The 69,694-nt window shown below is 47.2% G+C and overlaps 3 protein-coding genes and 1 long non-coding RNA gene across 5 annotated transcripts in view; 2 read left to right on the forward strand and 2 right to left on the reverse strand.

Moving 5' to 3' along the window:
* Positions 1-6,044: 6,044 nt before the first annotated feature.
* Positions 6,045-13,807, reverse strand: Krt8 (keratin 8). The gene is made up of 9 exons (XM_046435601.2): positions 13,370-13,807; positions 10,529-10,737; positions 9,757-9,817; positions 9,032-9,127; positions 8,313-8,477; positions 7,856-7,981; positions 7,159-7,379; positions 6,943-7,001; positions 6,045-6,477 (listed from the first exon to the last, which is right to left on the reverse strand). Exons 1-9 carry the CDS (start codon positions 13,712-13,714, stop codon positions 6,287-6,289), a joined length of 1,473 nt encoding a protein of 490 aa, XP_046291557.1. The 5' UTR covers positions 13,715-13,807; the 3' UTR covers positions 6,045-6,286.
* Positions 13,808-30,601: 16,794 nt separating this feature from the next.
* Positions 30,602-41,808, reverse strand: LOC124087336 (uncharacterized). Of its 2 annotated transcripts, none has more exons than XR_006850034.2 (3): positions 41,713-41,808; positions 33,701-34,004; positions 30,602-33,417 (listed from the first exon to the last, which is right to left on the reverse strand). It is a non-coding gene; the product is annotated as an uncharacterized LOC124087336 (long non-coding RNA). The 2 variants fall into 2 exon arrangements; XR_009225971.1 differs by having other exon boundaries at positions 33,701-37,977; positions 41,713-41,793.
* A 5,290-nt stretch (positions 41,809-47,098) lies between these two features.
* Krt18 (keratin 18) lies at positions 47,099-50,997 on the forward strand. Its single transcript, XM_046436202.2, has 7 exons — positions 47,099-47,582; positions 48,252-48,334; positions 48,625-48,781; positions 49,389-49,553; positions 49,639-49,764; positions 50,213-50,436; positions 50,809-50,997. Exons 1-7 carry the CDS (start codon positions 47,163-47,165, stop codon positions 50,927-50,929), a joined length of 1,296 nt encoding a protein of 431 aa, XP_046292158.1. The 5' UTR covers positions 47,099-47,162; the 3' UTR covers positions 50,930-50,997.
* Positions 50,998-68,336: 17,339 nt separating this feature from the next.
* Positions 68,337-69,694, forward strand: part of LOC124087389 (cytochrome c oxidase subunit 5B, mitochondrial-like) — a 13,915-nt gene continuing 12,557 nt past the window's right edge. Inside the window, 1 exon segment of the mRNA XM_046436281.1 lies at positions 68,337-68,366. Within this exon segment, the coding sequence (XP_046292237.1) occupies positions 68,337-68,366 (30 nt within the window).

Genomic DNA, 69,694 nt, shown 5'->3' on the forward strand with positions numbered 1-69,694 from the left:
GTCTCACTGAGTTGCTTAGGGCCTCACTAAGTCGCTGAGGCTGGGTTTGAACTTGTGATCCTCCTGCCTCAGCCTCCTAAACTGCTGGGATCACAGGTGTGCACTACCAAGCCCAGCCGCCCAGTGTTGTTTCTACTGAACACTTCTGGCTTCACATTGTGTTGTAGGGACAAACGAGGCAAGGCACCCAAGATAGCAGGAAACAGTTTTATTTGGCTGCAGCCAGGTTCAGAGGGTACAGCCTTTGCTGTAATCAATCAATCCCCTGAACCCCGAGTTCAGGGAGTTTCAGAGTTTTATACCCAGCATGTAAGGGGAGGGGCTCAGAAGTTCACAGTCTGCAGAAGTTCACATAAAAGCAGCTTTTTCTTTCACTGTTCTGGGCATGTTAACTCTTCAAGGACAACACCTGAGAAGGGGGGAGCTTCTTCTCTTCTTTCTTTCCTCCCCCTGCCAGCTGTTTCCATGGAGCCCATTTGTAACTTATCTTAAAAATGTAGACATCTCTGTGAAGCCCCACCTCAAGGCCAGAGGCCTTGTTTGCACATTTTTTCAAAGTACTATACTGGATATGTTTGTGAAAACTAGTAAGGGGGTGTCTAGCACCTGGAGTGCTGGTATCTTCTCGGCCAGTGGCCAAATAAACAGGGTAACACGAAAATAGGAAGTTTATCTACATTGAACTCTTTTGCAGAGACTCTTTTGTTGACAGTCCTAAAATCAGCCATGTTAAAGATTTCTGGAGAGGCCCAGTTCAGATTTTTCAGTTGAGAAAGGGGGTGCCACTTCAATTGTAAAGTAGAAAAATCATGAAGTCAAACCATCATGGGGCCACCTATATTTTAAAATATCCATATGCCAATTGTTTCTGGATGAGATCTGAGCAAATTACTCTCTTCCCAGTAGAAAAAGTTTAAAGGGATTAAAATGTAGAAAAATAGATAAATGACCATCAGCATAGAAATGGTTCATTCTTTCTCTTATTTAATAATTTTTTTATTGACCTCTGAGCATGATGGCACACGCTTGTAATCCCAGCAACTTGGGAGACTGAGGCAGAAGGATCATGAGTTCAAAGCCAGCCTCAGAAATTTAGCAAGACCCTCAGCAACTTAGCAAGTCCCTGTCCCTAAAATATAAAAAGGGCCTGGGGATGTGGCTCAATGGTTAAGTGCCCCCTGGGTTCAATTCCCAGTACCAAATAATAATAATAATTTTATTGACCACTTACTATGTGCCTTGTAGGCACTCTGCTAGGCACTGAAGAATCAGTGAGAAAACAGGCAAGTATGAAGTGACCCCTGCACCCACAAAGCCTATGGGGTAATTAATGAAATACCACTATAGATAAATTAATGACTAACGTACAAGGAGACTAAGGTACAAGGCACCTGGAAAGTTTATCATTGAGCCATATCCCCAGCCCTATTTTGTATTTTATTTAGAAACAGGATCTCACTGAGTTGCTTAGCGCCTCACCATTGCTAAGGCTGGCTTTGAACTCGTGATCCTCCTGTCTCAGCCTCCTGAGCTGCTGGGATTACAGGTGTGTGCTACTGCGCCCAGCCTGTGTAAAACTTTTTGATGTTGACATCTAACCCCAAGTCCTAATTATCTATGATATTATAATGGTGGATCTGTGTCATTATACATTGGTCTACACCTTAGAATGTCCAACACAAAGAGTGAACCCTAATGTCAACTTCAAACTCTGGGTGATATGTCAAAGATATGTCAGTGTAGGTTCATCCCCTGTAACAAATGAACCACTCTGGTGGGGTGTTGATCTGGGGGAGCTGTACATGTGTACAGGCAAGAGGTATATAAGAACCCTCCGTTTCTTTCGCTCAATTTTGCTGTTGTCCTAAAACTGTTCTAAACAAATAAAGTTTTAAAAAAGTGCACTCCTTGCCAGGCACGGTGGCACACTCTTGTAATCCCAAGATGGGGAGGCTGAGACAGGAGGATTGAAAGTTCAAAGTCAGCCTCAGCAACTTAGCAAGGCACTTAGCAACTCAACAAGACTCTGTCTCTAAATAAAAAGATAAAAAAGAGTTGGGGATGTGGCTTAGTGGTTAAGCACCCCTGGGTTCAATACTCAGTATCCCTCCAAAAAAAAGTGCACTCCAGCAAGGAGCCCAGGGAATCTTCCATAATAAAGGAAATGTTTCATGTCATGGGCATGAGCAGAAGTGAAACTCTTCGGACTATATATTTAATGTTGAATCACTGCTGGCATTTTATTGTATATGTATGATATTTCTCAGCAAGAAAAGAGCCAAAGCAGTTGGAATTGGCCGAGACTGGCCCATGCCACCTAGAAGAGAAGTCCTGAGAATAGGAGGCTCCCAAGATGGTGGGAGCAAGCTGGGGGAAAATAGGTCCTGAAAAAAAGAGAGGCATGAGAGAAGGGGGAGACGAGAGTGTTCTACTTCTAGAAGGGGAAAGGGGTGCAGGAGACAAAGCAACGGTACCCACCACCATGCTTGAAGGGGCAGCCCAGTGACTGTCCCCAGGGTCACACCATACTGGCCCCCTTCCCTTCCTCCTCCATTTCTGCCCCTTTTCATTCTAGTCGGTGTCCCCTCATCTGTAGCCCACGTTATAGTCCCCATCCTGCAGGGGGGATCACAGATTACTTCCAACCAACTCACTGGGCAGGAAGAACAAAACCTTGGAATGACAATGTGTGATGAGCATGGACCACAAAGGCTTAGAAGATTCATGTTATTTAGGGTGGCAAGGTTGGGTGCAGTCAGATGGGGAATAATGCTTGACTCAGCTGGAATGGTCAAACAGGGACCTATCTTTATCTATACCTGTGCATTTCTAGAAAAATTAAAAGTCTCATTTAAAAAATCAAGCTTTTTTTTTTTAATCAGGGATTGAACCCAGAGACACTTTAGCACTAAGCCACATCCCCAGTTCTTTTTTATTTTTCATTTTGAGACAGGGTCTTGCTAAATTGCTTAGGGCCTTGCTACATTGCTGAGGCTGACTTTGAACTTGCAATTCTCCTGCTTAAGCCTCTCAAGCCATTGAGATTACAGGCACACGCACAGCTACACCTTGTGAAATCAAGATTTTTAGATGGACACAATATCTTTATTTTATTTTTATATTGTGCTGAGGATCGAACCCAGTGCCTCACGCATACCAGGTGAGCGCTCTACCACTTGAGCCACATCCCAAGCCCAAGATTTTTTTACTGTCTATCAAAATTTAACCCGGTGACTCAGGACTCAACACACACCAACATCCCAGATGTTCAAGCCTTTTAAATAAAATGGTGTCATATTTATATAGAACATACCTATATTCCCCTACATACTTTGAATCATCTCTAGATGACTTTTTTTTCCCCCATGATATTGAACCCAGGGGTGTTCAACCACTGAGTTACATCCCTAGCCCTTTTTATTTTCATTTTGAGACAGGTTCTTGCCAAGTTTTGTTTAGGGTCTTGCCAAGTTGCTGAGGTTGGCCTTGGACTTGTGATCCTTCTGCCTCAGTCTCCCTAATCCCTGGGATTACAGGCATGCATCACCATGCTTGGCTCTAGATTACTTATAATACCTAATGCAAGGTATATGTAAATGGCGATGTAAATGGGGTTCAACTGTATTGTTTAGAGATTAATGATAGAAAAAAAATTTCAATATGTGTTCAGTAGAGACACAATTCTTTTCTGGAATATTTTCTACCAGTGGTTGACTGAATGAATCCTCAGAGGCAGAAGCCACAAACATGCAGGACAGATTAGATTTTTGGAAATATTAGCTTCCATCCTTCCTGAGTTTCTTCCTCTAAATGAGATATGGATTTACAACTCTTGCATTTGTTAAAAAGTTGACAGATAATTGGGATATTGTCCCCTGAGTTGCTGAGTGACTTTATCCCACTGGGTATACACAAGAATCTGGAAGGAGCAAGACAGGAGGAGGGGAAGGGAATTCTGGGGCCTTCCTGCCTTTCGCTGCTCAGTAAACACCCAGGGTGTGGAAATTCCCAGGAGACTGAAGAATGGGGGCCAGGAGGGGGGCTTGTCTGTCTCCTGCTGGCCCACTGCCTGGGGTGGGGCCTGATAAGACAGGTGGCTGGCTTCAAGGATTGGATGGGGCACAATTGAAAATATTGACTTGGGGGCCACAGAGTGCAAAAGGTCCCTCTCACTATGTGCTGAGACTCCCTGACTCCTGGGACCCATTGAGCAGTCTGGATCACATGCACAGGGAGCAAGTTGGTATTTTTAATAAAAATTTTTGTTTCTGTAAATAAAAATGAAAGTATGTCATTTGCAGGAAAATGGATAGAACTAGAACCATTATGTGAAGCAAAATAAGCCAAACTCAGATAGTAAAGGATCATGTTTTCTCTCATATGTGGAAGCTAGAGAGGAAAATAGAAAAGAAAAGTAGGAGGGCAGGGATCTCAAGAAAATCAAAGGGAGATCAGCAGAGGAAAGGGACCAGGGGTCGGGGGAAGGGAGCAGGGAAGTACTGGGGAGTGATATTGGCCAAATAATATTATTTTGTGGTGTGCAAATACAAATATGTATCAACAAATCTCATTATTATGTATAAATATAATGCACCAATTTAAAAAACGAGGAAAGAGAAAGGAAAAAAAGTTTATTTCTGAGTGTGTGTGTGTGTGTGTGTGTTTAGGTCATAATAAAAATGAATTTAACATGGGCCTTTGCCAAAATAGTTAGAAAACCACTGCCCTAGATAATGGTGTTGTTAACCTTATCACTGATGAGTGAAGTCCCTTAGGGTGACAGTGTGCAGAACCCTGGACCCTGCACTGGGTGGGCAGGGGTGAGGAGGAAGAGAGCCCGGTTTGTCTGGAAGCCCAGCTCCATGGAGGTGGGTAGCTAGGGAGGTAGCAAGATGGGGCCCTCAGGGACTGGGAAGCCAAGGGTCCGGGACAGGAGCCCTGCACTGGGAACCCACAATAGGGCCAGGCATGAGCTTGTCCCCACCCGGTGTCTGTTTATTCTCCATTGGTGTTTCAGAAAGTCAGAACAGGCCCTGTCTCAGTGGTGGCTGAAGTCTTGTGCACTTAGTCCTGAGTGTGTCTGCCTGTATCTTTGGTGACAGCAGTGGCAGAGTGTTGGGGATACAGTATGCCACCCAGCTGTGTCCTAACCTCCCTCTTGCCCTAAAGACTTGGAGATGGTCCTGACAGAAAGGCCAACCCCTTCACACACTTCACAGAACCTGTACACACCCGTGTGTACACAGTACGCCCTCCACGTGCAAACACAAGCTGCGCACACACCCTATGTATCATAAACGCAGCAGGTGGAGGGGTAGGAAGGGGCAGTGAGAAGCCACCAGGGAGGGCGGGTGGAGCAACTGTGAGTGCAGCAGGGAAAGCCCTTTTATTATTGCCAAGTCCTGTAGGGTACTATCTTGCCTTCTAGAAATCTCGGGCATGACACACCCAATGGCCGAGAATAAACTCTGGACCTCCAAAGAGATGGGAAGACTAGGACTCCGAAGTCTCTGGGTACAAAGGAACAAAGGTGGTAAAAAAGACATCTGTGGCCACAAGGAAGCCATGTGCCTGGCTGAGAAGTACAGGTTTGGGAACTGGAGTCCTGGCTTCTGGTTGGCCCAGGATGGGTCACATTCTAGGTGAGCCAATTACTGGAGCTCTCTGAACTTGCCTTTCTTTATCTGCAAGTAGTCCTAATGCTGAGGTACATGGGGAAGGAGACTAAACTGTCCCCTAATAAGGCCATCTAAAACCTGCTCCACCTACTTTTAGCATAGGCCAAATGAACCTGGGTATTTGAGAGCAGGCTGTAACCATAGGGCACTATGCACAGGTGACAGATTGTTATACAGGTACAGATGTCCCCAATCATGACCAAGTATCAACCAGGTTTCAACAAAGGAGTCTCTTTGGGAACAGCCTGGAGGAGGCCAGACTTTCCTGCCCAGCACCCTCTGCTTCCTGAGCCCCTCCCAGCTTCTGAGCCCAGGAAGAGGCCTCCTGAGCCCTCCCTGTGGACATGAGGTACACACATAGCAGGGTTGGTTGGCAGGGCCGCCTGAGGCTTTATTTTGGAAAAAAAACAAATGAACTGGTTTGGGGTTGAGGGCATGGATAAGAGGGGATACTCCAGGCAAAAGAGGGGGCCCCCAGGGGTGGGTGAGGGCTAGGGCTAAGCCTCGGGTGGGTTTCTTGTTCCCCAAGCTCCCCTTACAGCTGCTCCCCCCACAGGCTTGGGGGCAGCAGCAGGAGGCAGGAGGCTGGGAGGAGCCACAGAGACTGTTCACTTGGGCAGGACATCAGAGGACTCAGACACCAGCTTCCCATCACGAGTCTCAATCTTCTTCACAACCACAGCCTTGGTGCGGCTGAAGGAGCTGGAGCCCCCAGCAGAGCTGAAGTTGGGCTGGAAAGAGCTCAGGCCGTAGTTGAGGCCAGGGCTGGAGAGGCCTCCATAGGATGTGCTCAGCCCTCCTGGGGGGAAACAGAAGCAGCACATGAGCCCAGATTCCAGCCTAAGTCTGCCTGACCAGTCACAGCATCCTTCTCTACTCAGGACTGCCAGGGAACCAGGAAGAGGGTGGGAAGGGGCTGCCATATTAGCTGCTTGTCCTTGGACAAGGCATTTAACTGGGCCCCAGCTTCCTCCACTGTGTAAGAGGGAAATGTACAATAATTATTCAAAAAAGAAAAAAAAATGAGCACAATAAATCATATAAAGCACTTAGCACCATGCCTGGTGCCCAGCTACCATTTATTTAGGGGGCCTTCTCTTAGTTCTTACATTATTTGGATCCTGGGTATGTCACCTGTCACCCTGGTTTTCTCCCAAGAACAGGAATCCTGCTCCTCCTCTGTCTCCTCAACTGCTGCTGAGCACAGCCCCTCCCAGAGGTCGCCTGAACCCTGGCCTCCATCCCCAGTTCCCAGGACACTCACCTGAGTAGCCACTGGTGGTCTTCGTATGGATACTCATGTTCTGCATCCCAGACTCCAGCCTATACCCAGATACACAGGATGTCAGAGCCAACTCCTGGCCCATCTTGTCCCAGAACAGGACCCAAGCCCCAAAGGGGCTCCAGGCAGTCCCCATCCCTCCCCACCCCAGGTTCCAGGAATGGGGCTCCAGGACCAGTGAGAGAGCCCCACACCCACCGGCTCTCCTCGCCCTCCAGCAGCTTGCGGTAGGTGGCGATCTCGATGTCCAGGGCCAGCTTGACATTCATCAGCTCCTGGTACTCGCGCAGCTGCCGCGCCATGTCCTGCTTGGCCCGCTGCAGGGCAGCCTCCAGCTCGGCCACCTTGGCATTGGCGTCCTTAATGGCCATCTCCCCACGCTGCTCAGCATCAGCGATGGCGGCCTCCAGGGATGCCCTCTGTGGGGAAGCAGAGCAGTAAGTTGGCAGTGTTGGTATACCCACCCTCTGTCCCTCTTCTAGGTAGATGCAAAAGAAGATGCCAACCGTGAGAAAGAGGAAGCAGAATGCAGAAAGAGCAGCTTCCAGGCACTTCCCTTCCCACGCTTCCACCTGGGACACTTTAAGTCCCCCACCTTAACAGAACCAGAGCTCTGGGTTCTCAGCTCTCCATAAAGGAGCAAAACCCAACCTTGCCCTAATAGATAGGACCAATTAAATAAATCAGGGCATGGATCCTGGACCCCATCCTACCTGACAGCCCCCGTCACCTTGTCCTAGTCCCAGAGACTGCTCAGTGTCCCTCAGCCTCCCAGGAGCAGTTTGAAAAAGTCGCCCCTCCAGCTCGGGTCCCAGACTCCTCCCTCCTTCCTACATGACCTTCTCTCACCCAAAGCTGTCCAAGGATCCTGCCCCGCTCCCAGCCCCCTGGATACCTGGCCTTTGAGGGCCTCAATCTCTGCCTGCAGGCGGCTGATGCTGCGGTTCATCTCAGAGATCTCCGTCTTGGTGCGGCGCAGGTCATCCCCGTGCTTCCCAGCTAAAGTCTGTAGCTCCTCATACTGCAGACGTGGGACAGGAATGAGATTCAAGAGGGGACCCCCCTGGACCCTCAGGTGCCCTCCCCGCAAGGGACAGTGCCCTCTCAGCCAGGTCAGAGAGACTCGGTCATCTCAACCTCCTGTCAAGTTCCTACACACACTCACAAAATCTCACACACAACACACACACATATACATATAAAACCACTAGAGGCCTCTTTTCAGGCCACCAGCCACCCATTCTGCAGGCCCAGCTCACAGCAGGCAGAGTTGAAATCCTGCTCCCTTCTCATGGGCTAGGACACAGAACAAGCCAGAAGGGAAGGCCCAGCCTAGTGGTCCTGCTCTTCACCTTGATCTGGTACATGCTCTCGGCCTCAGCCCGGCTGCGGTTGGCAATCTCCTCGTACTGGGCCTTCACTTCAGCGATGATGCCATCCATGTCCAAAGAGCGGCTATTGTCCATGGACAGCACCACAGATGTGTCAGAGATCTGGGACTGCAGCTCACGGATCTCCTAGAGGAACAGAGGGGCAGGTGGTGAGGCTCTGTCCCTGCACAAAAGGAGCCTTCTATAGAGGATAAGACAACAGGAGAGGCGCAGGAGGAAGTTAGGGCTGGGAGAGGGCCAAGTTTCTACAGAAGGACGATACATCAAGGACCTGGAAGATTGAGGGAAGGACAAAAGGAAACCTGGCTTTCAGTAAATAACCAACGGAGAAGACCCCTTCCCTGCTCTCGGCACCAATACTAAGCCCCCAGAGGCAGCCAATACAGCCCCCAAGGATCAGGACAAGGGCTTTGGGGATGGAGCAGGCCTGAGTAGCTCCTGGGTCAACACTCTGTGACAGCCTTGGACAGGTTATTTCACTTCTCTGAAACTATTTTCTCATCTCTGAAATGCAATAATAAACCCTCCCTTATGCAAGGGGACAGTGCCACTAGAATAACATTGTGGGCTAATATTTCTTGTCAGTTGGTGTACTAGGGGATGGAGGGAGCCTTTGGCCAGGTCCCAGGGTGGAGCACTACAGGATGGGTACCCTCCTCTGCAAGCCCCTAAGAGCATACCTCTTCATACAGCTGCCTGAGGAAGTTGATCTCATCAGTCAGCCCTTCCAGGCGAGACTCCAGCTCCACCTTGTTCATGTAAGCTTCATCCACATCCTGAGGGTGAGGAGAGAGGGCTCTGAGCTGAGGGCCCACCTCCAACCCCAACCTAAGGGCTCCCCAACGTCCACTCCATGACCTGGACTTGGAACCTTCTAACTAATCGCCTCCCCTCCCCCCACTTTATGGCTGATCCTCCAGCCCAGGTTCTGTCCGCCGCGTCTGCATCCCCACCCCATACACCTTGACTCTGCTTCCTGCAGTAGCCACTCCCCATCTGCCCACTCCAGGAAGCCCTCTATAGCCACACCTCCAATTATGCTCCATAATTTTTTCCCTTTCTTCTCCCTTTTTTTTTTTTTAACAGGTTTTATTCAGTTTCTCTTGTATAAAATCCCTCTATTGGAGCCATAGTTGGAGCCTGGGTCCTTTGCATGGAGACTCTGGTGCAGGTTTCCATTTTTTTTAAACCATGTTCCAACATTGATGTCCAGAGTTCTGTCCAAATGTATTTAGCTACCTATCTGTATTTTTCCAAATTATACATCTGAATGAACTCAAATGCTAAAACAAATGAATATGTCCCATTACTTAGAAACATTTAAGGACAGATTCTAGAAAATTCTTATTTCAAGTCTCTAAGCCCCAGCCTCCAGCATCTGAAGAGAGATAGGAGGACCCCTCACCTTTTTGATGAGGACAAATTCATTCTCCATCTCTGTACGCTTATTGATCTCATCCTCATACCTAGTGGGGAAAGGTTTAGGATCAGAGCATGAAAGCAAAGGGGAGGTAGCCCTGCATCTTTTGTTGCTGATGGTGGTGATGCTAGGGATTAAAGCCAGGGTATTGGGCATGCTGAGCACACACTCTACCACTGGGCTACACCCCCAGCCCTGCCCTGGATCTTTTAAGGGGGACATGAATATCCAGAAAATTCAGTTCACAGAAATGCAGGATATGAGTGGGGTGGTTCTTTGGCCCTCCCCATCCGTTCCCCTCTCCCCTTGCCCACACACCCCATGTTCTGTCAATTGGAAGGTCTAGAACAAGAAATCCCTTTCCGATTTCATGAATACACATTGCGCTGGGCATACTGGGAGGATCCACAACAGGGCCTGACATGAGACCTTTATGGTGACATAAATAGGTCACCAGCGACTGTAAATGTGAAAGTGAAGCCTGTTGGCTGCCTATCTAGGTGTACTACTTAAGCATTTCATGTAACTTGTCCAAATATGGACAGTCCTGAGATTGAAGAGGTGGATGTTATGAATAATTAATCCAGGACAATGGGCACAAACAGAGACTATCCCAAGAAAGCCCAATTAGATGATCACCCTAAGTATAAAGTGCTACGTGGCCACAAGCAGAGGACCACAGGGACTTGGGCCTCTGATCTGGGGGGTGGGGTCAGTCAGGATGACTTCAGGGGGGACAGGGGGTTTGGGAACTCACTTATTCTTGAAGTCCTCCACCAGCCCCTGCATGTTGCCAAGCTCGGCCTCCAGCTTCAGCTTCTCCTGGCCCAGTGACTCCAGCTGCCGACGAAGGTTGTTGATGTAGTTCTCAAACATGTTGTCCATGTTGCTGCGAGCAGTCTTCTGCTGCTGCAGGAGGCTCCATTTGGTCTCCAGCATTTTGTTCTGCTGCTCCAAGAACCGTACCTACACGAGGAGGAGAGACCAAAAAGGTCCACATCAGCCCAGGGTCAGATGCTGAAGGAAGCAAGCACTATCTTTTCTTTCAGTCCACTCCCCAAGCAATGAGGTCCTCAGAACTCAGGGATCTACTTAGCTGTTCTGGGGGGACCACCTATGATGGGGGAGAGGATAAGAACAATGAAACAATGAGTGGTGAGATGGGCAATGGAGTTGGAGTTGGAGTTGTCCCCCTAGCACTTGGGGTGGGAAGGGCATGGTTGGAAGAAGACTGCTAGCAGAGCTGGGCTGAAGCTGTAGAACAGGACTCATTTACCTAGGCTGCATGTCACAGATCAATAAAAATACCCAAGCTTGCTTTTTTGGGTTTTTTTTGGTAATGGGAATTAAACCCTGGAGCACTTAACCTCTGAGCCACATCCCCAGCCTTTTTTATATTTTATTTTGAGACAGGGTCTCACTAAGTTGCTAAGAGTGGCCTTGAACTCACAATTCTCCTGCCTCAGCCTCCCAATTTGTTGGGATTACAGGTGTGTGTGACACCACACCCAGCAACAGCCAAGCTTTCTATTTAAGACTGAAAAGGAAAATAAATTATGTATATCAAATCTTATCCTCATCATTATTATTTGGAATGACTTTGAAGGAAGGATTCAGGCAGACAAGGGAAACTTTAGCCCTGACACCCAGAGCACACTGGCCAACAGCTCTAGGTTCTAGCCAACATTCACACTAACCTGTGCAGCTTAAGTTGACTTGCTGCTCCTCTCAGAGTCTGGGTCTCCCCAACCCTGCAAGGGCCTCAAGAAACTCAGGTGGGCCCTTTCAGGAGCCCCATCTCTGCCTAGAAGTCACTTAGAGCAAGGGTCATCTGCAGAGTGGAGGTGCTTCCCCCCACCTCACAGCACTTCTTTAGAGATTCTTCTGCATGGAAAGATTCTCCCCACCCCACTCTTGCCCCAAACACATAGGCCCTGGGTTCCTTGAGCTCATGGAATCCTCTTCTTAGATTAAAATTCAGAAATTTTAGTGGGAAAATGTTTTTAAGGAAGGAAATAATAGAAGAAAAAAAGAAGAAGGAATAATAGACTTGTTCCAAAACAAGGAATCGATTTTTTTTTTAATTAATCCAAAATTGTGCCTGGTGGGCACAGTCAACGGACAGGAAGAACCTCTTTTTAAACTGGAGAGACTTTGAAAAGAAGAACTTTCTGCAAGTACAGTCCAGTTATTTCTCCACAACCCCCTCTGTAAAACCCTTTCTTCCTCAGTCCATTCTGCCCCCCAAAAAATCATTTAAAAAAAATACTAGTGTCTATCATATTTAATCCTAATGGAATGCTTGATGTGGGTCACAGTCTTTCCATAATCGCTTGTGTGAATAGGCCAAATCTCTGATTTAGGGATTACCACGCCCATTTCACAGATGAGGAAGTGAGACTCCAAAGGTAACCCAAAGAAAACCTCCTCAAGCCGTGAGAATCAAAATTCGGACTCCTAAACTGCGCTTGACTGTCCTCTGTAAGGAGCCCAAGGCCAGACAAACGCAGCCGAGAAGTGAAAGGGTCTTGGAAAGTAACCAGCAAGCCCTGAGCAAAGAAGAGGCGCTCCTGGGGGAGGTCAATTCCGATGGGAACCGTCTGCCCCAGGATTTCCCTCCTCCCGTTCCCACAATGCCTCCCAGGAGCCAGTCAGCAGGGAAGGGCCAATCCCCCGGGGCCCCTGGGGCCGCAGAGCTCCGGCTGCAAAACCCGGCCTGGCTCCCTCCCTGGGAAAGTGGAGCCAGATAGCTGGGGCGGAGCCGGGTAGGAAGAGTGAAAGGGGACAAGGGCCAAGTGGGGAGAGGGGCGTTGGCGGACGGCCGCCCCATAAACTCCGGATTCAACAGGACGTGACACCAGGGCGGGGTGTCCAACGCCCTCAGACTTTGAATCCTGGACGAGCTTCCCCGAGGCCAGGCCCCGCATCTCCCCCGGACGTGGAGAGCTCGGCCAGGTAGAGTGCGCGACCTGGGCGCCAGGTCCCGCGGCAGCCCGGCCCCGCCCCCACTGCGGTGGGCAGCCCGGGGCAAGTCGTGACTCAGCCTGGTGCCCCCACACTCAAGCCCGCAGGCGCCAAAGGCCTCGATCGATCGATACTTGCCCGTTTGAACCAAGACACCTACTTCCCTCTCTTAAACTCCTAGAACCCTAATCAAACCCTCCCCCCACCCTTTTTGAACAAAAAGGAAGAAAGAAAAAAACTTGAGGTCACCGTTGTGGAACCTTTGGGACAGTGCTAGGGGAAAGGAGTGAATCTGGAGGGGCTCCCCTCCCACCCAGCAGTGGAACAGCTGGAAGGGCTGGAGGCTGAGAGATTTACTGGCAGGTCAGAACTCGGTTGGGGCTGAGGTAGATGTGGAAGGCCCAGGATTTATAGTTCTAAGCCGTGCAGACCCTCTCCCGGGTCCCTGACCCAGCCCAAATCAAAGTGCACGGGAGGAGCCAGCCCTAGGCTGGAAGGGACCCGTTGCCAGGATGGTGGGGCCCAGCAGGAGCCGGTGGGGGCTGGAGATGTGCTGCCAATGAGGGTGACCAGGAGAAAGGGCGTGGACCCTCTGGGCACAGCAGGCAGTTATGCAAACCCAGAGGACTCTTACCTTGTCGATAAAGGTGGCAAATTTATTGTTGAGGGTCTTGATCTGCTCCTTCTCTTGAGTACGCACAGCCTGGATGTTGGGGTCCACCTCCAACTTGAGGGGGCTCAGCAGGCTCTGGTTTACGGTGACTGCTGTGATGCCCCCCACACCACCAGCCCCGCCATAGCTGCCGCTCAAGCCCATGCTGGAGCCAAGGCTCCCCCGGAAGCTGCTGCCGCTGCCCACCCTAGAGAAGCTGGAGGAACTGATGCGGGCACCGGGCCCACTCGTATATGAGCGGCTGCTGAAGGCCCGGGGGCCAGAGGTGGACATCTTGTAGGACTTCTGGGTCACCCTGATGGACATGGTTGAGGCTGGAGTGAAGGCAGGAGGGCCAAAGACAAGAGACTCAAGAAGGAGCCAAGCAGCTGCTTCTAAGTAGTGGGACAGCGCCCAGGAAAGGCCCCTTATAAAAGAAAGCCAAGCCAAAGGGGAGGGGAAAAGACCTCGTACCTGAGTGGCTAGGCCTCGAGGGGGGCCGGGCCTAACCCGACACCTGCCACCTCCAGGAAGGACTCAGGCGAGGGCAGCAGAGAGCTGCTCCCACTCGGGAGCCCACTCCAGCACCACCCTAAACACAGCAAAGAGCAGTTCAGTCTGTGTGAGACTGGGAGGAAGGAATCCACCCAGCCGCCAAGCCAGGTAACAAGGAGGCTGGCCTGGGGTCACCCAGCCGGTGGAACCCTGACTGCTGGGTCTCCTCCTCTCCTGGCAGGAAAGGGTTCTCTAGCAATTGGATCTCTTTTAAGTAGCTGATTCCCCAAAGACACCTTCCTGTATGAGGGTCTGCCCAGACTGGCCAACAGGGCCCTGGATTCCCAAGCCTGGGATCTGAGGTCAACCATTTGCTTCCTCTCTCCAAGTTACTGCAGTACCCCTAGCAGCTGGTACAATGCCAGAAGGGGCTGGGTAGATATTTGTGGAATGAATGAATGAACACAAGCATTCACACACACTGGCTGCCTTCCCTCTAGGTCTGTAGGTGCAAGATAAAGAGATCTCGCACGGCACTTTTCCTGGACACAACCCAGTGCTCTCAAGATCCCAGGGCTCCCCAAGCTAGGCTGAACACTGGAGGCCTCCCTGAGGGCCACAGAGAACCTAGAAAAGGAGGATGGAGAACAGGAAGAGGAGAGCTGCACTGAGGGTCTCCGTTGTTCTCATTGCTCTTTGGAGGAGTCATTCCCATTGCTGCCTGTGGGTGAATCATGCACAGTGAGACAGGGTGGGGGGGGTGCTGATTGGCACAGGTGATGAGTCATTCTGCAGCCACCTGGACCCTCTTTCTCTTACCAGGCCCCTAATGGCCAGAGGAGATGAGGGAAGAGTTCCTGCACCTGTCTCTCTGAGCCCATTATGGGAGTGAGTCAGGAGAGCAGGTTGGGGCACAGTGTGCACCTGTGTCGGGCAGGAGACTGGAAAGCTGATCAAGGCACTCCAGGCCTGGGTGTGGCAGGCGGGGCAGGATGTGGGTGGAAGGCAGGAGGTTTGGGTCCCCAAGGCAAAGATTTCACCTGCAATTACCTGGTTGCTGGCTAGGTTCTCTAGAAGGTACTACAGGGCATGGATATGTGGTCTGGATGGATCTTAAGTGGGGAGACCAACAGATGTCAGGTACCCAGATCCCCTGGGGGAGAGGGACAGGTGGCATACAGCCCCCAACCCAGGAAGGGGGTGACCACCTACTGGGAGGACAGATATACTGATATGTGTATTCCTCTGCATCCTCCTCCAAGAGAGGTACTCAGGATCCCAGGACAGGCTTCTAGGACCCCCGCCCCACAGAGACTCAGAAGCGCCCTCCTACGGACATAAATAAATCAAAAAAGACAGACAGGCACAGACAGGACATACTTCGAAGTCCCCTCTAGAAAGACAAATCCACAGATCCAGAGAGGGGTCACAATGGCTGCTTTTCCTCCCCTCCTAGCTTTTCTCCACCCATGGCCTCCTGCTGGGCAGGGGGAAATCTAATTAGAACTTATTTACACCAGGTCCTCTCCCAGCCCCTTTAAACAATGTTTCATTTTGGGAAGTCTGATTTGAATGCATGCCACCCCCTCTCCAACAAACACCCACACCCAGAGGGACTTCTTCCAGAAGACCAAAGGGAGGGAGGACGGGCCCAGTGCCAAACCTGGGACTGAAAAGGCAGAAGGAAAGAGGGAGGGCCTGGTCAGACAGGTATGGCAGGCCGCCCTAGGGAGGGACCAGGCAGCTCCCTTCCTTCCCCTGCCCCACTCTACAGGGATCGGGAGGGGTGCTGACTGAGAGGGGCATTATGCCAGAGATCCTGATTTAGGCGGCTGGAGGAACACAAAACAGCCACACAGACCCCTTCCTGAACTCTCAGCCCCCTCCACCCCAATGACCTGCTTTTTTTGTTCTAGGTCCTCTTAAAGTGAGGGCAAAGGGGCTGTAAGGACCCCTTTGGTGTGCACGCTAGAATGCTGCTCCAGATCTCACCCACAGGGAGCTCCTTTTTCCTGGGGCAGCCCAGAGCAGTCCAGGGCCAGAAGCATTTGCATGTCATCTAGCCAACGTGTCCTAGAGACCCACACCCAGCCTCAGTGCCATAGAAGAGACCACAACTGCCCTCTGATGGTCTCCACTTAGGACCTCCGGTGGAGGCAGAAGGGTTACGTCCTGGGGACTAGGGCCAAGTGATGAGGTAAGGGAGAGAACAGGACTAGGGCAGTCACAGGTTTCGGCTCCTTGTAGGGCTGTCTCTGGCCACTGCTGCCTGCTCAACAAAAGGGACGGTGTTTGCAGTAAGGTGACTGTTTTGCCTGGATGACTCTGCCCTAAACCGCCTTTCCTGGAGAGTGGAAGGGGAAGGAGCCTTAACAGGACACAAGCTCCTGTTAAGGCCCAGCCCTCTACTCCTCTGAGGAGGGCCCTGAAGCTCTGGGCTCCAGTAAAGGCTGGGGACCAAGGTCAGGTGGGCAGGTAGCTGTTATTCTTACAGTCACGGGAACAGGTGGCCCCAACAAGTTCTCAATGATGAGGACCAATCAATCCACTGATCTCACATCACAGCAGCATTGTCATAACACCCAGAGTGGGAGCAATCCAAATGTCCACCCACCGAGGAATGGGTAAACCTAATGTGGTAGCAGCATACAAAGGATTGTTACAACAAAAAGGAATGAAGTACTGATGCATGCCCCAATGCAGAGGAGCCTTGCAAATGTTATGCTGAGTGAAGGGAACCAGCCACAAAAGCCATGTATTATATGAGTCCATTTATTTGAAATGTCTGGAATAGATTAGTGGTTGCCCAGGACTGGGGAGAATGGAGGTAGATGCAAAGGGTACAGGGTTTCTACATGTGATAGTGAAGATGCTCAAGTGTGCAAATATACTAAAAAATGTTAAATTGTACATGCTAAATGGTCAATTTATAAGGAATGTAACTATACATATATATGTGTGTGTGTGTATATATATACATATATATGTGTGTGTGTGTATGTATATATATATATATATATCTCAATCATTCGGTAGCTGTAGCACACACCTATAATTCCAGCAATTTGGGAAGCTAAGGCAGGAGAATCACAAGTTCAAAGCCAGCCTGGGAAACTAGTCAGACCCTGTCTCAAAATAAAAAAGGATAGGGCTGTATGTAGCTCAGTGGTGGAGTGCCCCTGGGTTCAATCACTGTACCACAAAATAATAATAAGGATAATAATTTTAAACAAAAACACAATCCAGTTACATGAAAAAAAGCAGGGAATTTGTAGGTCAGCATAAAGGTTGGAGGGGCAATATAAGAGTTTTTTCCATGCTAAAGGGAAGAGTATTCCTACCCCTGGGTTAGGGCAACACCCCAAAAGTACCGAAATTACTGTCAAAGATAGGGCAAAGTAGCCAGGTCAGTGGTATACACTTGCAACCCCAGTAACTCAGGAGGCTGAGTCAGGAGGATCGCAAGTTTGAAACCAGGCTCAGAAACTTAGCAAGACCTTGTCTCAAAAAAAAAAAAAAAAAAAAAAAAAAACTCTGGGGATGTAGTTCAGTGCCCCTGGATTAATCCCCAGTACCAAAAAAAAAGGAAGGTTCTATTTAAAATGCTATCATTAGCCCAGGTTGGTGGCACACACCTATAATCTCAGTGACTCTGGAGGCTAAAGCAGGAGGATTACAAATTCAAGGTAAGCCTCAAGAATTTAGCAAGACTGTCATCTCAAAAAATAAAAGGAATGAGGATGTAGCTCAATGGTAAAGTGCCCCTGAGTTCAATCCTCTGTATCACAGTGAATAAATAAATAAATTTTAAAAATAAAATAAAAAAACTATTGTTGTCATAGAAATAGTTGGGTTTAGCCTTGAGACAGCAGAACAATTAGTTTAAATAGGAAGTCACAGATGGTGAGTAAACCCTCAGTAAGTCACATCATGAATAATAAAATAGGTCTGATTGTTGATTTTGTGCTGTATGCCTCAAGGCCAAAACTGTTCATAGTCAATGTTTAGCAAATGGTGACTTATTTCTTCATAAGTGTCAGCTCTGATGATTAAAGGCAGCAGGATGGGAATAAACCAACTGCCTAGGGAGGTAGCAAGCTCCATTCCCTGGGAGTTCTGAGACCAAGGCTTGCTCACCAGCCATCCTCTGGGCTCCCTGGAGGAGTGTTCCTCTCAGGAAGAGCTTTCTTTGGATGAGAACATCCAATCATCCCAATCCTGAGAGCCTTTGGTTCATGTCTTATCACCATAGATCTTTGCACATGGGAGGTGAAACACCTCTGAATTGAAATTTTGGTTTTGATAAGAGATGTGATTAGAAATTATTAGAACAGGTTATGGGAGAGGATGGCAAGGAAAGCCTTATCGTGGAGGAGGCAGACCCAGCCCAACAGCCTGGAGATGACAAGAAGTCTTGCATCTAATTCAACACCCTCATCTGTACTGATACCACACAAGGAAAGACCGCCATTGGCCGGGCAGTGAAGTCCCTGCAGAGGGGATCCGGTTATGGTTCAGTGTCTTTGGCGCCCTTCTCCTTAGCTCTGGTCCTCTATCTGCAGCATGTCAACACACCTGGAGGAGAGAGGTCAGTACACCCACACATGCCCTGGCTGGGGTTGTGCACCACACCTTAGTTACAGTCCCACCATCAGATTCTCTATGAACACACCCTTCTGTCCCTAGGGGAAACATACCAGAGTCACTAGAATTCACTAGAGTTCCTGCTTAGGAAGGATGCCTGTAATCCCAGTAGCTCCTGAGGTTGACACAGGACGATCACAAGTTCAAGACCAGCCTCAGCGAGACCCTGTCTTAAAATAAAAAATGAAAAAGGGGTAGGGATGTAGCTCAGTGGTAAAGCGCCGCTGGGTTCCATCCCCAGTACCCTCCCCCAACACACATACACACACAAATTTTTTTTAAAAAAAGGAAAGGAGGATTGATACCCTGTCCTTCAGGGGAAAAACAGAGCCATTCAGGCCCCTGAGCCTGACATTCCACCACTGAGACTGAAAGGAAAGCGAGGAACCAGGAGATGGGTGAGTAAGAAATGAAAGGCAGAGATCCACATGAGAGCTTATTTGTCAGAGCTGGCAAATAAAGGCCATCTCTCTATAAATGGAGAGAGGCAAAACAGGCTTGGGGTTTGGGACTTTTATGGGGCAGGCTCAGGGATTAGAGCCAGGAGAGACCTAACGGGGTTGGTTAAGGGTTGGGTTGGTATGGGGGAGTGGTGAGCCTTTCTCAAAAATGCCCTTGGGCAGGAAAGCAAAATTTTTCTTAAAATGGCAGCTGTCACTTAAGATGGCCATCCAGATGCTAAGCAAGGACAGCTAGAGGGTCCCTCTTCATGGTAGAGAGGCAGAGAGCAGTTCAGCAATGGAGCCTTGTCCAGAATATCCTGTTGGTCAACCTGAGGAGGAAGAGGACAAGGACAGAGCCCTTTATTCCTTCCTCTTTTAATTCATTCATTAACTTGTCCACTCATTTGCTTATCAGGCACTAGTTTAAAAACTGGAGAAAAGAACTCTTTGGTTTCTCTATTTGTGAAGCAGAATCTTGTGGTCTGAAGAACATCTTCCAGATGTTCCCTAAAAGCCCATAACTCATGGGATTGGTCAAGAGCCTTTGAATGCCATGATATCGCATAACTTGCCATAGTGCCCCACGTAGAGCCCACACTGACCCACTGTCACCCAGGCACGGGACCCTGCCTTAGGTGAAGATAAGGGCCCCTTTCCTGCTTTCCTGATCCACAGATCAGTGACCCTTCCATACCCAGAACAGAGAGAAGGTCATGGAGCACTAGTGAAGATTCATGGGCAGGGGTGGCCTTTTGAGGGATGTTCCGGCCTCCATGTCTCACCAACCACAGATGAGGCTGTTGCCGACCATTCCCACAGTCACGGCCTAAGTGAAATGATCGTGTGTGGATGGCAAGCCGGTCTTGAGGTGGTCAGGTCAGGGACTGTGGACACTCAGAGGGCAGATGGCCAACATGCCACATGGATATAGACCACTCCAAACGGTCACACGGTCAGGTGTCCTGGCTGGGAAGCTCTGGCCTCAGGAAAACAATCTGGTTGTGTGAAGTGAGGAGCTGAGGGGAGAAGAAGCAACAGGGAACCTCAAAGAGCTGAAGCCCAGCCTGCCTCCAAGGCAAGGCTCAGGGATCAAGGGCACCCATGAGCTGGAAGCCATAAATACCCAGGTTTCAAAGAAGGTTCAGCCCCAGGTTAATCACCCACCATAAAGGCAACCGCAGCCACAGAGGAGGGGCTGAGGGGAGTCTCCTCAAAAGGGAGGTGCCCCAAGGCCAGCCCTGCCCAGCCCTGCCCCCCCACCTGTTGGAGCAGAGGGAAGCAGTGACTCCTATCTATCTGAAGTCTGGCTGTGCCCCAACAAGTCCCACCTGTCAGTTTCCTTCTCTGATATCATTAGAGGGTGGGTCCAAACAGCCTCCAATATTCCCACTCCACCACCAACATCAACACAGGATTTATGAGTTTGTGGAGCATTCAGAGATTCCAGGGAATTTGACTTTGGTCATCTGAAAACAATTTTTCAGGAGGGGTGAAAGCTTCCCGTGACAAGCAGGTGTTTTTTGAGCAGGTGCTTTTGTATGTACATAGATATATGAACACAAAGGACATGTGGGACAAAGAGACCTTCACATGCCACCCCCCACCTTGTGCCATGCAACCTTGGCCTATGCCACACAGCCCCTCGCCCGCCCTCTCACTCTACAGGTGCACACATGCCCTCACTTCCCCTCTCACACGCGCTGCCCACACACACACTCCAAGGTGCCCTGCCACCTTCAATGCCCATGACACACAGGAGCAGGGATACATACCACACCCCTCCCCTGGCCTTCCCACCCCAGCCTCATACGCACCATCTTCCTATGCCATCACACATGCACACGCACACACAGTCATGTATAACACACATGTCCAGACCCAGATCCACCCCATGGCTCTGGACTTGATCACAGGTGACTGACACCCAGTCAATGAGGCTGCAGCATAAAAGGTTATTTATTTGCTCTCACAACTGGGAGCATCAGGGACGTGTGTGACTTGCACCCTAACCAGATAAGAGGCTGGTCATCAGGATCCTGTCTTACTCAACCTAGCTTTTTCCTCCATGTTGACCTCCTTTTCAGGCCGGCCACATCCATGCTGCAGGGAGGGTGCCTACCAAAGGAGCCCCTCATTCCTTCTGCTTCCAGCTGAAGTTCCAAGGCCCCTGTCCTTGGGCTGACAGGTCACATACTCATCTCTGAACCAACCCTGCACCAGGGTGCTCACAGACTACTGTCATTTTAACTAGACTAGGTCCTGTGCCAGGCCCCTGAGGAGTGGTGCTCAGCCCCACCCAGACTATATAAAAGGAAGGCAAAAAGGTGATTCACCACAAGAGGGGAAGAGATGCTGCACAGGATGAGCAAAAACAACAGCTGTCCACTATATGCACTAACCCAAATGTACACAAATAAAGACATGGAAACCCAGAGAGTTGCAGGGGCATAAAGATATTGGTGTACACAATGAACCCTTGTATAAATATAAAGAGTAGCTGGCATAAGTCTACCTTCTGTGCCTTATCAAACACAATATTGATTTCAGATAAATAAAGGATTAAGACATAAGCTACAGGACTTTGAAGAAAGGGAGAGCCCTTGAGAAAGATAAGCTAAGAAAAGTAAGGTATGAATGGAAAGATCTGGAAATGTGATGAGCCTCTTGACCAGCTCAGGATTACCAGGGAAGTGTGAAAAGGTTGATGGAGAGGAAAGTGGGATTGGGGGTTTCTAAGGCCATATAGTTTATTCTGTAGGTCACAGGGGCCAGAGGTGTGGGGCAGGGGGTGACATGACTAAAGCAGAACTGTAGGAACACTAAGGTGCTGGGGCAGGTAGGTTGGATGGTAGGGCTAAAAACTGGAAGCAGGAAGTCAGGCCCCATGGTGTATACCTGTAATTCCAGCTACTGGGGAGGAAGACCACAAGTCTGACGCCAGCCTGGGCAATTTAGTGAGACCCTATATCAAAATAAAAGAAAAAGGGCCAGGGATGTAGCTCAATGGCAGACCACATTGTTTAGTATGCAATTTAGTATTCAATCCTCAATATCAAGGGGGGGAAAATATCTGGAAGCAGAATAGAAGAGTTTTCTTACAGAATGCAGGGGGTGGGGGGCTGTGGTATGGTAGAGCAAGAACCTGGGAAGAAAGGGAGGGAATCCCACTAAAACCAATAGGCGTGGCCATTGACTGCACAGGCTTGAGTCCAGGAGTGCTTCCTGCTAAACCCTAGCACCTTCTGCATCAGCCAGGCTGATGCAGAAACTTGCCATGAGCCACTGGGCTCACCCCCACCATCACATTCATCCCAGCATTTTCAGACCACAGCTCCTTGGGGACAGGACAGGGCAGTTTCCTCCAGTGACTGACTATTCCTCTCTCTGGGCCAGCCTGTCTAGCAGGGCACAAGCCAAGAGCAGATGCTGCAGAGTAATTGTGTGCACCCTCCCCTGAACCCACAGTCTACTCTGGCCTCCTTAATTTTGTTCCACTCGTGCCACCTCTCACTGTTCTCCAGCCACATCACAGTGGGCGTGAGTGGCCCCAGGCAGGCGGCAGTATGGGCCAGCCCATTTTCTCCCCTGACTGGAGAACAGTGTTTGGCTTTTGTTTTCTCCTCAGGTGCTGGGGATTGTCAAACTCAGGACCTCACTTATGAGGCACACCCCAGCCCCTGAGCTCCTGTCTAATTCTTGGGACTGACCAGAACAATTGAGAACTGAGACAGGGGACATCTAGGACACAGAGGAGAATGGAAACCGTATTCCAGCAAGACATAGTGGTAGGAGCTGGGAACTCAAGTCCTGGGAACTCAGGTTCCTGCCATGTGTGGAAGCTGAGGACTGCCCCCAGGAAGAAGGGACATTCACCTGAGTGGCCAAAAGATACAACTAGAAGCAACAGGAAGGACTCCCCCAAAGAGAGATTTCTGCTCACTGTAAGCAAGACTTCCCAAAAGGGAACTCTATGAAAGTGGGTCCTCATCAACCGGGAAGCCCTGAGGAAGCGCTCAGGCAGAAGGTCAAGAGGGCTCAGTCTCAGCAGGGTTGTCAGAGCCATTTCCTCAGGGCCTACCATGTGCACCGAACTTCTGCTTGAATTAAGCTCATAAAGACCTGCCAGGGAAGATGGACAGTGTCGAGTTCACACACCGTGAAGGGAAGGACTGGGCCTGGCCGACTCCTCACTGGGGAATTGCCCAAGCCTGCTCTCCTATGTTCTCCTGCTCTGCAGCTCTATGGGACAGAAACCCAGAGGGCAGTGAGTGCAATCTGAAGAACTGAATTGTGTGTGTGTGTGTGCGTGTGGTTTTTTGTTTATTGGTTTTGGGTTTTTGTTTTGTTGGCTAGTTGGTTTTTTTTTTTGTTGTTGTTGTTGTTTTTTTTAAACAAGGTCTCACTAAGTTGCTTAGGGTCTCACTAAGTTGCTGAGGTTGGCCTCCAACTTGCGATTCTCCTGCCTCGGCCTCTGGAGTCAAGGGGATTACAGGTGTGCACTATCACCACCATGTCTATCTGCAATCTGAAGAATTTGGGGGCCACTTCCTAACAGTATAAAGTCCAGCAAGTTACTTAACCTCTCTGAGATTCTTTCTTATCAGCTGAAATGTGGGTGACCACTGCCTCAGATGACTGATAGGGACCTGAGATGAGGGAATGGTGCCTGATAGTGGGTTTCGATTCTCTCCACTCTGTTCTCACCACCCTTCTCTGCTTGTCCCTTCCTGTGCTGCAGCCTTCTGTGCAGCTTCCCCATCCGGGCACCGTCTCAGGACCACCACCGCTCAACCTGTGTTCACACCTGCTTTTTTTTTTTTTAAATTGGACACAATACCTTTATTTTATTTATTTATTTTTATGTGGTGCTGAGGATTGAACCCAGGGCCTCGCACATGCTAGGCAAGCGCTCTACCGCTGAGCCACAGCCCCCACCCCACACCTGCTTTGACACATTTTCTTTGTGAGGATCTTAAGACTTTGTGTTCCCCTAAATGAGACGGCCTCCTGGCAGGACTGACCAGTGTGCCAGGCATCGTCTTGGTGTCTTCTGCAGTGCCTGCCCAGCCTATTGCAGGCGGTCAGGGAGGAGAAAGCACTGGCTCAGAAGATTGAGGGAATAGAAGGAAGTGGCTATGGGGACCATCAGGAGGAGGCTATAGGACAGATAATATACAAACCTCTGCCACCATGCAAAACAGATGCTTGCAAATTCAATTCCCAGGGAACCAGTAATGCAAACATTGCCCTACCTACTGACACCGAGTCCCTTCCCCAACTGTCAGTCCAGGGCACCTTTCTCTGCTAGTGATGCTAGTGGTAGTAATAGTGGTAGTGACAAGGGTGGGAATCATGGTGGTGATAATAGTGGTTCTCATTTATTGGGTTCCTACTGTCACTGAGTGGCAGAGGTTGGGGAGGAGGGGCTTTGAGGGTCTGAGGAAGACCTAAAGAGAAGGGCCTCAACTCAGGATGACAAGATCCTTGACATAAAAGAATTTCAGCACACATCAGATATTGAGGCACAGAGATTTATTTAGGAAAACAAGGAATACACATTCTAGAGAGAATGAGGGTTATCCCAAGAATGAGATACACTTTTGGGCACTTGGTGAGAGGTGGTCATGGGAAGGTATGTAGGGATGATCTCAGCCTACTGATCACAAGACAGTGTATGATGATCTGGGAGTTCTCAGGATCCTTCTCCCATTGACGTCTTCTCCATTATCTGATCAGTAGAAAATGTTGGGAAAATACCCTATATTACAGTTTTTTATCTTCCTTTGCTCAATCAACTTTAAAAATACATGTACTTGTGAGCTCATTAATAACACACAGGGCAATTTTTATAAGTGAGTAAATTTTCAGTAACTTTAAGGTTGTGAGTGAAAATTTGTAGATTTCTCAGAAATTTGGGAATAACAAGCCTGGAAGAGAGAATAGGTTTGGGAGGAAAGATATGAGGAACTTAGCACAAGATTTTTTTTTTTTTTTTTTTTTTGGTGCTGGGGATCAACCCCAGGGCCTTATTACATGCTAAGCAAGTGTACTACCACTGAGCTATACCCAAGCTCAGCACAGGGCTTTCAGATAAAAGTTATAGTCTTACTTCCTTTTGTCTCCTTTCTACCTATCTCTCATTTCTTCCAGCACTACTATCAAAATGTCATATCTCTTTCTTATTTATTTTCTCCCCTGTGGTACTAGGGATTGAACCTGGGGGCACTCTACCACTTACCACTAAGCTACATACACAGCCCTTTCTCAAAATTTTTTTAATTTGAGACAGGGTGTTGCTTAAAATGCTGAGGCTGGCCTTCAACATACAATCCTCCTGCTTCAGCCTCCCAAGTGGCTGGGATTACAGATGTGAGCCACTGCTTCAAGCCTCAAAGTGTCATGTCTCTTACAATATAAATTTATAATACTAAAATAACCCATAAGGAAGGTAACATTATTCCCATTTTTCAGATCAGGAAACTAAAACTCCAAGTCCTTTAGCTAGTGTGACAGAGTCAGGACTTAAACCCAAACCTGGGTTTAATTCCAAAGCCTGAGCATGTTCATTTCAATTATACTGTCTTACAGATTCAGTGTCCAATTATATCCATTATGAGAAGCAATACTACTGATAACCTGAGAGAAATTGACCCAAAAACATTTTCTTATTATTTTTTTTTATATTTTCAAAAATTGTTCATGACATTAGCTTATTTAGAGAGTCTGCTGGGATTATGAGAGTCTGTACCTCAAGGTACAATTGACTGATATTTCTTTATGACTAGACTCAGGTTAAGTATGTACAACTGACTGAAATGCTATAAAATCAATTTTAAAAAACAAACAAAAAAAGGCAGATCCAGGGGAAAACAGCAGGAGCAGCAGAGGCTGTGGCTCTGCAGAGGAAAATAAATGCTTAAAAGGAACGTGCAGCAGGAGCTCCGTGCCGCCTGGCAGGACACAGCTGTGGCTACACCTCTGGTGGACAATGTGGGCTGGCACTGGGAAGGTCTACACGGGTTGCCCGGGGACTGGGGTGCACTAGAGATTCCCAGAACTGGCAGTAAAGTGGATGCCAGCCCCAGAGGCCGACTAATTTTATTTTATTTAGCAATTCAAAAAATATAGATTATATATATTTATATATAATTATATAATCTATATATTTTTAATATCTTTTGAGCCTCTAAATCACCTCTCCTTTATTAGGCATCCGGGCAGACTTGGGGGACTCCTGAAAGCCACAGTGGAAATCTCCTTGAAGCCCTGGCCTTGACTATCTTGTTGACTGCATATCTATAGCATTAGAAAAGCACCTAGAGTCACTCCACAAATGCATGGTCAATGAATTCACAAACGACTGGCTGGGCCTGCTCCATCATGTTTGTGTCTAAAAGAGATAACAAGACACTCAAAGAGACAAACAGAGCACAGCTCAAGTATGGACAGTTGCTACCCATTAACCAACCTCCATCCCAGATTCCCTGCTATCAAAGGACTGAGATAACACCAAACCTAGAGCTGTGACGCATTCCCAGATTTTAGGAGAAATCTGTTGACTTGAATGATGGGATTGGGCTGGGCTTAGGCCAGTCCAGGCCAGTGTAGCCTCAGGGACCTGTTAGGCATGTTCCCATGGCAACTCAACTCACCATACATAGTTTCTACATTCAGGTCAGAACTGTGGACTGTGGCCATCTGTTCCTCGAGGCCACACCCTACCCTTTCCCTTCTGGCCTGTCTGGTTTCCCAGGTGACCATCCAGAGAACACTAAGAGAAGCTGGAACAGCAGAAGAGGGAAAGCCCCACGAGGGAGAGGGCCCTTCCCCTCCAGGGCCAGCGTTCCTTACTCAAAGCTTCAGCAGCAAGCTCCTCCTAGACCCCTGGGCCCAGGGTGCCCATGTCTCCCACACCTACCCACAGTAACCCCCACCTGCTGCGCCCCCGTAACCTGACCCTATTGCATTTGGCCACCAGCTCCTCTACAAATTCTCCACCTATGCAATTAATTGGCCCAGAGACCCTCCTTCTCTCTACCCCTCCAGCCTGGCTTTCCTCCTTCAGGAAACCCTCCCAGACTGCTCTCCCAGCCTTCTCCTCTAGCACTCATTCTGGAGCCTCCAATTGAGCATCCCCAACTCTGGCAGGATCTCCCAGATCTGAATGTGGGTCCACTCACCTCCCATGGCCTAGGAGTTTCCTTAAGGAGGTAACTGCAGGGCTGGGGATGTGGCTCAAGCGGCAGCGCGCTTGCCTGGCATGCGTGCGGCCTGGGTTCGATCCTCACCACCACATACAAAACAAAGATATTGTGTCTGCCAATAACTAAAAAATAAAATATTAAAATTCTCTCTCTGCCTCTCTCTCTCTCTCTCTCTCTCTCCCTCTCTCTTAAAAAAAAAAGGGAGGTAACTGCAGCTTTTAATCCTTACAGAAACAATGAAATAAGTATTATCTGCATTTTAGAGCTAAGGAACCTGAGCCTGGTACTTAAAAACATAGCTTGTAGGGCTGGGGGTATAGCTCAGCAGTAGAGTGCTTGCTCGCAGACACAAGGCCCTGGGTTGGATCCCCAGTATCGCAAAAACTAAACCAAAATAAAATAAATAAAACTAGCTTGTGCTAGATCAGTAGCAAATGAGAGAGCTAGAACTGGACGTCGCCTGCCCTTCCTTACACCTCCCTTTCCCTGTCCTTCAGAGCTGGCACCACATGCAAGACACACCCTGCACCCTCTGCTCTTTATAACCCCCATTAAATCCTCACAAAACTATGAGGGAAGTACAAAATAGCCTCATTTTACAGATGAGGATATGGAAGCTCAGAAACTTTCTGTACATTTCTTAAGGTCACAGAGCACCTAAGTGCGGAGATCAGAAGTGAACCCAGCTCTCTGGCTCTAGGTGAAAAAAGTCAAGTTTCCCACCCCCTGGGTATACCCAGAAACAGGCTGAGCAATTCAGGAGACAGGAATGCAGATTCTCCAGCCCAGCACAGGCGGGCACAGACGTTGACTGATCAGCCAGCAGCTCTGATAAACGGACATGCCTTCCACGGGCCTGCAGGAGCCACCTGGCTGATCTGGGGAGGCCCAGAAGCCCCAGGAGAGGTGAGCCAGGCCCAGCACCCTCCTCACTCATCCCTGAGTTGACACACCCTCAAATTCTTTCACTTCTGCAAATGCCTCCCAGCATCCCAAAAGTCCTCTGGGATTTGTGATTAGAACCAAAAAGTTTTCTAAGATGTATAATTCAAATAAAGATAAATATATTTTTGGGTTTGAGAATTGTCCTAAACAATTCCCATGTTAATTGAGAATAGCAGGAAAATATCCCTTTGCATATTCTAGTCTCAATCTCTCAATTGCTGGTCATTGTTCTGACCTACAACTGCCTTATCTGTTTAACGAAGGGGAGGGACCATTTGCTCCTAAAATTATTTATTATTATGTTTTGAAATTATTGAAATGATTTTTATTATTACTTAAGTTTGAATTAACTTGGTTTTAGAACTTTTAAAGTCTTTGCAATGTAGTGAGAAAAGCATTCAACTTGACACCAAGTTTGATGTGCCTCTCAGCTTATGTTCTCTCCTAGATGAAGTTAATTTCATCATGAAAGATGTTTAGGGCTAGGATTGTGACTCAGTGGTAGAGCACTAGCCTAGCATGTGTGAGGCACTGAGTTCAATTCTCAGCACCACATATAAATAAATAAAATAAAGGTCCATTGACAACTACAAAAAAAAAAAAAAGATGTTCTTTACACTCTTTTCCAAAATCTCTCCCTTCCTTCTGCTGTCCTTCCTACCTGCCCCTCCTCCCTACCACCCAGTTCACCAGTTCAAAGGCTCCTGAGATGAAGCAGGGGCTCAGCTCCATGTTCGCTAGTTCCCTCCTACTGCAGTAACAGCCAGTGACCATTGAGCATCCTTTTCTCCAAAGACCAAAAGGCTAGACTGAAGGAAGGACTTACTAACCCAAGGAGTAATGGGAGCAAAAATGAGGGACCCGAGAAGATAAAGGAGCCAGCTAGGACTCTCCTCCCTGAGACCTACATAGTGTCAGGTCTGCCCAGAAGCCAAGAAACGTGAGATTGGAGGTGGTAGACCTCCATGAGTCAAGGCCAGACATAACCTCAAGTAGAGGAGGCGCTAAGCAGATTTTTGAAATGGAACTCTCAACTGTTTGAATTCCTAGAAAAGTCTGAGCAAACCAGGCCAAGCCAGGCCAGGCAGGCCAGGCCCGGGAGGAATGCGGCAGGGCAGGAGGTTTGTATGCACAGCCTCACGGAGAATGAGCCATTCTCTGGGACCATAAACCTTATCTCCCACCCACTCACCTCCAGAGAGCCAGGATAGCTATCTCTGGGTTCCAAGAGATTGATTCAGCTGAGTCAACACTGGGGGTTGCGGGGCACTGTGGGCCCTGCAGCATACCTGAGTCACTTCGTGATGGGTGCTCCATTCAGAAGTAAAATAGGAGAAAAGGAGACCTCTTAGGCAGAGGTGGGAACAAAGAGATGGGTCAGAATGATTCATCTACACAAAGGCTAAGGGCCTCAGATTGCTATCAGTCAGCCCCAAGCCAGAAATGTTCCCTCCTAGAGAAGTCAGGTACAGACACTGGACAGCACTGTCACTTCAATTATTCCTTTGTCACTGAGTTCTACAGTTTATTCACAGTTTTTAATGGGTTTTCTCTCTTCCAACATTAAATGCCTCTTTAGCTTTAAAAACTGCAGTTGAGCCAGGCATGGTGGCACACACCTGTAATCTCAGCAGCTGTGGAGGCTGAGGTAGGAGGATTGCAAGTTCAAAGCCAGCCTCAGCAGTTTTGCAAGGCCCTAAGCAACTGAGAGAGACCCTGTCTCTAAATAAAATATAAAAAAGGGCTGGGGATGTGGCTCAGTGGTTAACTGCCCCTGGGTTCAATCCCCAGTTCCACGCCCCCCCCCCAAAAAAAATGCAGTCGAATCCACTCTATCTTAGAGGACAAGGAAGGCTCAGTTCTAGTCCCAGGGCTGTGGTCCTGTCTCTCCACCCATCCTTTTACTCTGAGCTGGGCCCTGGCACTGTTCCCTTGGTCTCTGTGTCCCTGAGAAATTCCCCACACCTCTGCCAAGAGGCCTGTTCCTCCTCACAGGCAGGTGAAACCTGGCACCTACCCTAGAGCTTGCTAATGTGAAGCAGCCCCCCTGCAGGGGCAGGGATGACATCATCACCTGCCTTGCACCTTCCAGACACGTACACACTCTCCCTCTGCCCGGCCTGTGTATCCCTTTCCTCCCTCACCTCCCCCATTTGCTCCAAGATGTCCTCTCCTGCCTCATGCCCAGCCAGGCAGATCTTCTACAAATGCTGCTTTGATCCTGTCATTCCCCAGCAACAAGCTTCCCGTCCCTTCTGAATAAAGGTCAGATTTCTCATCTGTCGGCTGAGGCTGAGTCTTCCCCACCTGGCACCAGCTGCCCTCCCCCTCCCCTGGAGCTATGTCCTTCCCTCCGGTGGCACCTCCTCCTCACCTGTGCCTGCTGAAACCTTATCCCTCCCTTGGGCCCTGGCTCCAGCACACCTCATTCAGTCCTCAAACATTTACTGAATGAAAGTCACACAGCAGGCACCTCCCCCATGAATCCTGCCCCAGTCATTTCTGCAGTAAGTGGCCGCTCCCACAGAGACCCCAAGAACTGGCCTTTGTCACACCCCTGGGCTGGGTTCCACTTTCCTGTGGGCTTGTCCGAACTCCCCTCCCTTTCTGTAAACCTGATATATATTGAGCCTGGAGACTGTTAATGAGATATTCTTTCATATTTGACCCTCACAATGGCCTTAAGAGTTCAGTAGTATTATCCTTATGTACAGGTAAGGAGACACAAGGCTCAGAGGAGTAACTAGTGTGGATCAGGATTCAAAGCAGGGCACCAGATTCTGAGTCCAAGGCCCTCCAGTATGAAGGCAGCGTCTTCAAAAGCAGGGTCATGTCTTTAACAGTGTTCCTTCTTCCCTCAGCACCCAAGTTCAAGAACTTCTTTGATTCAATAAATGAATGAATGAAAAGTTTTTCAAAGTCAATTCTAATCAGATGAGTCCTTTTTTCTACTCTGATCTCTATCTCTTCTCCCCTGCATTCCTATCTTTTCCTCTCCCTCACCCTGGACCCCAAGGATGCAGGAGATAAAGGAAGAAAAAAACTTGTTACTCTCTTCCAAGATCCAGAGGATTGCTGCTGGCCTCAGGAAATAGGACAGGAAGGTTCCTCCCTTCCACCCAGCCACTAATAACCCCAGGTGAGTCCCAGCGCCAGCCTCCACCCCTCCCCGACTCCTGCTGGACAGAGGTGGGGCGGGAGGGAACCTCAGAGAAAGCCAGAGAACAGTGAGGGGGCCGAAAGGGGCCAAAATCCAGTGACTCATCGTCCTTGGGCCTCCCCTAGGGAGTGAGCAGACACTTAAAATTCCAGCCTATTCCCTGGGGAGACAGTTGGGTGTCAGTAAACTGGACGGGAGGAGGAAGAGCTCTGTTTATCCCAAACTAAATGCAGCCATGGTAACCAAGGCCAGTGCCATTAGGACTGGGAGCAAAGGTCCGGGCCAGGGGCAGAGCCATGAGTGCCCTGCCAGCCTGCCACCTGGGCCTGCTGCCCAGGCCATGCCAGCCAGGCCTGTTCTGACCTAGCACCCCCTTGTGGGCAGAGCCAGACCTGAGAACTGGGGAGGGACAGTCCTGAGGGTGAAGTCACCCACTTTATAGACACCTGAGTTCTTGCTTCTGTGTGCCTTCTCAACAGAGACCAGAGACAGACAAACCCAGGGAGCTCTTGGCCTCAGGGCTGGAGGAAAGGAGGAGTGGGGAACTGAGCCAGCTTCTGGGAAGAGGGTCAAGTGGCGGTATCAGTCAGGGAAGGCTTCCTGGATGAGCGTGTCCCCAGCTAGAGAAAGACAGTAAAAGCTTCATAACAGAAGAGCCCAGAACAATGGGAATGAGAACTGACGCACCTTGCTCCTTCTCTTTGCTAGTCACCACAGTCATAAACTCCTGGTGCCTGGAGGGGCCCCTTTGCTGCCACCACATCCTTAATAATGTCTTCTGCCTATTACGCATCTCCGCTGCCGCCCTTGCTTCTTTCTTGGGGTGGAGGTGGCGCTCCCTCTGCCCAGGCACAGGCCCTCCACCTGTGCTGAATCCCGCTTCTGAGAGCCTGCCTGTCAATGTCTTCTCTCTCTTATTGTGCTCCTCCCACCCATATCCAGGCAGGATTTTTCTCTTCTACTTACATCCATGTTCAAAACACTTCTTCCTTAAAACGAAGGAAGGGTAGCTGGGTTCATTGGCGCACACCTATAATTCCAGCGGCTTGGGAGGCTCAGGCAGGAAGATCAAGAGTTCAAAGCCAGCCTCAGTAAAGGCAAGGCCCTAAGCAACTCAGGAAAACCTTGTTGGTGGTGGTACTAGGGATTGAACCCAGGGTCACTCTACTCCCAAGCTATATCCCCAGTCCTAATTTTGAGTCAGGGTCTAGCTAAGTTACCCAACCTTAGTCTCCTGACATCTCCTGAGTTTCTTACCATTTCTCTGGTCACCCCTTCCTACTCACTCTTCTTCATTGAATCTTTTTATACATACCTGGTGCTTATATCCATAGTCCTTAATTTTGGTGGGTCATATATCCCTTTGAGACTCTTAAAGACAACCCCATACTGCCTAGCTTCTCCTGTACAATTCAAGGGGCACATGGACTCAGGGAAATCCACTCACAAGGCCCAGATTAGGAGTCTCAGCTTGAATATTGGAATCTGTCTCCACCTCCCCTTCTAGGCAATCCCATCCACTCTTAGGGATGATGGCTCCCAGGTCAAAATCCAACTCTCATGGACGCCACAGACCCATTTTTTTTTTCTTTTCTTTCCTTTCCCTTCCTTCCTTCCTTTCATCTTCATTCCAGTTACCACTCAGTCAGTCCCATCAGGGATTAATTCACTGATTAGGTTAAGGCTATGACCCAATCATTTCTCCTCCAAACCTTCTTGCATTGTCTCACACGTGAGCTTTTGGGGGATGCCACATCTAAACCAATACAGGCTCCAAACTGAAGTCATCATCTAATGCCACCCTCCAGGCCTCACATTCTCTCACACTCCCTGTCTGGGCAACATCACTCCATCTCCAAAGCAAGAAGCCAGGCATCACCTCAGATTCTGAGGATGTTAACATTCCTCCCTTTTGGTTTGGATAAGAGGCTCTGAGGCAGGAGGGGGGCGGGGAGCTGGTGAGCGAAGGTCACTCTTCTTGTAGCTGCTTCCTGCTGAATGGGGGTGAAGACAGGGGCAGAAGCAGGTCCTAGAAGGGCGTTTCTTCTGGCGGGAACATGTCTTCCCAGGAGCATCTGATTGACTCTTCGGTTGGTGAAGGTTTGATCCTTGCCATGATGGTTTCCATAATGGTTAATACTTAAAAACACATGGTAACAAAAACCAGGCAAAAAAATGGCAGTGAGGGGTCCCAGGAGGGGTAAGACCCAAGTAAGGATAGGGTTCCACAGGCTGGTGAGAGAGGAAGAGGAAGAGTCGCCAGAGAGCTTTTGTTTGAGTTTGGTAAGTTAATGGCTTTCCTAGTCTGGTGTGTGCTATTATTTTTATGGGCTTTTCCTCAGCAGTTAGCAACCTCCCTCCCTGTAGGTGGCTCCATTCATATGTGCATATCTATTGTCTGTGTAAATGTTTACTTTCTTACCTTCCGCACCTTCAAGCCTGTATAAGGCCAATAAGCTTCCCCTGCTGTGTCCAGGTTGAAGTTCCTTTGGGGAGTATTTGAGCCCAAATGATTTCTGTTTCCATTGTGACCATGGCTCCAGCCTTCTGAGCCCCATCTATGACTTGGCTGCTGCCATCTGTGAACAGGATGGCTTCAGCCTCAGCCAAAGGAACATCGGTCAAGTCAGGCCTTCCTGAGCTCACCTGGTCAAGTATATCCTCACAGTCGGTGGAGGGGCTCATAGGGATCATCTTCTAGCATCTGGGAGGTGGGGTTAAGGGCCCTTGGGGGGACAAAGGTGAATGGAGGGTGGTTAAGCAACAGTCTCTGACATTGAATAATATGACTGTTAAAGTCATCCATTTATCTAGTGCACAATTTAGGAGGGTCTCTACAAAGTGTGGGGTTGCCATTGTGAGGAACCGTCCCAAAGCTGATGGAATGGTAGACTTTGATTGTGGGGTTAAAAGGTATGGTGGAATAGTTGGGGCCTGGGATCGTATAGTGGGTGGCATCATTGGATGCCCATATATAAGTTTGAATGGAGAGATTTGTAGGGGCTTCTTAAGGGCCCACAGTCTGTAAAACATTAATAAGCAATAGCCATAAAGTTTACAAAGAAAATACAAAATGAAATTAACAAGAGTAAAAATGTCTAGTTTATGTAACAGCTATGTTTAATTTTGGCTGCCTTATATATCATAACTAATTCAAATTACAGTAATCTTTACAATAAACATTACTCTTTTGGACATAAATTTAAATGAGTTGAAGTTTGACCTGTTTTTGAGCCATTTAACATGTAGTAAGATGGGAGGCAGGGCCTTATCTTAGGATGAGGCTCTTGATGAATTTTAGGTAAAGTGTTTTAGTTGTGAAGGTGATTTTTGTCTCTTCCTTAAATATCATTTTATAAAGTTTACATATATTGTTTCCTGAGTCCACATGAATGTCAGCTAACAATATGACATTACATTTAAAACATGAATTAAAGAAAGGTTGAGAGAGTTTTAACCTTTTTTGTGGAAAAGTAGCAAAATGTTTCTGTGTTTTACAGTATTAACCTTTAAACAGATTAGCCTCTCGTTAACTTAAAAATACATTTAAATTTTATTCCAATGTAAAAGGTAACACCAAACTTTATAAATCTTATTGATAACAGATCTAGTCATAAAACATTAAATGACATAAATAAATCTTCAATAAAATTGTTATCCTTATAAGTCTATCAGATAACCTTAGTTTGGAGAATACCAGTTCAATAAAATGCTTTTGTTTTTGTTTTTAACCTTTTTACCTTAAAGACTTGTATACCTGGAAGAAATGAATAAATTTAATATATTAGTACCATAATCATATTGATGTCATTATATTAATCAAGTTTAGCTCTTAAAGAAAAACCTAGACTTTGTAACATAGTATAATACTCCAAAATAACAGCTGTTGTTTAACCACAGTCCTATAAACTTTAATCTTTCTAAGATTAGTTGTTCTACAGAATAAACGTTAATAGCAGCCAGGTGCAGTGGCGCTCACCTGTAATCCCAGTGGCTTGGGAGGCTGAGACAGTAGAATCGTGAGTTCAAAGCCAGTCTCAGCAATAGGCTAAGCAACTCAGTGAGACTCTGTCTCTAAATAAAATATAAAATTGGGCTGGGGATGTGGCTCAGTGGTCAAGTGCCCCTAAATTCAATCCCCGGTTTCAAAAAAAAAGAAAAGAAAAAACTTAATAGCCACAATGTTAAGAGTAAAATTAATGTTTCAAGAAATTCTTGTTACTTTAACACTTGGATTAAACTCTGTTTTACATCATTACATTAACATTTTTACCTTAGAGAAAAACTTTGAATATCTTTGACTGATTATTCCACACAAAAAAATAATTAAGCTTCTTGAAATTTGCCAATTCTTTACATAGACGTTCTTTCTCAATTAAACTCTCTTGTTTTAGTTTTCGTACCTAGAAATTCTAATTTCTCTTTTCTATTAACCCCCTTTTATGTTTACATTTTGAAACAATTCTTATAAATTTCTGAATCTAGATAAATTACTTCATTTTAATGAGAAGGAATATTTTGTTATTTATAATAGTCTAATTGAAACACACTTGAAAGCTTTTGGGCCTTTGTATATAGAAATCTTCTATAAACCTTTGTATATAGAATTACATCTGTTTACCATTTCATGAAAACACAATGTTCAAGTATATAGAATTACACCTGTTTGGCACTTTAAATTTTTAGTAATCTTATTTTAAGTAATGACACAGAGCATTTTTTAATCCCCTTTTTCATTTACCAATCTATGAAAACACCAATAATGTTACTGTATGGACTTTAAGGAGCTAAGAGTACTTGATGTTATATTTAATAGTTAGCATATTAACTTTGTAGATTAATCAGATGTCTCTAACAAACACATTTATAAGTACTTCCATACATGTCAAATCTCTTACATGTTAAGCTTAATTTACTTACTTACTGTAAAAAAAAAAGATATCAGACAAGTGTATTAAATAGTATAAGTCATTTTTCCCTTGTTGAAGAGAAGTCTTAGAAACAATAGATATTAGACATTTTATAGATGTTAACATTTCATTAGTTGTTGACCACCTAGAGAGACTTGGGTTAAGTAATTTTAAAGATATCTTTACTTTTGTTTGTCTACCCAACTTACATTGAACCTTTAAATCATATAAATCAAAGGTATTTGGATCCATTTTTTAATTTTAGTTTATGAGCTCTCTATATGTTGGTTCTGACACACATGGACAAGTCAGCATAGAACAACAAGTAAAGGCCTTACAACTTTTGAAATTTATTAGATTAAGAGTCAATTTTTGTAAATTGGCCTCTATAAAACAGGTCTGATCAGAAATTATAATTTAGGTGCATAGGATGAAAATTATGAACTCAAAATATAGAATTGTAAAAATAAGAATCCCAGGAAAAAATGATATAGCTATTAATAATTTCAGTTCAGCAACATGAGAGAATTTTTCTGTTAATTGTTTCAGTTTAGCAGCATGAAAGGATGACAAAGAGAGAGAGAGAGGGAGAGTTTTGAAGTCCTTCTTTTGTGTTGTAGGCTGGGAGGAGTTGAATACTTTTGGGCCTGTTGGCTTCTTGTGTCTTTAAAATCTCTTTAGAAGTAGAATATTTATCTGCTGTTTGACTATTTATTATTTCTGTAATTTGAGGCTCTTTGATGTATTAGGGGACCTAAGAAACTGGCTGCACATGAGAGGAGGGGTGTTTTCCTTGAGGACAGTCAACCTTTCAGTATCTCCATTGCTCACACTTGGGTCAGGGCTCGGTGGGAAGCCTCAGGTTAGGGCAGGCTCTTGCCCAGTGTCCATGCTGTCTACATTGAAGACAGGGTCCTGGTTTTTGGCCCTGAATTGTAGAGGCCAAGAGCTGGTATTTAATTTTAAGTTGTCTTCTTCTTTTCTTTTTGGTTTTATCCTCCCAGTTGAAGAAAACCTTATCTAAAAGTAACTGTTGAGGAGACTCAAGACCCTTCTTTAATCGTCTGAGTTTCTTGTGGTTGTCAGGTGCAGATCCACAGATAAAGTGTGGAAGGAGCCTGCCATTAGGGCTGCTGACATTAAATTTGTATATTTGGTGATGGCCTCAGTAAGTTGGGTCAAAAATCTGGGACCTGGTTAGGGTCCCAAAGCAGCTCTGATCCCCCTAAGGTGCTGAGGATCGAACCTGGGCGGCACACATGCCAGGCGGGCGTGCTACCGCTTGAGCCACATCCCCAGCCCATATAAATAACTTTTAATGAAACATGATCCTATGAGAGTACATTAACTTGAAGGCATTAGATAAACTTCCTGAGGAAGCAATATTTGAACTGAGATACAAGGATAAATTCATTGAAAAGGCTGTAGTATGCCAGGTGTGGTGGTGCACACCTGTAATCCCAGCAGTTTGGGAAGCTGAAGCAGGAAGATCTCAAATTTGAGGTCAGCCTCAGTCATTTAGGGAGGCCTTAAGTAGCTTGGCAAGACCCTGTCTTAAAATAAAAAATAAAAGAAAAAAGGCTGGGGATTATGGCTCAGTGGTTAAATCCCTAGGAAGAAGGAGGAGGAGGAGGAGGAGGAGGAGGAGGGGGAGGAGGAGGAGGAGAAGGAGAAGGAGAAGAAGAAATAATACCTGGGTGATCCTGGCCCACACCTGTAATCCCAGACTCAGGAGACTGAGGCAGGAGGATCACAAATTCTAGGCCAGCCTCAACAATTTAGTGAGACTCTGTTTCAAAATAAAAAAATAAAAGGTCCAGGGTTATGGCTCAGTGGTAAAGTGCCTCTGGGTTTAATACCAAGTACCAAAAGAGAAAAGAAAGAAAGAAAAAAAAAATAGTTTGGCAGTTTCTTGTAAACATACCCTTATTGTGCAACCCAGCAAACTATTCCTGGGCTTTTTATCCAAATGAGAACATATATTCACACAAAGACAAGCAGCTTTATTCATGACAACTACAAATTTAGAAGAACACAATTATCCATCTAGTGGTAAATGAATAAACTAGAATAACTTCCTAAAATGGACAATAGAGGACAATTTTTAAAGGGGTGGGGGGTGACTAGTGATACCTGCAACAACATAGGTTGAATCCCCAAAACATTATGCTAAGCTAAGGGAGTCAGAGAAAAAAAAAGCTACACACCAAATGATTCAAATTATAAGATAATATGGAAAAGGAAAAACTACAGGAACAGCGAACAGATCAGGAATGGCCAGAGCTGAAGGCAGGGGGTGAGAGACTGACTCTGAAGGAACGTGTCAAAACACATCAAGGTGATGAAATGAACTGTGTTTTGATCATAGTAGCAGTTCCACAACTGAATTCATTTGTCAAATCCCACTGAACTGTATACCTAAAAAGAGTGAATGATCTGCATGCAAATTACACGTCAATAAATCTAAAAATTTTTAAAGCAAAAAATAATAACAGATGTGGGAAGATCATAGGTTAAAGAGTTATATGAATAAGATTAGGGATAATAAAATCTAGTGACCAGTAAGACATACAGATCTGAAACAGAAGAGTTCGTATGCTGTTGGGTGCTATACCATGTCACAGTGCCAGTGGTCATTCTATCTGGAAAGTATTCCTCTTAATCCCTGTGTCTCTCCAGAAAGTTCCTACTTTTTTTTTTTTTGTACCCAGGATTGAACCCAACACTTAACCACCTAACAATATCCCCAGCCCTTTTTATGTTTTATTTTGATAAAGGTTCTTGCTCAGTTGCTTAAGGCCTCACTAAATTACTAAAGCTGACCTTGAACCTGTGATCCTCCAGTCTCAGCCTCCGGAGCCACTGGGATTACAGGAATGTGCCACCATGCCTAGTGCTATCATTTATTTTAAGCCCTGCACAAGCATTCCTCCTCCATGAGTTCACCTCCGTGACCCCCATTCTTCAGCACCTGGAATGAAAACTTCATAAGAGCAGCAACTCCATCCTGGTTATTCTTTGCTGTATCCCCAGAGTCTAGAATATACCTGGCATATAGCAGGTGCCCTACAAATAGTAAATTAAAAGAGTTACTCTATCCTCTGACAGTATGTTGCATCTTTTCATAGAACCAATCATACTGTATTTTGTTTATGCAATTATCTTTCCCCACTAATAATCTCCTTTATTATTGTCTCTCCCATTCCCTGGCATTGGGGATTGAACTCAGGGGTACCTACCACTGAGCTACACCCCCAGTGCTTTTCATTTTTTTATTTTGAGATAGGGTCTCACTAAATCGCTGAGGCTGACATTGAACTTGTGATCCTTCTTTCTCAACCTCCCAAACCCCTGGAATTACAGACATGCACCACTCATTAATTTTGCAACAGGTGTCACTAAGTTGTCAAGGCAGGACTTGAACTTGCAATCCTCTTGCCTCAGCCACCAGAATCAGACCAGGTTGTCTCATCATAAAGCCACACTGTGTGACCTTCAATGGGATCTCAAAAAAGTTATTTACTTTTTAAAATTTTGAGATGGGGTCTTACTAAGTGACTAAAGCTGGCATCAAACTTGATATCCTCCTGCCTCAGCCTCCTCAGTACCTGAAATTACAAGCATGTACAACTGGGTCCAGCTATTATTGTCTATTTTTATTTGTCTTTGTATTCCCAGCTCACCAAGGAATGGAAACAAATTAAAGGACTTCAACCTCCAGGTTGGTGATTCTTCCAGAAGAAGTGGGCAGAGGAGTACCCTTGAAAAGCACCTGCTGTACCTGGGCCCTATCATGTGCCCTGCAAAACAGACAAGACTCACTAACTTGGTACCCAACTTGATCAAGGTCACTCAACAAGTAAACAAACTAGGCTTCAAACTTTGTCTGACTCCAAAGTCTATGCTTTTCCCATCCTCTCTTTTCTTTAAGATCCTTAACTCCATGGTTTTCAGGGCCTTTAGCCCCCTCTTTTTTTGGGGGTCTGGAGATTGAACTCAGAGGCACTCGACCATTGAGTCACATCCCCAACCCTATTTTGTAGTTTATTTAGAGACAGTTTTACTGAGTTACTTAGCTCCTCACTTTTGCTGAGGTTAGCTTTGAATCCTCCAGCCTCAGCCTCCCAGGCCACTGGGATTACAGGTCTGCACAACCGTCCCCAGCTCAGCCCCCTCTTGAATGACGGTTCTGACCCCAAATTCCTCTGATAATCCCTCCTTAATATTCCACAGCTGCTTTGTTTGTTCATTTGTTTGTTTGGAGATGATCTGCTATGTTGCCCAGTCTGGCCTTGAACTTCTAGCTCAAGAGATCCTCCTGTCTCAGCCTCCCAAGTAGCTAGAACTAGATGCATGCACAACTACCCCTGGCTGACAAAAGTCACATGAGCCCCCATGAGTGCTAGTACTCCTCCTTTTCAACTGAGATCTTTTAATTTCCTTCATTTCCTCACCTGCCTGCCCCAGTGTGAGCCACTTCAACAGTGTTTGAAGTTCAGACTCTTGCTCTCTCACCTCAGGGAAGCCCACCATTTCCCCTCCCTCCCTTAGGATACAGAGTATTTCTTATGTGGTTGTCTCATCATAAAACCACACTGTGTGACCTTCAGTGGGATCTCAAAATTATTCACACATCCTTTTATGCATTGTGGGTGGATCACACAGCTTGCCACAGGCACCCCAGCGTCAGGCCTATTCTTGAGATTGGAGGAGAGGCAGGAACATGTAGAGGTTCCACGTGTCAAATCCCAGCTCTGCCACCTACTAGTACTATCACTTTTCAAGATTCAGCTTCAATGTCACTTCCCCAAGATTCTTGGGCTAGATAGTGATTACTGCTACCGGTGTCCCTAGTTCTCTGGACTCCGTCCAGCATAGCAGCAACTACACTGTCATCATTGCTGAGGTAACTGCCACCTGCCTGACTACATGGTCCCATCCTAGCTTAAGGAAACCGCCATCCCCTCTCCGCCACTACAATGAGATGTCCTCCTGTTTTCTCCTTTCCTTCTTGACACACTTCTTGAAAGTGCAGTGCAAACTCCTACCCTATGTGGGCACTCACTGCCTCGTCCTCCTCAGTCCTCTGCCACCCTCCTCCCGGCTCTATCCTTCTGCTGCAAGTGTCTGCCTGCCCTCATCATCCATGTCATCATCCATGTCCTTCATCACTTTGTTCATCGGACCCTGTGGACTGCCCCTCCATGAAAGTCATCCTCCCTGGGTTTTGTGACAATTAGCCCTCCTGATCTCTTCCTAGGAGCTGACCAGGGTCTGAGGCCCTTTTCTCTTTTCTTGCCCCAACCCCCCTGGTGCAGACTGTCACTTCTATTCTCTGATCCTTGTCCTTCCCTTCCCCACCCCAACACACATGGGGTTTGCACCCATATTCTTTCAATGGGTGGTTCCAGAGGGGACTCCTGCCTATAGCTGTGCAGGGCATTCTGGCAGGACCCCTGGCCAAGGACACAGCACAGAAGCTGCTTCTTCCCAATTTGTAAAAAGGCTCCCAGGCTGTACTTACTGCTGGAGGCTCTAAACGCTTTGCTGTCCCAGCTGCTCACAGCACAGTCCCCCACCCTGGGGCACTTCTGGCAGGTCAGCTGAAGCGAAGATAGGGAGAGATGTGAGTCATGGCTGATAGCCTAGATGATTTTGAAATCAGTTCTCCGCCCACTCTTCCATTTCTCTTCCACACACCGCCCCTCCCCCCCCTTTTCCAGAGACTGCCCTAGGCCCAGGCTGAAAGGAAAGAAATAGCAATGAGAAGGAAGCAAAAGGAACCAGGAGGCTAGGAAGAGAAGCAGAAGGTAGAGGCAAACCAGATAAGAGAGGAGACTACTAGCTTTTCAATTGTCCCAAAGGTCTTCCAGCAGATTGTCTCATTTGATTCCCACAGAAACTTTTTTTTTTTTTGGGGGGGGGGTACCAGGGATTGAACCAGGACACTTAACCACTGAGCCACATCTCCAGCCCTTTTTAAAAATATTTTATTTAGAGACAGGGTCTCACTGAGTTGCTTAGGGCCTCACTAAGTTGCTGAGGCTGGCTTTGAACTCGAAATCCTCCTGCCTCAGCCTCCCAAACTGCTAGGATTACAGATGTGCACTACTAGCTCTATGGAAACCCCTGAAGTGTAATGCCAAATTTGTGGGATCCAAATAGACCTCCAGGAGCCGAATCCAATGCAATCACACAAGAGTCTTTATTGTAAGCTCGAGCCTGGACTCACAACCAGTCTCGACGCAGCGGTCCCAGGGAGTGAGTCCTGGACCTTTGTTCAGTGAGATTTTATAGGTTTTGGGGGATACTCTATGTGTCACAACATCACACAGCAAATAATTCCATACCGCAGGAAAGTCAAACAACAACATTGATTAGCACATTCACTGGCGGAACAAGTTGGGTAGGGGTGATTGGTTAGTACAAGAGGTTTAAGCCACGAGGGGTGTACGTGCTAAACTACATGGTTTCCCAACATGTTATCAACCACCATAAACTACTGGGGTCATCTGGCATCCCAGGTATTTTCCCTGTTTCATGCTGATTGGAGGTTGCTAGAAGGTTGCTATGAGTCCTCACCTAGCCTAACTGAGTCAGGGACACCTGGCACCACAGATCGCTCCTATTATTTGCAGACAAACAACTCAGCAGGGTGGGTATGTGCCTAGAAAGATTCTGTAGGTTTTTCCCAGGACAAGGGTCACGCCCCCTTCCTTAGGACAGACCTTGAGGTAGAAGCTGGTTTCTCAAAAATGGAGTCACATCAGTTTCTCAGAAGCAGATATTGCTATAATCCTTACCCTCCAGACAAGGAGATGAAGGCTAATACAAGTTATTCAAGATCATGCAGCTAGCCGTGGGAATCCAGATCTTTTGATACCAAGTGCTATGTTCACCCCTGGGTGCCACCTTTCTCTGGGCAGAGTCCAGTGCGGTAATGGGGATGGCATTGGGGTATTGGAATTATACTTGAGGAGAGACCAGGAACACCAGAGAGGATATGAAAACAGGTAAGGCCATCTCTTAGTGGGAAGAGGTGGCTTTGCTAGAGAAGGATGGACTGGGAGATGAGGAGGTTTCTAGAATTCTCTCTAAGTTTCAGCACCTACAGCATCCTGGGCAGCTAAGCGCTCTGGACACTGACTTTTCCTTTTTATTCTTGGGGAGCAACCTTTTGAGTACAATCCCAACTGAAGCAAATTAAAATGTGTCAGCACATCCACCCTCGCACCCTGCCTGCCCCAAACCCTCAGAGCACAGCTCCAACTCTAGCCTGGACATAGTGCCAGGGCCTTCAAGAGAAGGTGCCTGAGAGAAATTCCCCATGTTTAAGCTTCAGACTGGGTCCTGCACACCACACCCCAGCTGTACCCCTTCACCCTTTGTCTCCAAAGTTCTACCTACCTCTTTACCCCCTTCCCTGTCTTTCCTCAGTCTGCTAAACTGCACTTTTTGGTTCCTGCCCCACCTCTTAGCACATCTCTTTCATTATTTAAACCTAAACTATGTATGGAGCTCCCCCCACAAGCCCATTATGCACCTTTTCCAGGATGCCCTTTAGCAAGGCTCCCAGGGCCTCCTCTGAGGGAAGCCTCATAGGTGACCCCCTCATGCTTTCACTCCTCCAACCCTCTCTACAATACCACCCCTTCCCTTTTTTTTTTTGGTACCTGGGATTGAACACAGGGGCACCAGACTTGACTGCTGAGCCACATCCCCAGCCCTATTTCATATTTCATTTAGAGACAGGGTCTCTCTGAGTTGCTCAGCGCCTCGCCATTGTTGAGGCTGGCTTTGAACTCACAGTCTTCCTGTCTCAGCCTCCAGAGAGCCGGAGAGCCTCTCGGGATTACAAGCATGCACCACTGCACCCGGCTCACCCCTCCTTTTATTTATTTACCACACTTAATTGTACAACTGAATGTGGCCCCCTCTCTCCAACACACTGGTGTCACTCAGTCCTTGAAGAGGATGGGAATCAGTCCCTCCTTATTTCATCTAGAGATCCCCGCCCTCCTGCTTCAGTTGCTATTCTAAACACCTCCCTCCTCAGCTCTGGACAAGAAAACTTCCAGCCTGGATGATAAAGCAGGGCTAAAGGACATCAGACCCTCATAATGCTCCCTAATCCTCTAATCCCCCACCATCTAATTTTCCCAGTGAGTCAGCTGCAGCCCATGGTGGGAGAACACAGGAGGGGTGGCAGGAGGGACCCACCATATCAGAGTCATCTCTGAGTTAAACCGGCCTTGCAGGTTCCCCTCCCCCTCAGCAGGACACAGGAATGCAGGGCAGATGGGGGAGGAGAACTATTTCCCTTTCTTCAGGACCCCCCTCTGCTGAGGCTCTTTACACATCTTTGTTAGGAAAACTTCTCACCAGGGGCCCTCCTCCTCTGCTCTCCCAGGGCTGGTTTCAGGACCACCCTATTCCCCCCTACACCTTGCCTCTACCCCCACTCCAGAGCCCCAGTGCTGGGAATCCCGGGGGTGAACTCCTCCCTCATGCCCCTCTCTCCTTCTCCCCCAGAAGCTACCAGACCAAGTGAAAGGCTGGAACCACAAAGGAATCTGGAAGTGGTGGAAAAGGGCAGGCTGGCACTGGATGTCTGTGGTAGGTATTTGCCCCCTATGCTGCAAGAGGTCAGGAATGTGGTCATCGATGTTAGCTATGGGAGATAAAGTGCAACTGGCAGCTCTCCACCCCCGGGCCCCAGCCTGAGCCTTCATAGGCCCCAGAAGGCCCCAAGCAGCTGAGGTGGGGCAAGGATTAGAAGGAGATCTGCAAAAGGGCCTGGATAAGAATTCTGGGATCTGTTTCATTGTTAATAGACTTCAAAGTCCCTCAGGAGTCTTACATGATTTAGAGACCTCATATCCCTTGAGCCATCTTTAAAATAGTGCGGTGGCTCATGCCTGTAACCCAGAGGCTCAGGAGGCTGAGGTAGGAGAATCACAAATTCAAAGCCAGCCTCAGCAATTTAGTGAGGGCTCTAAGCAACTGAGTGAGACTCTGTCTCAAAATAAAATATAAAAAGTCCTGGGGATGTGGCTCAGTGGTTAAATGTCCCTGGTTCAATCCCTGGTAATAAATACCCAGTACAAAAAAAAAAAAAAAAGTCAACACTCTACCTCTGCCTCTTCAGTGTGTAGGAGACTTGCTTTGCAGTACGTAATTCGTATTTGTTCGAGGAGTGAGTGCATGATAATTAACATTCATATCCATTGCCATACAAAGAGACAGACTGGACAGACTTTACTATATTCAGTGAAGAAACTGAAGTTCAGAGTTAAAGTTTAAAAGCAGCAAAAGGCTGTCCGTGGCACCTTTAATCTAAACACTTTATTGCATAATTCTTGTACAAAATGACAATTCTAGAACCCTCTGGGAGTGAAGGTGAAAGCAGGCTAGAACCAGTAACATCCCACAAGTCTTCATGCAAAACCAGTGGGCATTGTTTGTATGTTATTTTGAATCCCATTTGCCTCCCAGTCTTCCAGGCCCTGACCCTCCCCTGGCCAGTTCCCCTTGAGTACTGTGGGGTTTTCCCCACCAGAAGGCTGCAGGCCTGGAACAATTCAGAGCCATACCCTGTACCTCCACTTGCCTGGTCCACTGGCCAGGCTCCTCCCAGGGTCCCTTCCCTTCTCACGCCTACCCTCCTGTCTGTCCCCACTGCCTCTGTTCATCTGGCAGCTCGATAAGAATCAATAGGTCCACTCCAGAGCAAAGATCAAGACCGAATGTGTAGAACCAGGTCCTGCCAGAAAAATGAGCTGCCGGCACTGATGACTTGAACCTAGGAGATTCTCCCAGTTCATTTAGCAGGGGGTGGGGACAAGCTTGAAATTCCGAAAGCATTATGAAGAGGGGCAGGAAAAGAAAAAAAAAAAAAAAGTCCTAATAAGGAGGGGGACTGGTGACCAGGCTAGAGTCTCAGCTAGAATGTTTCTAGGTGTTGTCTGTCCTCTCAGGCCCCAAACCATTTGGGACCTATTACAATTCCCAGGAGGGATTTTGGTCTCTTATATTCAATGCTTACATTGAATATAAGAGGCTCCTAGAACAGGGCCTGGTGCACAGTAGGTGCCTAATAAATATTCAAATTGTAAGTGCTTCTGAAGCATGTTTACTCAAGAATGTTGGTATTGGGGTGTGGAAGTGGTCACCTGTCCCCTGTCTAAATCACAAAGTGTTCCACTCTGGCCAAGGGTCCCAGGAGTAAATTGGGAGAGGGGAAAATGCAAGAGGGGGTTGAGAGACAAGAGTTTGTTTTAGGAGTCTGAACCTATTCGGTGAGGGAAACTGTCCCTTGTATTTACGAATATACATTTGTGTGGTCGGCGGACAGTGGGCAAGTGGATAAGCGCAGGCTGCAGTGAATGCAAAACAGGACATCTGAGGCTCGCTCCGGACTGTTTCTCTTCCTCTTCTCCAGCTCCAAGCTTTTCTTCCCCAGAATTCCTGCGGTTCCAGGATCCTGCAAACATCCCGCTGCAGGAAGGGAACTTGGGAGGCAGTTTGAGGATCCATAGTGAGACCCACATTCCACTCCACCTCATACCATCAGAACCCCCCAAATTTTCAATCTATCAGCACCCTACTCTACCTGGGGAAGGGGAGTACTAGAAACGTCATTTCCTGACTGAAACCACAGCCTCAAGGCCAAAAACACCTGCTGTCCTTTGGGACCCTGATTAGTCACCCCTTTCTGGCCAGCAAGTGTGGTCTTCGCAGTGCTGTGCTAAGGGTGAGGGGGTGGAGGTGGCCCTGGAGGGCCGGAACCTCGGGCGCACAGCTCTGCCGCGGTCCACCTGTGGCTCAGGCTGCACCAGCGGCTCGGGTGGCAGAGGCGTGGCCTGTTGGGGGAGGTCCCCACCCCCTGCCTCGGTGATATAACTTGGGTCGCAGACTGCCACCGTCTGCGGCCTGAACCTTAAGTCCTGGTCTCTCGCCTTCCTACCGGATAGCATGAGCTTCACCACCCACTCCACCACCTTCTCCACCAACTACCGGTCCCTGGGGTCGGTCCGGTCGCCCAGCCACCGGGTCCGGCCCGCCAGCAGCGCGGCCAGCGTCTATGCAGGCGCTGGGGGCTCAGGCTCCCGGATCTCTGTGTCCCGCTCCTCCAGTTTCCGGGGCGGCTGGGGGTCCGGGAGCCCGGCGACGGGGATGGCCGGGGGTCTGTCGGGAATGGGCGGCATCCAGAACGAGAAAGAGACCATGCAAGACCTGAACGATCGCCTGGCCTCCTACCTGGACAGAGTGAGGAGCCTGGAGACAGATAATCGGAGGCTGGAAAGCAAAATCCGAGAACATCTGGAAAAGAAGGGACCCCAGGTCAGAGACTGGGGGCATTACTTCAAGACCATCGAGGAGCTGCGGGCTCAGGTAAAGGACGTGGAGGGAGGGAGGGGACCCAACTCCCGGCCATGTCGGGCCATCCATTATTTCTTACCTCCCCCCTCCCCAGATATAGGGACTTTACTGGAGTAGGGTGCATTGACTCCTTCCACCCTTTTAATATCCATCTCACCCCTAGCCTTAAAACCCCAAGGATAGTGGGGAGACATGGAGACCTCCTCCCCAGGAGATAGTGGGAAGGGGACAGCCATGAGCTTTGCAAGAGTGGACAGTGTGGGGGAAGATGAGAGAAGAGCTATAAAGTGGACCTAGACACTGGCTTCTGGCTAAGTGGGGACAGTTGGAGGGTTAAGCGGATGTGGCTAAGGCTGAGTCATCCAGGAGCAAACAGAAGGCCTACCTGTGGGAGGGGCCGATACTGGGGTGGGGGGCCCAGAGCAGGGGGTGAGCAGGTGCGCTGAGAAAAAATGCCAGGAGAGGGCCTGGGAGAGAACTTCCTCTAGCAGGCCAGCCAGTCCAGCAGGAGGGGCAGAGTACTGGGATTTGGGAGTTCAGGAAAGGGAGGGAAGTGGGGCAAGCCTCTAGCTAATCCTGGGACTGGAAAGGTTTCACTGAAACACATAACATTCCACACACTCAGCCCACCCATCATTGACTTTCCCCACATGGAGCAATCTCTGTCCACAATCCCCTTAGATCTTTGCAAATTCTGTGGACAACGCCCGCATTGTTCTGCAGATTGACAATGCTCGTCTTGCTGCTGATGACTTTAGAGTCAAGTAAGTCTGGGGGTTTGGTGGGGGGCGGGGTATGGAGCTAAGAATGGTCTGTTTCCAGGGCTGAGTTAGGTTGAAGCTTTCCATGGGATCTTATTCAGGTGTGAGTGGAGAGTTAGGGTCTGTTTACTCATTTAACTATTCACCTATGTAACCCTGTTGAATACCGTCCCCACCATGTGCCAGGGGATTACCATCTGATTTCTGACTCTGATTGCTGGTTCGCAATGGGCACAGGAGGTGAGTTCTGGGTCAGAGATGGGGGACCCTTCTGAATACCTCTACACCTGCAGGTACGAGACAGAGCTGGCCATGCGCCAGTCTGTGGAGAGTGATATCCATGGGCTCCGCAAGGTCATTGATGACACCAATATCACTCGGCTGCAGCTGGAGACTGAAATTGAGACTCTCAAGGAAGAGCTGCTCTTCATGAAGAAGAACCATGAGGAGGCAAGCAGGGCCACTGTCCTGGCCAGGGACCTGGGGGACTTAGGCAGTGGAGAGGGGGAAATAGATGGGGCAGGCCTTTTAGGGAAGTTTAGAACCACCAGCCTTCCAGGCTGGGGATGTAGCTCAGTGGCAGAACACTTGCCTGTAATGCTCCAGGCAAAATCCTACCATCCTGAGCTTTAATCAGCCTGTTCCAGTAGAACACATGTGCTCTGTGGCTCACCAGAATTACAATGTGATGAGGCCAAGCTGGTGTGAACAAGAGGAGATGAGGACACAGAGAGAAGCCCCCAGCACTGAGATCTAGGGCTGATGGCAGAACCAACAGGGTTTTCTAGAAGAGGTATAAGTAGCAGGTTTCTGGAAGAAGGGAGATGGAAGGACCTGGTGAAGTGAAGAGAGAGCAAACTACCTGTGAGTGCCAAGCTCAGGCAGGGAGTGGGTGGTGTTCCTTTTGGAGCAGAAGTCCAGAACTGTCATTTTGGAGAGTACAAGCCCTGAGCTCCCTCTTGTCTCTTCTCCGACTGCTCCAGTATGCCTCTGAGAAGAGCCCACCACAGATGAAGGGCCTGGTTAGAACTCTGATCTTGAGCCCTGTCTCATTTAGGAAGTCAAAGGCCTTCAAGCCCAGATTGCCAACTCTGGATTGACTGTGGAGGTGGATGCCCCCAAATCTCAGGACCTCAGCAAGATCATGGCAGACATCCGGGCTCAGTATGATGAGCTGGCTCAGAAGAACCGAGAGGAGCTGGACAAGTACTGGTCCCAGCAGGTATGCAGTGGGAAGGGCTGGCTGCTAGGGTGTGGAGGGAGGCACCCAGGGAAGGAGGGGCCTGATGACTCTAACCCCCCTGCAGATTGAGGAAAGCACCACAGTGGTCACCTCGCAGACAGCTGAGATTGGAGCTGCTGAGACAACACTCACTGAGCTGAGACGCACAGTCCAGTCCTTGGAAATTGACCTGGACTCCATGAGAAATCTGGTGAGCACCCTCTCATCACCTGTCCCAGCTCCTCTGGCCTTGGGCACAACTTTGCCTCAACCCAAACCTTCCCATCATGAGTTTCCTTACAGCACCATTATTCTTTGCATTTCCCACCACTTCCCCCGACCCTAGCGCTTAGCAAACAGTAAGTCCTCAAAAAAGTTTCAGGGCCAGGAGCAGTGGCATGCACCTGTCATCCCAACTATTCAGGAGGCAGAGGCAGGAGAATCACAAGTTGGAAGCCAGCCTCATCAACCCAGCAAGACCCTGTCTCAAAAAAAAAAAAAAAATGCTTTTTAAAAAGGGGCTGGGAATGTAGCTCAATGGTAGGTAGCACCACTGGGCTCAATCTCTAGTACTGGAAAAGAAAAAAAAAGTTTCAGAGAGTAAAGACTGAGGAGCCTGGAATTCAACGCACCCCACCCCTCCTTTCTGTGCTCTGCAGAAGGCCAGCTTAGAGAACAGTCTGAGGGAAGTGGAGGCCCGCTACTCCATGCAGATGGAACAGCTCAATGGGGTCCTGCTGCACCTGGAATCAGAACTGGCCCAGACACGAGCAGAGGGGCAGCGCCAGGCCCAGGACTATGAGGCCCTGCTGAATATCAAGGTCAAGCTGGAGGCTGAGATCGCCACTTACCGCCGCCTGTTAGAAGACGGAGAAGACTTCAAGTGAGTGGGGGTCTCCCCACTACAGAAGCAGGGGTATTCTCCCCAAATCTAGAGTTTTTAGAAACCCTAAAGAGCTGTTCATTGGTTTCCACTGAGCACGGGCTGGTCTGGGGGTGTTCCTGAGTCTTCAAGGGAATGGTGGTTACAGAAGGTTCCTCCCATGAGAAGAGAATGGTGGCTAAGTATTACCCCTAGCTATCCTTGGGTAAAAGTAAAGTTTGGCCTTGGGTTTTTTGGCCTTGCCTTTTCTGGAGGCAGTGACTGAGGGAAATTGGGACATAAATTTAAGGGTCAGGAGACTTTTTTCTCTGCCATTTCTTGTCCATCTTCTCTGGGGGCTGTTTATGACCAGGGTTTGGTCTTCTGTTACAGTCTCAATGATGCCCTGGACAGCAGCAACTCCATGCAAACCATCCAAAAGACCACCACCCGCAGGATCGTGGATGGCAAAATAGTGTCTGAGACCAATGACACCAAAGTGCTGAGACGCTGAAGCAGCAGGAGCAGGGAACCCTCGAGGAGCAAGGGACCAAATAAAAGTTCCAAGATCATTAGACATCACTTTGAGTCTTCCTTGGCTTTTTCTTGCAGGGCAAATGCCTTGATCCTACAGTCCCACCTCTGACCCCAGGGGTTTTATATGAGTAAGTAAGGCAGAAGAGTTCTGGGTTCTTGAAAATACCTAGAGGGAGCAGCAGATGTGAGCAGATGGCCCTCAGCAGGGGGAAAACACCACAGACTTGTGAAATCTTTCCCTTGAAGAGGCCTGAGGATGATACAGGACCTCTGACTGGTAGCTGTTCAGTAGCAGAAATCTGAGCCAGGGGAGGAAGTGGGGCCAAAGACAGAGGGTCCAGGAGCGAGGAGGAGGCAGGGCCAGAGCACCAAACTGACCTTCCCCTACTCTGCCACTCTGCATCCTTGGCCCACCACCCAGGGCTTCCCACGCAGAATTCTCCAGTCCCAACCTTCACTCTTGTCCCCAAACCTGTGGTCCCTAGTCTCTGCTACATTTGATGGGAATGTAGTTTTTATAGTGCTAGAGGCCGATAACAGACAAAATCCCCGTTCTTGCGGCACTTATATTTTGGTGATGGAAAATGGGTAAAAAACAATAAAGATAATAACTAGGCAAATTATATACCATATTAGAAGATGATAAGTGTTACAGGCTGGGATGAAGGAGGCAACGGGTTGGCTGATGAGGGAAGACAATGTGTGATGACCTTATGAATCTTCAACTATAGCAGAAGATGGTTTTTACCTAAGAATTGCAATGTATTTACAAAGTAAGAATAGAGGTGTCTTTAGTGGAGAAAACTAAAGGCAGCACCATTGAGGCCTGTTCTCCTGAGACCTAGAGAACACCAGAACAGGCAACTCCAGAGGGACAGGGTAGAAATCATCCATGCAGGACCCTGAGAGAAGGTCAGGAGAGGATGGGAAGTGAAGGGAGCATGGACCATCCTTCCTGACCAAGGTTTAAGCCAGGTTCCAAGAGAGATTTAACTGTGCGGGTCAGGTCCCCTACCCTCTGGGCTCAACTATCTATCTATCTATCTATCTATCTATTTATGGGAGGGTACTGGGGATTGAACTCAGGAGCACTCAACCATTGAGCCACATCCCCAGCCCTATTTTTATTTTATTTAGAGACAGGGTCTCACTGAGTTGCTTAGCATCTTGCTGTTGCTGAAGCTGGCTTTGAACTTGCCAACCTCCTGCCTAGCCTCCTGAGCCACTGGATTATAGGCATGCACCACTGTACCCAGCTAGGACCCTTAAAATGCAGGAAAACATCCTATCCCAGAGCAAGGGGCTCTGGTGAGATGTTTCTCATCCTTCTTAAATGTACCTTCCCTGAAGAAAAAAAAATATATAGCAATTATTTGCTTCATTTATTTCTCCTTCTCTCCCCAACCCCCACTTTGTCTCCACCTCCCCCATGTTTTCTTTTTTCAATCTAGAGACAGGGCGCTGAGTTAGTTGCTAAGTGCTTCACTTAGTTGCTGAGGCTGGCTTTGAACTCCTGCCTCAGCCTCCCAAGGTGCTGGGATTATAAGTGTGTGACCATGCCCAGTCACCTCCCCCATCTTTGAAAGGGTCAGCAAGAGACAAACATTTGCGGAAAGATAGTTGAGTTTTACTTTTCTGAGATTTGTGATAGGGAAACACTCTAAGTGGTTTTCTTGCCCCTTCCCTCTCCACCATCTTCCAAAAACATAAGTATAGCATTAAAAGGACTTTCTCAAGACCACACAGGTGCCTCTGAGATTCCAGGAACCACCCTAAAGGTTTATGCCACCCTGGCTGGCAATCTAATTCCTATGATGGAATCCCAGCTTTCCTGGGTTTCTAGAAAGGAGAGAGAGACACATGGCCCAGCTGCCAGGAGTTGGGATGGGAAGCTGACAGACACAAGACAGACTGATCCCAGCAAAGCTACCGGACGCGGACCTGCCTGAAGGTAAGACAGAAAGTCCCTGGCAGCGCCTGAGCAGTACTCACAGTTGAGTCAAGCTGATCAGAGAAACCCAAGACTGTGCACCTGATATGATTATCCTTCCCATTAGACAATGTCTTACAGTTCTCAGGGCGCTTATGCATTTAGTTTTCATTACAATCCTGTGAGGTATGCAAGGCAGTGGATATCATTGGCTCTGGCTCAGAGAGTTGGACAGTGAGGACCACAGAGATCATGTGACCTGGCTGAGGTCACAGAGTTGGAAGCTTAAAGCAGGAAACCACATCTGCAGGTTCCCAGTTCCAAGTTCCTTCCTCAGTGTGCTATAACTTACTGGCTGCCCTTTAGAATCACCTGGGGAGCCGAACAAACAATACTGAGGACTGGGGGCCTCCTCCCCAGAGAATCTGATTCAGTTATTCTGGGGTGAGGCTTCCCAAAGTGAGGACTCAGGGGAAATGTTTGAAAAGCTCCCTAGGCAATTCCAATAGGCAATCAACATCAAGAGCCAGACTTGACCTGTGCCTAGGAGCAGCACCAAGGCATTCCTTCCTGACCCAGGTCAAGACAGAACCTATTTTAAACAAAGCCCCAAGCCACTGGGTCAAATCTCCAGCAGGTAAAGGTGACCACCTGAGGGCAGTTCATTTTGCACTCCAAGCACCAAAAGGAAAAATTAGCTATCCCAAGGTTATGATGTAGAGTCACCTGTCCCATTTTGAATCTGTACCATTTCATCCATCCCCTGCCCAGATGGTGAATTTATAAGTGGTGCTAGAAGGTATAAAACAGCATATATCATACAGTGTCACTTGTACAAAAATAAAAGACAACTAGTATTAAGTATGAGACCTTCAAGGAAGGGATCTGACAGTGGTTATCCTAGTTGACTGGGTTTGAAAGTAACAAGATCCAAGTTACCTCCTAAAAACTGGCAAAATAGTAAGTTCATATGTGGGCACTGTGGCACATGCCTGTAATCCCAGCAGCTTGGGAGGCTGAGGCAGGAGGATCCCAAGTTCAAAGGCAGCCTCAGCAAAAATGATGCCCTAAACAACTCAGTGAGACTCTGTCTCTGAATAAAATAGTTATTTTATCCTCAACATGGTTGGGGATGTGGCTCAGTGGTCAAATGCCCCTGAATTCAATCCCTCATACCAAAAAAAAAAAAAAAAAAAGTAACTTAATTTTTGACCTGAGGCTACCTGAAATGATTGGCCTAAGGACAAGTAGACTTTGGAAGACAACATTATGGGGAATGTTGGAACAACAGCCTCTTCAGAGTGAAAAATATGTTGCTTGCTGATTGTAATCCCTACCACTAAGAAATAAGCACAAGACAAGGTAAACAACTGCTCTGCCCACTTGCCAAATAACCAATAAGACTGTAAACTTCAATGCAAAGGTCTGCAGCTAATCTGGTCTGGAGTGCAAGTAGCTCTGCCACATGGCCTCATAACTCTCAATAAATAGCTCCTGGTTCCCTCCTGTAGCCTGGTAAAAACATCTGAATAAGGATATCACCTAAGTGATTTGAATCACCCAAAATAAACTAGCCTTATCTAAAGCCTTCGTGTTGTGTGTGTGGAGTGCATTTAGATCCATTTCAAACCTTTCCTGAAGGTATAACCTGGCACAGCCAGGAAGCCCAGACTTACTGGAACCTACTCCTGCATTGCTTCCTCCCATACTCCCACCTTTTGTGCTCTTTGGAAGTTCCCTGTGAATAGCTGATGGTGAAAAAAATTCATTCCAAGCATGGTGTACTGTAACACATATTGGCACCATTCTGGAGATAATGACTGCAGCATTTATTGCTCAACTCACAGTGGCCCTGAAAAACAACATGGAAGGAAAAAATCCCTCCAGTGGCAGAACTTCAAAAGATACGTCTATTTGTTTATTATGGCCAGAGATAAGATCCATACTGATTCATGGGCAGTGGTTAATATTTTGACCAGATAATAAAGGACTTAGAAGGAAAAAACTTCAGGGTTAGTGACAAGGAGTTCACTATGGGGGGATACAGATTAACCTCTCAGATTGGGTCAAGATATGACTATTTGCTTGTAACACAAATGTTCACCAAAGAGCCTCCACTAAAGATAAGACTCTTTTCTCCATATTTTTTTTTTTTGCATGCGTGTGTATGTGGTGCTGGGAATTGACCCCAAGGCCTTATGTAGGTAAGGCAAACACTCTACCAACTGAGCTATATCCCCAACCCAAGATAAGACTCTGAATAATCAGTAGATCATATGGGCTGTTCTGTTGATTTGGTGAGCTCCTTTTCTCAGCCGCCTCTGCTTTACCCCATGGGTTCATGAATACAGTGGCCAGGGTGGCAAGAACAGAGGTTATTATATGGGTTCATGGATATGTACCTCTCCTTATCAAAGTTATTCAAGGTATTGTCACTGGTGATTTTCAGTCTGACAAGCCAACTTTGAGATCCTGACCTGGAGCCAATCCTTGGCAAGGGAATTAGCCACTTGAGGCAGGTTAGTTACACTGGATGCCTTTTAACATGGGGGATATGGTAATTTGTTCTCCCCATATGAGACATTCTGGATGTGGATTTGCTTCCCTGGGAGCATCACCATCCAAGGACTTGTTGAATATCTTATTCACTGACACAGCCTCCCATGCAGCATTGCTTCGACTCTCTCAAGGAGAGAGGAATACAGCCAGGTCGACACCTCAATTTTAGCCCAGTGAGATTTGTGTCAGACTTCTAACCTATGGAGCTTCTAGGTGAAAAAAATGTGTGTTGTTTTAAACTACTAAGTTCATGATGAGTGCCTTAGTGGTAGAATGCTTGCCTATCATGCATGAGGCCCTGGGTTCGATCCCCAGCACCACCACCAAAAAAAAAAAAAGTTTGTAATGATCTGTTACAAGAGCAAAAGATAACTGAGACACCATCAGAGAACAACTTGTCTTCTCTTTTTTCCAGGTTATCCAGATAATGTGCTTGTGGTTAAAGGGACAGGGTTAGAAAAGAGACTGAGAGCTGTGACCAAAGCAGTGAGCTTTGCAACAGACCAGACTGGAACATGTCAGAAGGCTATGGAAGAGAGACCTTCAGGAAGGTGAGATGTGTCTGAACAAATCAAGAAAGATTAAATAACTGTGGAAGAGAAGTACATAGAGGGGCTGGGGTTGTAGCTCAGCAGTAGAGTGTTCATCTAGCACATGTGAGGCCCTGGATTCAATGCTCAGCACCACATAAAAATAAATAAATAAAATAAAGGTATTGTGTCCAACTACAACTAAAAAATAAATATTAAAAAAAAGAATTACATAGAAATCCCTGTAAATTTATGATTAAAAAATATTGTGGGCTGAGATTATGGCTCAGTGGTAGCGCATTTGCCTGGCATGTGTGAGGCACTGCGTTCGATTCTCAGCACCACAAATAAGTAAATGAATAAAATAAAGGTTCATCAACAACTTAAAAAAAAATTTCAATAACCTAGGACTGAGGGTAGAACTTTGGTAACACTGCTACCAGGCACCAGGCTCTGCATTCCAGCCCCAGCACTATACAAACAAAAATAGAATAACTTTTACTACCTCTGGGGAAAAGAAAAGTGGAATAGAAAGGAAGAGTAGCCATGATACATCTAAGAGTTTATGTGCATGGGCTGGGGCTGGTGCTCAATGGTAAAGCACTTGCCTAGCATAAATGAGGCCCTGGGTTTGATCCTCAGCTATACTTATAAATACATAAAATAAAAGTCCATCTACAACTAAAACAAAAAATGTTTTTAAAGAGCTCATGTGCAAATCACATTTGCATAGTCATAATAAGGGCAACATCAAAGACTACTGTATCTAAAATCATAATATTGCTACATTGGGAAGATGAGATGGGCAGCAGATGTGTGTCTCTGTGATGGCAATAGGCCTACCCTTAAAGAATGGCTAAAGGAAGTTCTCTGGACAGAAAAAAAATGACAAAAGGAAGAATCTTAGAAAATTAGGAAGGAAAAGAAACAGAAATAATAAAAATATGGGTAAACATATTTTCTTTCTTTTCTTGAGTTTCTTAAATTATGTTTGATGTTTGAAGCAAAAACAGTAACACTGATATGTTTCTAAATCATATAGGAAGAAATTAAAAATAATTGTATTATACAGAAAACAAGGTTAAAAAAAAGAAAAACATAGAGACACATCTATAATCTCAGCTACTGGGGAGGCTGAGGCAGAAGGATGGCAAGCTGTACCACCAAGCTACACCCCCAGTCCTCAGTCTTTTGTTGTTGTTGTTGTTGTTGATCCTCCTGCCTGGGCCTCCCAAGTCACTGGGATTACAAGCATGCATCATCATGTCCAGAAAACACATTATTTTCAAGTGCACACTGAATATATGCCAAGATTAATCATATCCTGGGCCATAAAACAAACCTCAAATAATTGAAAAGAATTAAATCATATAGAATGCTCTCAGACCTGCAGTAAACCAATCTAGAAACAATAGAAAGATAACAGAAAAATCTCTAAACACTTAAATTGGGAACAAAATAATACACATCTAAAATATCCATGGGTCAAAGAAAAAGTCTCAAAATGAATTTAAAAATACATTAAGCAGGGCACAGTGGGGCATGCCTATAATCCCAGCAATTTGTGAGGCTGAGGCAGGAAAATCACAAGTTCAAAGCCAGCCTCAGCAACTTAGTGAGGTCCTATGCAACTTAGCAAGACCCTGTCTCAAAATAAAAAAATAAAAAGGACCTTCTCTCTGCTTCCTGGAGCCATGTTTTGAGCTTCTTTCCTCTGTCACATTTTTCCATCATTCTCTGTAGGCACTCATCATGTTCTGCCTCACCTCAGGCCCCGAAGAATGGAGTTGGCCATCTATGGACTAAGACCTCTGAAACCAGTCACCATGTAGATGTATTCAAGAAACTTCACTCAAAACAAGCTGGCCTGGAATCAAGAGTACCAGTTGGTTGTGAGAATGATTTGGCTGATGTGGAGAGAGAAAAGAACAAGTTAAACAAGTTAGGGCCCCTGCAGCAGTAAGTACCAATGATACTACAGAAATCTTAAAAAAAAAAAAAAAGTTGAAAAAGTTGAACTCGCCTGGCTCAGTGGCACCTATAACCTCAGTGACTCAGGAGACTGAGTCAGGAGGATCACAAGTTCAAGGCCAACCCCAGCAACTTAGTGAGACCCTCAACTTAGCAAGACCCTGTCTCAAAAATTAAAAAGAACTAGAGAGGTAGCTCAGTGGAAAAGCTCCCCTGGGTTCAAGCCCTAGTAGCAAAAAAAAAAAAAAAAAAAAAATTAAACTTAATGAAAATTAAAGTAGAACATAGCAGTGTCAACAGGGAAATTTATTCTTATGTTAGAAAAGAAGGAAAGTCTCAAATTAATAATCTCAGGTGCCACTTCAAGAACCTAGAAAAATGGATCAAATAAAAATAAAATAAGAGCAAATAAACCGTAAGCAAGCAAAAGGAAAGAAATTGTAAAATTAAAAGCAGAAGTCAGGACTGGGAATATACTCAGTGGCAGACCACGTGACTAGCATGCATGAGGCCTTGAGTTTGATCCCTAGGTTTTTGGGTTTTGTTTCGGTTTGTTTATTTGGTACCAAGGATTGAACCCAGGGGCGATTAACCGCTGAGTCACATCCCCAGCACCCCCCTCCTTTGTCTTAATTTTATTTAAAAACAAGGTCTTGCTAAGTTGCTTAGGGCTTTGCTAAATTGCTGAAGCTGCTTTGAACTTGCCATTCTCCTGCCTCAGCCTCCCTAGCTGCTGAGATTACAGGCACCGCCCACAGTTTGATCCCTAGTACCTCAAGAAAAAAAGCAGAAATCAGTGAAGTTGAAAACAGAAAAGCAATTCAAAAAAATCAAAGAGGGGCTGGGGTTGTGGCTCAGCAGTAGAGTGCTTGTCTAGCATGTGTGAGACCCTGGGTTCAATTCTCAGCACCACATAAAAATAAATAAAATAAAGTTATTGTGTGCAACTACAACTAAAAAATAAAGTATAAAAAATCAATGAAACAAAGAAATATTTCTTTGAAAAGAGTAATAAAGTTGACAAGCCTTTAGCAAAACTGACAAGTTTTAAAAGAAGACACAAATGACCAATATTAATAATAAAACAGGATTTTTTTTTTGGTAGATATAGACAAGATTACTTTAAAATATATGGGTTGTGTGGTATTAGTAGAGGTACAAACACAGATCAAGGGAATGCCCTGGAGAACCCAGAAACAGGCACACACAAATATATCCAGCTGATTTTTTATATAAGTATATAAAAAAATCAATAGTCTTTTCAAGAAATAATGCTGGAGAAATGCTGCTGGCTCCTCTATTAGGACACTTTGGGGAGGCTGCAGGTGCCAGGGGACTAGCCAAGGGCTCTCCCAGGAGTACCAGAAGAACTGGAAACCAGGAGACTTCCACCTAGGGGTTGCTGGGGAAGCGGTGGCGGGAGGCGCGGGGACCTTGTCCTGAGTGTTGCCTGCAACCCCAAAGCTTTCCCAGCCCTTGTGCGGGAGGAGTTGCTCAGGTCTTTCGCCCAGACGCCGGACTGGGGACACCCAGGCGCCACCTGCTGACTCTCAGGGGCTGCAGCGCCTGTCCAGGTCTACTGAGTTGCCCGGGTCCAAGGACGCAGCGGGAAAGAGGGCGTGAGCAGGAACGCAGCTTCCCCACGCAGCTTGCTGGGCTCTGAGCCGGGAGAGGGCGGGAGGCGCAGAGCCAGGGCAGCGCCCCAAACCGCACAGCAAGTTCCTTAAAGGTGGTCCAGCCTTACCAACCAACTTGCCTGTCTTAGTACCGGTAAAGTAAGGCTCACTCTGCTCTCCCCCTGGATCCGGGGCTTTGATGCCATCTCTCTGTCCCTGCTAGCACCCGCATCCTGCTTTAACATTGACAGAGGCTTTAAGGGGAATCCCACCCTGCCTCAAGATGCTTTCTTTTCCCATTCCTCCTCGCTTCACTGCCCCGCTCAGGGAGGATTGAGGTTTGCAGGGGCCTGGGATCTCGTCTCACTGGAGGAGGGTGCGGCCCATATCAAGGCAGCGAGTTGGCCAGGTTGCCATAGTCCGGCTGCAGCAAAATAGCTGGGGGGGTGACGAACAACTTATGTACCTTGATACAGCAGGAGTGGGAGCCGTTTATTGCAGGACAGGAGCAGTATTTATACATTCCACACAGCTTATCTAATTAGCATAAACTAGATACATCAGTCAACCAATAAGGAATCTCCACACTTAATGGCTCGCTTTTGTTACTTCTCAAACCACTCCCTCTGGCATTTTGCCAGGCACCATCCAGACTTGTTTACAAACTCTAACATTCCCCTGGCAAAATGCCAGGTGTTATTTTGACTTGTTTACAGACTCTAACACCAGGTGTCCACTGAGGGTGATCAGGAAGGAGGAAAGAGGACCTCTGGATCCAGATGTGATCAGGGCCAACGCATTTGAGAAACACACATCACTTGAGACAAGCCGGGCTCAAATCCTTGGTGAGCCAGTCCCTTGCTGGGTGAACTTCAGGAAATTCCTTAACCTCTCAATTCCTTAGTCTTTTTGGTCCAAAAATCTGGCTTAAAAGTGCATTCTTGGGGCTGGGGCTGTAGCTCAGTGGCAAAGTGCTTGCCTAGAACGTGTAAAACACTGGGTTCGAGGCTTAACACAAAAAAATACAGGCATGCTGTCCATCCAGAACCATATATATATATATGCATTCTTAGAGGGGCGCAGTGATGCACATCAGTAATCCCAGCGGCTCCAGAGGCTGGGGCAAGAGGATCAAAGCCAGCCTCAGCAAAAGCGAGGTGCTAAGCAACTCTGTGAGACCCTTTCTCTAAATAAAATACAAAATAGGTCTGGGGATGTGGCCAGGTGGTGGAGTACCCCTGAGTGCAATCTCTGGGAAGGGAAGGGAAGGGGAGGGGAGGGGAGGGAAGGGAAGGGAAGGGGAGGGGAGGGGAGGGGAGGGGAGGGAGAAAGAAAGAAGAAGAAGGAAGGGAGGAAGGAAGGGAGGGAGGGAGGGAGATCTGAAAGTTCTATACAGTTCCAAGAAGGAAGGAAGGAAGGAAGGGGGTCTGGAAGTTCTATACAGTGGAAGGAAGGAAGGGAGGGAGGGAGGGAGGGAGGAAGGAAGGAAGGAAGGAAGGAAGGAAGGAAGGAAGGAAGGAAGGAAGGGTGGGTCTGGAAGTTCTATACAGTTCCACACATTCCGCAATCCTGGAGTATTAGGAAACCCTCCTTCTCTCCTCCTGCCTTTCTCTTGTTCCCCTACCCATCGCTCATGTCAATCCAGGAGGAGAGGGAATTTTGTCTATTTGGTCCTCAGATATGACCTCAGCACCTTGTACAGTACCTGACACATGATAGGTGGTTAATAAATGCATTCTGAATTAATGAATGAATGGCTTAAAGTTTGGCCTTTCCAAGTCCAACTTTGCAAGTTTTTTTTTTTTTTTAGGGTACCAGGGATAGAACCTAGGGGCACTTAACCACTGAACCACATCCCCAGCCCTTTTGTATGTGAGTGTGTGTGTGTGTGTGTGTGTGTGTGTGAGGTACATACGGGGCAAGCACTCTACCAACTGAGCTATATCCCCATCCCCCCAGCCCTTTTTTATGTTTTGAGACAGAGTCTCACTAAATTGCTTAGAGTCTCACTAATATGCTGAGGCTAGCTTTGAGCTTGCAATCCTCCTGCCTCAGCCTCCTGAGCTGCTAGGACTGCAGGTGTGAGCCACCGTGCCTAGCTCTCTTTGTAACTTTCCTGACATCTGGCCTCTGTGTGAGGACTTTACCACAGTGCAAAACCCCTGGCTACTGGAACATAATTGCTCTTTCTGCTGGGTTGAAATCAATCTCCTTTTAGCCTTCTGGACCAGCTCTGCCAAGGAGAGTTGCACAGAACTCTCTCTCCCATAGATTTCATGTGTGAGTGATTTCACATGTTACACCTCACCTGGGTAGAAGGAGGTCTGAGCACAGGGTCAAGATGTAGCTCCACTGTTGGCCTGTATGCCACATGCCCGGGAGTTGACCCTTGCAGCCTTGAATGAGCAGCCCTCTAAAGAACAGCTATAGAAGAAATTAGAATCACAGGTATCCTCAGATCTCAGGAGGTTATTTCCCCACTAAAGGACCTGATCAGAACGTGTTGAAGTATGCCAGCTGGAGGAACTTAGGATAAGATATTGGAGACTCTGAGGGCATCACCATGCTCTGACCGTATGACACATAGTTCTCCTTCCTTGCCCTGCAACCCACTGGGAGCAGCAGGATCATTGGGCTCCTGCAGACTAGTTGACCCTTCCCCATTCACTCATCCCCCTGAAAATCTTTTTTGATGGTACTGGAGATTGAAACCAGGGCCTCATGCATACTAGGCAAGTGCTCTGCCACTGAGCTATATTCCCCAGCTACCTACAGGAGGCCCTTCATTTACATTGTTAGGATTCCTCCAGGCCCTTCCCACACATGCCTCTGATGAAGGCCTGTTTTGTGTCCACTGCTAAAGCTAATGATTTACACTCAAGGGAAAACTGAAGAGCTAGGGAGCCAAGGTGGGTGAGAGGGGGGATGGCAGAGGCTTAGAAGCCACCCAAGTGTGGGGAGTGAATTTTCAGCCTCTAGTGGCCTGAGGCCTCAACTCCAAGTTATTTTCCTTCACTGCTTCGTCCCCCTGCTCCTCCTAAAAGCCACTGCCCTTTCCCTGAAGCCTCCCACAGCTGTACCACTGTTCTATTCTCTACCTCATCATCCTTCCCACTAATGACTAAAGCAGGATTTTTCAGAATGAGGAGTACAACTAGAAAAGTTGGCTAGCCAATATGTAAATATATTTTCTAATACAATTAATGAAATAGGGGGTAGGATAGACTGGATCAGAGTACATTCCAAATGATAGGGGTGAATTAAAATCCCTCTTTGGATTTTAATTTTAGAAAGTGTAAAGGCACCAATCTATAGCACTTGGTTCTGTCATTTAGAAGGTCAAGTTTACTTGGGTTGCAGTGGTGCCCACCAGTAATCCCAGCAATTCAGGAGGCTAAGGCAGAAGATGGCAAAGCCTCAGCAGGGTTGCTGGGGATCAAACCCATGGCCTGATGTATGCTAAGCAAGTGCTTTACCTCTGAGCCACATTCCCCAGCTTTTTATTTTATTATTATTATTATTATATTTTTAAATTTGAGACAGGGTCTCAAAATTTAATTTTGAGACAGGGCTTCGCTAAGTTGCTGAGTCTGGCTTTGAATTTACAATCCTCTTGCCTCAGTCTCCCAAACTGCTGGGATTACAGGCGCACACCACCACGCCCAGCTGTTGTTTCCTTTTTTAAAGACCAAAGAAAAGTTAGCCCTGATAGAGTAGTTTGCCAGTTTCCAAGGTATAAATAATACCATTATGATCAATTTCAAGCTGCTAGTGGTTTCATTATGGCAAGCAAAATTTTCAAATTTAACAATCTGCTCTCACCAACTTCTGCATAAATTAACAAATAAAGAAGCAAATAAACCACTAATATTAGGGCTCTGGAGGCAGAACACCCAAGAGAAGAAAGAATCAGGACAGCAGAGAATCTTTTAAGATGTTAGCAAGGCAACTTTACCCTTGTAGCCCTTCTTTGTCCCAGGGCAAAACCTAGTGGAAGAATGTTTGAATTTCCACAGCCTTTACACACACCCACTTTACAGTTTACACACACCCAACTTTCAGAAAGCCCAAGAGTTGGGCTGGGGATGTGGCTCAACCGGTAGTGCTCTCGCCTGGCATGCATGCAGCCCAGGTTCGATCCTCAGCACCACATACAAACAAAAGATGTTATATCCGCCGAAAACTAAAAAAAAAAAAAAAAAAAAAAAAGCCCAAGAGCTTTGCAGCAAACCTCAGCCTAAGTCACTCAAGCCAGAGGAAAATTCCATACAGTATGAAAGCTGTAGAATGAACATTAAAGCTTATGGAAGGAATAGTAAGCTCAAGCAAAATTTAAAAAATTTTTACCAGGTAGAGAGATTATACAACATTTCTCCTCCTCATCTAAACAGCCTTGTATAGGAAGGTGCTAAAACTATAAATCTTCCTGTCTTTTAGGAATGCTCTATACAAATGTTTATAGGTCCCAGGCACCAATTACTACCTCTCCATTGAAGGGCTTTACCATCTTCCCCAGGGTCATTTCTGCATTCCAGACATGTTCATAGAAGGAGGGGCAGATACCTTCTAGTGGGACAGCTTGGGTCTAGGGCCAGACCCTCAATTTCAGCCCTAACTGATTTGAAACACAGAGCATTAAAAAAAAAAAAGTCAAGCAGCAAAACATAAGATACAAGAATGGTCATAAGTTAATTCAGAGCCAAGGTCTGGGAAGGCAGTAAGTGCTAACAGGTATTCAGGGGAAGGATGGTGATGGTGATTCATGGCAGAAGTGGCTTTGTGCTATGAGAGGGTTGTACATTTCAGATGCAAAAACAATGAGAACAATGTGTCTAAGACTCAACTGCATGCCTAGCACCTAGTAGGTACTCAGTAAATACAAGTTCATTGGCTTTACTTGAGTTGGGTGACTAGGATTCCAGAGACTAAACCTTCACTCCAGGCTGCAGCAGTGGCAAGAAAGTGTGGTGGGCAATGCCAGGTTCAGACAGTACATCCCCAGGGCGATAACCTTGAACTGGCAGGAGCAGCCAGGCATGCAGTTGGGCTGAGCTGAACCAAAAGCACCAACAAAGGGGTCTTGTCCCTGCAGCTAGTATCAGGGATACCAGCCTCCATCTGCCCCCAAGGCCTCAGGCCCAGATAAGGAGATGAAATCCTGCCTGAAGAACATGACTCTGCCCACTCAGCTCTTAAAACCCTACTGCCCACCTTGGCACTGCCTTGAGTCCTAATACCAGGCCCAGCCACATGGTGCTTCACAGGGCTTTGAGATCCCTTTGTTGGCTGGACGGTTACAGTCCTGATCAAATCCAAGCCTTCTTGAGGTCTTCTGCAGCTTCTCTCATTTGCCACCACTTCCAGGCTTCTATCACCCCAGCTCAGTCCTTTCCAGAAAGTTCTCTGGCTTGTATAAACTCTCACCAACTAATACAAAATCATTTGTAAAGGCAATGTAGTCAGATTCAATCTCTTATCCAACCATTCCAAACTCTAAAAAGCTCTAAAACCTTAAAAAAAAAATTCGGTAATTCACACGTAGAACCTGTCATGAGGGTATTTATGATTTTATATACCCCATTTAGTGTGAACATTCATACATTTGAATACAAAAATATCAATGAGGCTGATTCCAAGATTCCAGGTGCCACCTCAGACCCTACTGTGGTTTTCCTTATTATATGTTTTATGCACATTACTCTTCTAAAATCAAAAAGATTCTGAGCTGGTTGTGGTGGCACATACCTGTAATCCCAGTTACTTGGGAGGCTGAGGCAAGAGGATTGCAACTTTGAGAGCAACCTCAGCAACTTAGTGAGATCCTGTCTCAAAACAAAAACAAAAACAAGGACTAGAGATGTAGCTTAGAGGTAGAATGCTTGCCTAGTACGTGCAATGTCCTGGGTCATTCCTCAGTGCTGAAAAACAAGCAAAACCAAGATTCTGAATCCTGAGAGCCATCGGGATCCAAGAGTTCCATTAAGGAAAGGTGGATCTGCAGTCTAAACCCAGGTTTAAGTTTAGACAGAAGAAACTGGACGTTTAAATGTCTCCTCCACTCAGAGATGCACAGGCCCCTGCCAGGCAGAACAGACAAGGCCTTGAGCTGTTGGGCAGGAAGAGTCCCAGGAAGATGAGAAAGGTGGAAGAACTGGGACAGCAAAGGACAGTGGCTATTTATCATCTGGTACACAAGCACGGCTTTTTTATGCTATCAAAACCCTATGGCATGGGGCTGAGGTTGTAGCTCAGTGGTAGAGTGCTTGCCTAGCATGCATGAGACATTAGGTTCAATCCTCAGCACCACATAAAAAATAAAATTATTGTGTCCATCCACAACTAAAATATATATATATATATTAAAAAAAAAAAAAAAAAAACTGTGGCAGCCTGGAGGTGTAACTGCTACTCACAGTTATCGCCTTGCCTATCTCTCCCTGTAGCAAGACCTTGAACAACACACTTATCTCCTTGCCTGGGCTTCTCCATCTTTTAAAGGAATCCACCAGAGAGCACTAGGTGGAGATGGAAGGACTGAAGCATGGAGAACACTTCAGGAACTCAGTGGGCATCAGCTACTTTGATTGTTCCTTCCTCCAGTGAGTATGCGTTGACCATCCTGTACCATTCCAGGCCCCTGTAGGCAAGACAGAGCATAAGTTACAGTCTGAACTCAAGGAGAGACAGAATGTGCACAATTAAAAGCAAAATTGGGCTGAACAGATTAAAGTAAGATTTCAGAAAAGAGCTTGACCTGGAGAAGCAGCAGCTTGGGCAATAAGAAAAGTGCCCTAGGCTGTGTCAGGAGCCCATGTCCAGACTGACTCACTGTGCAACTGGAGCAAGACTCTTTTCTCTCTGGCCCAGTTTTCCTTACTGACAAAATTCAGATCTAGACTTTGGCCTCCTCAAAGGTCATTGCACTTAGATGCCAAATATCTTCAGGACTCTTCTTAGGAGTCTAATTTATCATCTGATAGATTCCCAAGGCTACCACCAAACTAAAATGTGGAAGCCAAAGGGGGCAGGTTTCTGCTCAAAGAAAGGACATTTGGAAGGGGGTAATGGGGAACCCAGGAGCATTTTTCCATTGGGCTACATTCCCAACCCTTTTTTATTTTGAGACATGGTCTCACTAAGTTGCTTGGAGCCTCACTAATTTGCTGAGATTGGCCTCGAACTTGTGTTCTTCCTGCCTCAGCCTCCGGAGTCACTGGGACTACAGGGGTGCCAAGGACTTTCTAAGGTGTTCTCCTACACTTAGAAAGGTGCCCCGCCTCTCCTCATCCCAGTGAGGCAGGCTTGGGGTTTGTTCATTGGGTAGGGAGTCAGAGCAGATGGACACATGGTCCCTTCCCTCTGAGATTCCATAAACTCTGACTCAAAAGAGGCCTTGGGTTTGCAGAGTGTTTGACAATTTACCAAGTAGATCTGTCTTAAGGTTATCTTTACAGAAGGTCTAGAAGACAGAGGGGTAGGAACTCAAGTCATGTCACAGGAGGATGCTAGGGGCAGGAAGGAGGAGCAGAGATACCCTCCAGGACACCTAGATGTGATGTGGCCTACATTAAGGGAGGGGAATCTATAGCACATGTGTTATGGTTTAGATATGAGGTATCCCACAAAAGCTCATGTATGAGGGGCTGGGGTGGTGGCTCAGCGGCAGAGCGCTTGCCTAGCATGTGCAAGGTACTGAGTTTGATCCTCAGCAACACATATGAATAAATAAATAAATAAATAAAGATTAAAAAAAAAAAAAAGCTCATGTGTGAAACAATTCAGGATGGTTTAGAGATGGAATTACTGAGTTCAGAGAGTTTTAACCTAATTAGTGCATTAATTCCCTAATAGGGATTAACTGTGTAGTAACTGCAGGCAGGTAGTGTGTGGCTGCAAGAGGTGAGTCATTGGGAGGTGTGCCTTTGGGGTATATATTTTGTTCTTGGCAACTGAAACTCTCTCTCTCTCTGCTTCCTGGTGCTTTGTTCTGAACTGCTTTCCTCCTCTACATCTTTCTGCCATGATGCCCTGTCTTACTTGGGCCAAAAGCAATGGAATTGACCATCTATGGACTGAGACGTCTAAAACTGTGAGCCCCCAAATAAACTTTTCCTTCTCTAAAATTTTTCTTGTCAGGTCTTTTGGTCATGGCAGCAAAACGTTGAGTAAAACCACACATAATACACAAAATACAAATTATCAGTGGTAGAGTGCCTGTTTAGCATGTATAAGCCCTGGGTTAGCACCAAAAAATAATCATAATTGACTGGGGCTGTAGTTCAATGGCAGAGTACTGCAGCCATCCCTGAAAAAATATATAAATAAATATAATAATAATACAAATTATACACCAAGTAGAACACAGAGAGTATGTTAATGTGGGGTTAGAGGCAATAAGGACTGGCAGGGGGGGTAGGGGAGGAGTCTATGCCCTCATTCCCCTCTCCTTGATAGGGCATTTCTGCCCCTGCTCTGTGACCATCCCTGTCTCTCATACACACATACCCCTCCTTCTGGTCTCTTGAGGACACATGCTCCCCATCCACCTCAACTTTGGCCAGACACTAGAGAGGAGATTCCACCTTGCTCCTTGAGACTGTAAGTACAGCTGGGCGAACACCAGGCAGCCTCACCCACAGGAACCCCCAAGGCACTGTGGTCCAACAGAGTCTGCTCTGCTTTGTCCCCAGAGACAAAGGATTATGCCAAGGTTTACACAGGAGGAGAGCCAGGCAGGAGAAGAAGCAAGGGGACAGCTCTCTGGAGGAAGTGGGCAGCATGCTGACAGAGGAGGATGAGTGGAACCTGGTAGGCAGGTAATAGGGACAGAGAATGGTGGCAGGAGCACCAGGAGTAAGGGCTTATAGAGCCACCTGCCCTGGGCCTAGGAGAGCTCACCTTCCAGAATTAAAGCAAGGGAAATTTTGGAAGGAGCCAAGACATTATGAAGGGGGAGAAATTGACTTTGAATTATGAAAATACCTCCTCCTACACACTTGGAAATATACTTTCTTAAATATATTAAAGCAGGTATCTCTGGTTCATAAGTCATAGAGGAGCCAGATTACCCACCCTGCAGACTGTGAGCCTGCAGATAGGTTTATTTCATGCATAGTAAGTTCCCTCCCTCAGTGTGTGATTCATATCATATCCAGATGCACCAGGCTCAGAACGAAGTCTGGTATCTCTCACTTTGCCTGCCCTGTCCAGAAGAAATGGGGTAAGTAGGGGGGTCCAGGTCTTGAAAAAGACATGTGGGCTGCCCCGGGACAAAGAGAAGGTGAATGGAAATATCAGGGCCTGCAATCCCAGCACACCACTAAATTTTCTCTTCCTTCCTATAATAGCAGCTCCAAATGGCCCCGTCCCAGCTTCCCAGAGAGATGCCCCTGAAACAACCCAGGAGAGGCCACTGCCTCCATTGTCCCTCTTGCATCCTCCCACACCCAGGAATCTGTGCAGGTCTGCACTCAGTGCCTGATTCCCAGGTCCTGACTTATAGATGGGTGGAGGTGGAGGCCTGGGTCCAGTGGCCACAGGAGAGAGAGGAGACACTCTGGGGAAATTCTGTGAGTGGACTGAACCTCTGTGGTATCCCCGTGGGCCCAGTGTACTTGTTGCAAACCATCCCCTGCGCTCAGGCACTGTCCCTCTAGCTGCTCTATTCCCTACTCCTGCTTCCCAGGCTCAGGTGAAATCCTGCCTCAGCCAGGTGGCAGCCACAGAATCCTTCCCTGGACAGTGCCAGGACCTCTGGCCCAGAACAGGTCATCATGTCCTGTGCTACCCAGGAGGCAGGGAAAGTTTTTGGTCCCGGTCTGGTGTGGACAAAGCCCCTGGCCAAGCATGGACACACCACGCAGGTCAGACAACTCCAGGACTGGGAGATGAGGGAGGGTATCTCTCACGGCTCCCTCAGTCCCACCATCCTGGTCCTCACTCAAGATACTCTGGGCTCTTGGAGCAGACTGTGGCAAAGGTTGAGGGGGAGGAGTCGGGAGATAAGTATGAGACCCTGACCTCTCTGCCCAGTCCTGTGAACAATCCACACACTAATCCCAAGACTGTCTTTAAATCCCTCTCTTGCCACTCCCTCACCACTCTGTAAACACCTTTATGGCTTCCCATTGTTAAAA

Source organism: Marmota monax, unplaced genomic scaffold, assembly GCF_021218885.2.
Source record: "Marmota monax isolate L192 unplaced genomic scaffold, Marmota_monax_Labrador192_F-V1.1 WCK01_AAM20220418_F8-fsc00012, whole genome shotgun sequence".
In the NCBI taxonomy this organism is placed as follows: domain Eukaryota; kingdom Metazoa; phylum Chordata; class Mammalia; order Rodentia; family Sciuridae; genus Marmota; species Marmota monax.

What these genes read in the sequence shown, in the direction of transcription:
- Krt8 (XM_046435601.2), bottom strand. Translation starts at nt 13,714, where the DNA reads ATGTCCATCAGGGTGACCCAGAAGTCCTACAAGATGTCCACCTCTGGC. An exon ending in AATTTGTCCTCATCAAAAAG is followed by an intron (nt 9,128 to 9,756) that starts GTGAGGGGTCCT and finishes CCTCACCCTCAG; the next exon opens with GATGTGGATGAAGCTTACAT. An exon ending in CTGGAGGGCGAGGAGAGCCG is followed by an intron (nt 7,002 to 7,158) that starts GTGGGTGTGGGG and finishes ATCTGGGTATAG; the next exon opens with GCTGGAGTCTGGGATGCAGA.
- Krt18 (XM_046436202.2), top strand. Translation starts at nt 47,163, where the DNA reads ATGAGCTTCACCACCCACTCCACCACCTTCTCCACCAACTACCGGTCC. An exon ending in TCGAGGAGCTGCGGGCTCAG is followed by an intron (nt 47,583 to 48,251) that starts GTAAAGGACGTG and finishes CAATCCCCTTAG; the next exon opens with ATCTTTGCAAATTCTGTGGA. An exon ending in TGAAGAAGAACCATGAGGAG is followed by an intron (nt 48,782 to 49,388) that starts GCAAGCAGGGCC and finishes TGTCTCATTTAG; the next exon opens with GAAGTCAAAGGCCTTCAAGC.